We start from the raw sequence: 72,089 nt of genomic DNA, 5'->3' as shown, positions 1-72,089 counted from the left end.
AGAAGTGGTGTAGTGGCCAACCTAGGGTGCTAGATTAGGCTAAATTTATTATCGACCAGGGTAAGTAAACTTCGAGGCATGCGTCTAAAATATATAGACATAAAGGATTCCTAACTAAGTGTTCATTGTGATGGGTCACAGTGCTTCTTTACGGAAGGTTAAGATATGTTTCCTCTCACCTTGACACTCAGGTCACTCAACTCATCTAACTGTTCCAAAGACACAGTGTGTTGCTAGACTGAGATTTTAATCCCCTTACACGGATGCTATGCACAAAAGCTCTATCTAGTTAACACTTAGCATTCATAAAAGATCAAGAGCATACTAAAAAATTTAAATACATGTAAACAGAGTCTATGAAGATGCTTTGAAAACATAACGATGGATCAAATCTCTTACAAGATATGGTTCAATGATCTAACGATAAATCCTTTAAGCTATCACCATAAACACCATTCGTAAGGATTGCTAATTAAATCAACAAAATCATAAGCATAGCTTTAAATTACTATGCATGCTATTCAATATTCAAAAGTTGCTAATGAAATGAAAAGAGCAGTATACTAATCCACGCAGGGCCCGTCCGCATTTCAATGGTACACTGCAATACGCTCAAGCAACGAAGGTATTAACGCATGAACAATGTTCTAATAAAACCGTGACTATAATCAAGTTCTAGTATTAAGTTCTAAAGATCATACAAAAAGCTCTGTTCTCAAAACGATACATAGATAACACCATTCGTAACTGTAACTATAACTGTCTTTTTAAAAACAATTAATACACGGTCTTCATTTGAATTGAATGTACATTCACTATGCAACTGTTTCCGCTTTTACTATGGAATGATTTTTTGGTCATTTCCATTCTAAACCGATTTCCAAAAAGAAACAAAACAAAACCGGTTTGGGAAACCTATGGTTGTTGCTGCCTTTGTCACCAAAAGGCTAGGGTTTTGACCAGGGTTGACTGCATAACTTGGGGTGTTTGATTTGCTGTAGGATCGTGTTGAGGGCCCTAAAAACAGGTCAACAACAAGGGGGATACACACCCGGTCCGGAACCTGGTTGGCGGCTCCTTGCCCGTTTGGTGTAGCGGGTTCGACTGGGGATAATGGGACCAGCTTCCCAATTTAAAGGATGTGTGTGTGTGTGTGTAGATTTTGATGATGCTAATCTAGAGGTAATTTTAAGCTAATTTAATTCTAAACTCTAAACTGACTCTATGTTACTGTAATCTAACAAAAACAACACATCTAATCTATACTAACCCGGGGTAGAATTCTTTCATCATGCGATCTAAAAAGATTTCATACAATAACTGGTAATAAAGATCATTCAGCTATCATAAGAATATAAATCAATTAAGATAAACCATTCTGCATAAGAAATTAGGCAAAACAGTTGTGAACAACATATCGCATGATAAGTTATTCATATGTCAAGCACAAATAAATGACTCCACCGTACAGAAGTTCCAAATGGTAACCCAGACATTCATATATCAACATATAAACAACTCAGCTGTATATCACTCTAGGAATATAAGCAGAAATTGATCAAGAGATAAAAGTACCATTTATGACTGATTTCACTCACAAACTTCGAGCAATAACGATTTATCTCTACTTACTTCTAACATCTACTAAGAGTACAGAAGTGCAACATCAGTAGCAGACATTAAAATGCAAACATAAATAAATCTCGATCCATCCATTCATCAAAAACCCCCTTCGAGGGTGCAAAAGTGCATGTTCTGAGGACAAGTTTTTTGGCAAATTTCCGGACCCTTCTCCAAATGCCATGAGAAGGGTTAAATACTACTAACTAACTAATCTTAATTACACAAATTTAGGAAACGGCTTCAAATGACCGCCCTTTTACTAAAACAAATTTATTTCTAAAAATTGAATCTAATTTCTAACCGTTTCTGTATCTGCTCCTTAGTGCTGTAAGCAATGCAAGGTTCGCCTGGAAAGAGTCGGTTGGTTGTCTTTCTCTTTTGCTCGAGCGATAAAAGTAGAAATAACAAAAGTTGGCACCTCTTTCTGACAAACTAGAAGATATTTTTGAGAATCTTCCTCTGGCTGGGTGTATTTGCTGTGTGTATACTTAGTATAACCCAGATTTCTTTCAAACTGATTGTGCTGTTGCTATTTCGGTTTCCGGCCGTGCGAATGACTCAATGAGTTAGGGATTTCGTTGCCTGAACAATCTTCCATATTGAAAATTGCTTCCGTTCTTTGTTCCAGGCTTTTCTGGAGCGTCCTCCCTCTTTAGCGTTTTTCTTTTTGCTTTACCCAGTCTGAGCTTCAGGATCTTTTGCAAACATGCTGCTTTTGTGCGCCTTTGACTCTGAGTCTTGGATAGTCTATTTTCATCAGTGTCTGTGGAGTGATACTCTGGAATCCGCGGCTCTGCTGCATGCGGCATCCATTTGCGAAGGCATCTCCTCTCTGTTCTTCAAGTATTGGCGCTTTCCCCTTTTCCTTAGATGTTTCCTGCATATAGATTTATATTAGTTGCTGCCTTACAGTTTACGCAAAGGAAAAGAGAAATGACGAAAAGATTGACATGAAAGCTTTAAGTTCTAATGAATGCATAATCATGACACTCATAATGACTTGACTCTTCGAAAAACGCAACACGATCATCTTTGGATACTCAGGCGTGCAATCATTAATTTCCCTTAAGGTGCGCGCTCAAATTTTGGGTTAACAGGTCATGCCGAGGAAACTTTGCGATGAGTGGTTTCTGCGATTCGCATCGCAGCAATCAATAGTCTCATTCATCGCAGATCGCAGATCGCAAGATCGCAGTTTGTAAGATCGCAGATCGCAAATCGCAAGATCGCATTTTTCATTTGATCACTGTGTGCTGCTTATGCGACGTTGCGATACGCGACGTCGCACATCGGCCATCGACGATTCCTTAGGTTTTCTTTTAAGGGCGCTTTCAAAATATGCGATGCGATGAATGTCGCATCGCTTCATTGCAGCTTATTTATGCACATAGGAAAACGCTTCACTCTCTCTTTGCGATGCGATATAGCTTTTAGGGAGTTAAATACAAAAATATTTTTGGGATTTTTTGTTAAGGGTCCCCCTTTGCTTGATGTTATTGCTAATACCAAACAAAGAGGGGGGTTGTTGGTGACCACAACAATGGCGATTCACTGTGAAGAACCAGTTATCTCTGCTTTTCTATTGAAATTTCCACTTCCGAAACAGAAAAATTTTCATATGTCTAAATTTTGTTATGGACAGATAGAGTAGATTACCCCTTATGCTGTCAATGATACTTTGTCTCAACCTTTTTTTTTTTTATTTGTCTGCTTCCTTAGGCTTAGTTCTTGCATTCATACCAGACATTACTCGGTCCTTTTTAAAGATAAAATAAGGTCTTCTCTGCGTACTGGCTTTAAAATATGCTCATTTGTCGTAGGTAGAGCCTCTGCTGCCCGCAAGCGTCCATAGCCTCGACAGGGTTACCATGTTATCCAGCAATGATCCTTTTTCCTGCTTGAGGTTATTTACAACATTTCAGAGAAAAATCCTTTTTTGACACTTTTTCCTTTGTTATTCTCTAAAGAACAATGTCTTGGTTTGGTGGCCAAATTATGACACAGTCATTCACTTGATTTACACTTTTGCTGAACAAGCTGGCTTGTGATGAGACCCCTTGTCTTTTGATTGAAACAATCTTGAGTCGTTGCCCTGTTTTGATAGACAGTATTGGCAAAGTCAGCAAGTTATAATATCTGTGATCATGATAAGCCGGCTCATGATGAGACCTCTTATTCTTTTAGATATAGTGTTTTCTCGGATTATTTCTCTGAATGCTGCGGTTTCCTTTTGCAGGGAGGAAGTCATTGTTTTTCCTTAAGAAAGCTCTGGACGACAACAATAGAGTTTGAAAACAACAACTTTACAGAGAATATTTATTTTATTATTGATGATACCTTTCATTAAGCTGACATAAAACAATTTTTTACCAAAGGTTGCTTTCATCAAAGTTTTTTTTTTTTTGAGGGGTTGAAACTAATATCAAATTTAGGTTAAAGTTAACTCTATTTGTCAATAATAAAAATCAGATTTTTCAAAAAGTTTTGCTATTTGTACAAGTGAAATCAAAATCTGATAGAGAGTTGGTGTGCTCTTTCATGAATCCTTTTCAATGATCGTTTACAACCGGTTTTATTTATAAGAAAGAGAAAAAACAAAATAAAAAAAAAACAAACTAAAACTATCCTACAAAAATAGAAGAATGATCTTCTATGGAAAATACATTTTAAGAATCTGTCCATTCACAGGCAAAGAATCTCTTCTACCTGCCAAATCCTGCAACACAAACGTCGACGGGCCTATGACTTCTACAATCTGAAAAGGACCAAGCCACAACTTCTGAAATTTCGTATGCTTGCCCTTTTCTTCATGAGCCTTATCCCATTTCAAAACTAAATCTCCCATCTGAAAGCTTTTTCTGGTCATTATGCTTGAGTCAAAAGAGGATTTTATTAGCGCTTGGTGGTGAGCATGGGTTTTCTTAGCTTGTTCTCGTCGTTCTTCTAGTTTGATTATCTCCATTTGTCTCAATTGTAAAGAGGAAGTAGATACTTCATCGATGTGTTGTACTAAAGACAAAGAGGGAATGACTAAGTGAGTAGGAAGAACCACTTCTTTCCTATAAACTAAATTAAAGGGAGAAGTGCCGATCGAAGCTTTCTTCGTAATTCTATCTGCCCATAAAGCATTTACCAGCGCTTTGTGCCAATTCTTTTGGTTTTGGTCGACTGTTCTTTTAATAATCCTGATTAGGTTTTTGTTTGTTGATTCAGCCAACCCATTACCTTGCGGATAGTAGTTGGCAGAATACTTCAGTTTGAACCCTCTTTTAAGTGCAAACTCAGTCATTGTATTTCCAGAAAAGTATGACGCATTATCAAACATTAAGGCCGTTGGCAATCCAAACCTAGTGATGATAAATTGATCTATGAATTCAATAATGTTTTTAGAATTAACTATCTTGAGAGGAACTGCTTCTACCCATTTAGTAAAATAATCTGTTGCCGTGAGGATATAACTATGCTGCTTAGAAGAGTGAGGAACGATCTCACCTATTATGTCCAAGCCCCATTGGCTGAATGGTTGCTCGATGTTAACCGGCTGTAGTGGCATGGACGATTTCTTTTGTTTCCCTGCAACAGTCTGGCAGATTTGGCATTTCCTTATGTAATTGTATGAGTCTTTGAACAGCGTGGGCCAATAATATCCTGCACGTAAGATCTTATGTGCAGTAGCTTCTCCAGCATAGTGTCCACCTGCTGGTCCATCGTGGAGTTCCTGCAAAACATTTTCGGCTTCAATTTTCTCAAGACACCTAAGAAGTACAGAATCGTAATTCCTTTTAAACAGAACATCATTTATGAGCTGGTATTGTTTAGCTTTCAATCTCAGAGCTCTTTTCTTGGTGTGATCCAGGTGTGATGGAGCATACCCATTCTTAAGATAATAAATGGTGTCCGTATATAATGATTCTGCGTCGTTTAGGCTTACCTCATATGTATGTACCTCTTCAGATGAGTTCTCAGGAATTTGCGATGCTCCAGCTAACATCTTGCAGAAGCCTTGACCTCTTACGATGTTTGCTGGTTTGATCTCAAGATCATATTCTTGTAAAGCGGTAATCCAATTTGCTCTCTTTTTGCCCACATCCTTCTGTACCAACAGGTTTCTTACCGCTGGAAACGGTACTACGACTTTGGTATGGGCTTTAAGTAAGAAAGGTCTGAAATATTTGATCGCTTTGAAAATAGCATATGCCTGTTTCTCCACGCCTGAGTAATTGAGCTCAGCACCTTGTAAGTTCGAGCTAAAGAATGCGATTGGAGCTTCCGCCTTCTCTTGATTTATTTGAGTTAAAATCGCGGCATAAGATTTCTCTGAGGCAAAAGTGTATAAGATAAAAGATTCTGAAAAATTTGGGGTAGCTAAAGATGGAGCGTTGATGATAGCTTGTTTGATCAAGTTGAATGCTTCGTGCTCATCTTGACCCCATTTAAAATTAGAATTCTTTTTTATCATATTTTGTAAAGGAGAAATAATACGTGAAAAGTGTGGGACAAACCTTTTTACAAAATTGATTTTTCCAAGGAAAGATTGCATGGCCTTTTTGTTATGGGGCATGGATATTTCAGAAATTTCTTTGATTCTGTCAGGTTCAATGTCAATACCAGATTTCGACACTATGAATCCGAGCAATTTCCCTTCACTTAATGCGAAAAAATATTTCTTTGGGTTAAGTGAAATCCCATACCTTAAACATCTTTGAAAGATTTGTTTCAAGTCTTTGAGATGGTCGCTTCGCTTCTTGGAGTACATTGTTATATCATCCAGGTAATTCACTACCGATTTATTGACTAAACCTTTAAACGCGATGTTCATGGCTCTCTGAAAGGTAGCGTCGACATTGATCAGACCAAATGGCATCTTCCGATATGCGTATGTGCCCCATTTGGTTCGGAATGTGGTTTTCAACTGATCATCGGGATGTACCAGCACTTGATTGTATCCTGAAAATCCATCCAGGAAAGACATTAATTCTGAGCCCGCCACTGCCTGTAGTATTTGCTCCATAGGTGGGAGGGGAAAATTGTCTTTCTGACAGGCTTTGTTGAGATTCCGGAAATCAATACAGATTCTAATATCTCCGTTTTTCTTTCTAACGGGCACCATATTGGATACCCATTTGGAATGTCTGACGGGGAAAATTATTCTGGCTCTCAACAACTTATTTAGCTCAGTCTTTATCTGATTTTCTAAGTTGGGGTGGATTTTTTTGAGCTTCTGCTGGACAGGTTTTTCATTGTCAATCATAGGGATAGTGTGTTGAATGATAGAAGTGTTGTATGTCTTCAGCTCATCGTAATTCCATGCAAAAACGTTTTTGTATTGTCTCAGAAGACGGATATATGCTGAATTTTCTTCAGGGGCTAGGCTGTGGCCCAGATTAACGTTTTGCGGCTTCTGATCGGTTCCTAGGTTCACTAATTCATAATTCAGAGTTGAACTGTAGAGTTTAGAATTGGCAGACCTTTTAAACCGACTTTTCAAATCATATAAATCTTCTAACTTAACCACCGATTTAGGTATAGCATTATCAGTGCTATTTTGTTGAATTTGGTGATCATGATGGTCTTCGTCAATTATTTGATTTGAGTAGGATCCTTCAGAAGTGAGGAAATTTACAATGTCAGGATCGTCGTTGAATACTCTCCAGTTGGTGATGTTGTCAGGGATGGATGGTCTAAAGATTAATTCTATTGAGAACCTATCGAGACTAAAATCTTCGGAGGGAATAAGTCTAGAGGCTACGTTAGCTAACAGGTCTGCACTCGCATTTTGGAGTCTTGGGATTGACGAAATATTGAATGCTATGAAATGTGAAGTGAGATCTTGTACTAAAGATTGATAGTGTTTTAAATGACTTGACAGGCAATGTATGGTGTTACGTACCTGTTTGACGACAATTTCAGAATCTCCAAAGACTTGAAGATACTTAACATTCAACCCGATTGCTTTGTATAGGCCTTGCACCAAGGCTTCGTACTCCGCTGTATTGTTTGTGCAATCGAACTCAAGTCTGCATGTAAGCATGACCTTGTTTCCGTCTGGGCTAACCAGAACGAATCCTGCTCCTGCTCCCTCGTTAGATTTAGAGCCATCAAAATATAATTTCCAAAACAAAGATGTATTTACAGAGTTATCTAAAAATTTAAAACATTTTGAATCATCAGTTTGGGAAAAAATTTCAACTTGGGACAAAACTGAATTTTCTAAGTAAGGTGAGGTGTGAGCATTGAAATTGCCGAGGAAAGAATCTACCGAGTAATTGCCTATGATACTGTTGTTGTATGCTATTGCTTCATTCTCTCCTTCCAATTCAGTCACTATTTACTTTTGGTGCAACTCTCGTTCAACCTTTATTTGATTGGGTTTACCGTTGTAGGATAACCACATGTGCGACCAGTCGGTTGAGAAATATCCGTGGAGTTTTTCGGACCAATCCCTGGTAAGAATTAAACCATAGAATTCAGGGATATCAGCTACTAGAATGTCGATAACCTGGCATACTTTCGGGTTAGACGACAATCTTATGGTCACCTGGTTAAGTTCACCAATCACTTCGACTTGAGATCGATCAAGTTGAACTATGCGCACTGCGGATTTTTGTGGCTGAACATTCAATTTGGCACATATTGATCTGGGTAAAATATTCGTTGAAGCACCAGAATCGACCAAGCAATTGTGCACGTTTTTATTGAAAATTTCATAAGTGAGAAGAAAAGGAGGAGTATGAGATCTTGATCTTCCTCCAATCAAGGCAATATCATTTGGATCAATCTTATTGATCATGTTGGTTGGAGGTCTTCCCATGTTGTGGGAAGCTACAGCTGTAGGTAAAGATGTAGTAGGCACGGCATGCAATTCTTTCATCATTATTTTCTGTTGATGTTTCAATTTGCTCAATTCGTAAAGAGTGATATTAGCCCTAGTCTTTTTCATGTCATCGATAATGTTATACTCCATTTCATCCGACACTATCAGTGTTCTTGATGGAGGTGCTTGATCTGATTGGACTGGGCTAAATTGGGTCGCTCTAGCAGTTGTTTTCTTTGTTGCGACCTTATCTTTGGTTGCAGGGCTTGCGCCCTTTTGTTTAGGGGTAGTTTGGGGAGGATCAAGTTTATTTTTGCTTCGTGTGCTAACCGGAAATGCTTCTTGATCTTCTTCTTGTGGGAGGATGAAACCCCACATTCCTTGTAGTTCCACAACTTCTTCATCATCGATCTGCCCTTCAGTGGTATTCTCTTCTTCTTCTTCTTCTTCAGATTCGATGTTTGAGACAGCATTGGGTGGTTTCACCTCCATGGGAGGATTTCTTTTAAAAGATCTGTAGGGCTTTTTTGAAGAAGTTTCTGCTACTTGTTTTCTTATGTCAATCATCTCATTGGACATGGCCTTTAACACTTTTTGTAATCCTTCCATATCGAAAGGATCTTTCGTTTGCTTCTTCTTGGTGTCTTCTTTGAAAGAGATTTTCTTAGATTTGCGTTCTTCTATTGCAGATCTCTTTTCTAGGGCAACTACGCGTTTTTCTACTGCTAACGCCTCAGTCAAGTTTTCAACTAAGGTCATCTTGTTTGCCCTATCTACGAAGATAGCCAAGTTTGATGGTAAGGCCGTGATGTACCATTCACATCTTACTTCCTCGCTGGGTTGAGAAGCAGCGGGAATTTTGTTGAGGATCTTATTGAACCGTAAATTGAAATCTTTAATGGGTTCTCTAGCCTCAGCTTTAAGATTAGATAGGTCATTGATCAATGTCGTTGTTGATCTGTCATCGCCAAACTTGGTGAGGAATTGACTTTGAAAAATGTCCCAACTTGTGATGGACCCAGAAGGTAACGAAAAGTACCATGACCCGGCTGTTCCTTGCATTGTATAAGGAAAAAGCCGGACGACAGCATCCTCGTTGGTAACTCTGTTGAGATTAACAGAAAGCATGAAATTATTGATATGCTCTTCAGCTGGCATGCCTATTTCTGGATTGAATTTAGGTAGCCATTTCTCAGGATGGGCCAGTATTGGGCTGAGGCCATCGTTGAGCCGCTAGTTAATGAAAGTGCAGAAGATGGTCCCTGATGCTGAGAAGATGAAGATATTATGATCTTTGATGATTGAAGAGGAAGGGTCGTGGAAGATGGATGAGTGATTTGGGATGAGGATGTGGGTGGTTGACTTCGCGGTGAGGGGGTTGAAATGGACGAAGTAGATGAAAGAGTCTCACGGTCAGACTCTGGTGGTGTTTTCCTTGCTCTTTTCCTAGTAGGGAGAGGGAGTTCACTTGGTTGAATACCAAATTTTTCATCTGGTCAGGGGATGAGCAGGATTGTACTGCGAAGTCACGCTGCTGTGAGATTTATCAGACCTCTGAGAAAAAATAGAGAATCCCTGGAGTTTACGAATCAAAGTTTGAATTTCAGGGGGTTCAACGATAAGTTGGTCTGATATATTAGGGTAGGTAGCAGCGGAGGATACTCGAGCGACTTCTAACTCCGGGTTTAACCGTATTGGAGAAGTCGGGGGAGTTGATGAGGGTGATTTACTCTCAGAATGGTATTTGGATTTTGACTTAGTTTCCATTCATAGTTCGTGCCCTCCTTCTAGCGCCAAATATGTTGAGGGCCCTAAAATCGGGTCAACAACAAGGGGGATACCCACCCAGTCCGGAACCTGGTTGGCGGCTCCTTGCCCATTTGGTGTAGCGGGTCCGACTGGGGATAATGGGACCAGCTTGCCAATTTAAAGGATGTGTGTGTGTGTGTAGATTTTGATGATGCTAATCTAGAGGTAATTTTAAGCTAATTTAATTCTAAACTCTAAACTGACTCTATGTTACTGTAATCTAACAAAAACAACACATCTAATCTATACTAACCCGGGGTAGAATTCTTTCATCATGCGATCTAAAAAGATTTCATACAATAACTGGTAATAAAGATCATTCAGCTATCATAAGAATATAAATCAATTAAGATAAACCATTCTGCATAAGAAGTTAGGCAAAACAGTTGTGAACAACATATCGCATGATAAGTTATTCATATGTCAAGCACAAATAAATGACTCCACCGTACAGAAGTGCCAAATGGTAACCCAGACATTCATACATCAACATATAAACAACTCAGCTGTATATCACTCTAAGAATATAAGCAGAAATTGATCAAGAGATAAAAGTACCATTTATGACTGATTTCACTCACAAACTTCGAGCAATAACGATTTATCTCTACTTACTTCTAACATCTACTAAGAGTACAGAAGTGCAACATCAGTAGCAGACATTAAAATGCAAACATAAATAAATCTTGATCCATCCATTCATCAAAAACCCCCTCCGAGGGTGCAAAAGTGCATGTTCTGAGGACAAGTTTTTTGACAAATTTCCGGACCCTTCTCCAAATGCCATGAGAAGGGTTAAATACTACTAACTAACTAATCTTAATTACACAAATTTAGGAAACGGCTTCAAATGACCGCCCTTTTACTAAAACAAATTTATTTCTAAAAATTGAATCTAATTTCTAACCGTTTCTGTATCTGCTCCTTAGTGCTGTAAGCAATGCAAGGTTCGCCTGGAAAGAGTTGGCTGGTTGTCTTTTTCTTTTGCTCGAGCGATAAAAGTAGAAATAACAAAAGCTGGCACCTCTTTCTGACAAACTAGAAGATATTTTTGAAAATCTTCCTCTGGCTGGGTGTATTTGCTGTGTGTATACTTAGTATAACCCAGATTTCTTTCAAACTGATTGTGTTGTTGCTATTTCGGTTTCCGGCCGTGCGAATGACTCAATGAGTTAGGGATTTCGTTGCCTGAACAATCTTTTGTATTGAAAATTGCTTCCGTTCTTTGTTCCAGGCTTTTCTGGAGCGTCCTCCCTCTTTAGCGTTTTTCTTTTTGCTTTACCCAGTCTGAGCTTCAGGATCTTTTGCAAACATGCTGCTTTTGTGCGCCTTTGACTCTGAGTCTTGGATAGTCTATTTTCATCAGTGTCTGTGGAGTGATACTCTGGAATCCGCGGCTCTGCTGCATGTGGCATCCATTTGCGAAGGCATCTCCTCTCTGTTCTTCAAGTATTGGCGCTTTCCCCTTTTCCTTAGATGTTTCCTGCATATAGATTTATATTAGTTGTTGCCTTACAGTTTACGCAAAGGAAAAGAGAAATGACGAAAAGATTGACATGAAAGCTTTAATTTCTAATGAATGCATAATCATGACACTCATAATGACTTGACTCTTCGAAAAATGCAACACGATCATCTTTGGATACTCAGGCGTGCAATCATTAATTTCCCTTAAGGTGCGTGCTCAAATTTTGGGTTAACAGGTCATGCCGAGGAAACTTTGCGATGAGTGGTTTCTGCGATTCGCATCGCAGCAATTAATAGTCTCATTCATCGCAGATCGCAGATCGCAAGATCGCAGTTTGTAAGATCACAGATCGCAAATTGCAAGATCGCATTTTTCATTTGATCACTGTGTGCTGCTTATGCGACGTTGCGATACGCGACGTCGCACATCGGCGATTCCTTAGGTTTTCTTTTAAGGGCGCTTTCAAAATATGCGATGCGATGAATGTCGCATCGCTTCATTGCAGCTTATTTATGCGCATAGGAAAACGCTTCACTCTCTCTTTGCGATGCGATATAGCTTTTAGGGAGTTAAATACAAAAATTTTGACAAAAATATTTTTGGGATTTTTTGTTAAGGGTCCCCCTTTGCTTGATGTTATTGCTAATACCAAACAAAGAGGGGGGTTGTTGGTGACCACAACAGATCGATGTTTCTCCATGCTTGTACATTCCAGTTCTTGTTCCTATCCCTTGCTTTGGCTTTCCTGTCATGCCACATGTTAGATGATAAACCATTTACAGTATGTTATGACTTCCTGTAACCTTTTTATTAAAAATTCCTAATTTCTAACATAAAAATTCATAAATTAATCTTTACTGCAAACTAATAACTATAATACTATTACTTAATCAATTTCAATGGATAAAAGGGTTCTATGAAGGAAAACGGTAGACAAATGATGTGTTTTAAGAAGAAAATGGATGGTAATGGAATGGTACCAACATCTCCCCCAAGCTTAATGGCTTAGCATGTCCTCATGCTAACCTTGATGTACTGCCTATGTACTATGTTCCTGCCTATACCTGTGCTGCCTTTAATAATGCATCTACATTCTTCTTAGCTTGGGTGTCTTTCTGAATGTGGAGCTCATGTTTCAAACGTTTGTATTTCTCCTTGAGGGCTTTCTTTTGGGTATACCATTTGGTTGCCCATTTGCAAAGGTTAGTTTGTTCAACCTTGAGCTCTTGGATTTGCTCCTTAAGTTTCTCATTCTTCTGTTGGGTTTCCTTACTCTGAGTCCTAAGCATTTCGTTTTCCCTCTTAATGACTTTCTCCAGCATGTTGGCCTCCATCGGTTCTTCCTTTAACTTTTCAAATTGCTTCTCCAGCCTCCTTGGTTTCTTGATTGCAGGTGGTGATTATTTTTCTTGCTTATTGTTTCTCTCAACCTCCATTTCGGCTTCTGGTCCAGGATGTGAATGAGCACTGCTATCGATGTCCATTGGTACATGTGCATTTGATTCTGGTTGGTCTTCTTGTGGCAGAGTCTTTTGTGCTCTCCTAGATCTCCTTGTATATGTAGTAAAAATTTTATCCTGCTCCATCTTCTGGGCAGCCTCTTGTCTCATCTTTCTCATCCTCACACTGCTACCGGGTGGAGGGACATTGCTTGATTTGTGCACAGGGATCTCTTCATCAATGTTAAGCATGAATTCTGAGTGCTCTTGCTGCTCTTGCTCATCCTCTCCATCTTTGATCTGATTAGCAATCAGGAATTCCTTCCATGTCTTTCCCCTTTTCTGCACTTCATACTCAATAAGAATTTTAATTAGCCCGAAATGATATAAGCTTTTGTCCTCATTACCTTTTTGCTTTTGGATGGTTTTTGACATTTTGGTTAAGCTTTGCAAGAGGAAATATGGTAAGCTAATAGTGCACTGCCCTTTCAAATGTAACAGTAGTTTGATGTGGTATAAATAAACTATGTTGTAGCGGCCCTCACAAGTAACAAATTTTTGGATGATATACACCATTTCGTCCCATGGATGCATCAACCAGCTCCTAGGGACACCCTTCTTCCAGTTAACGGGTGAAACCCTCGATTTGGACATGAATTGGGTCAATGATTTTTCTTTGAATTGTTTTTTCTTGAAGTATTTCTCTCCTTCTGGGCTCATCCCTAAGGACTGTGCTATGGTGTCTTCTGAGACCCTAAATGAAAAATTACCTACCAAGGCTTTCTCCCCATTGAATGTAAAGGCAAAATATTTAGTTACTTCCTCATTAATCCCATTAAACTTCTCCAAGAAGGGTAGCCATTGTTTTTATTTTATAATTGCAATGCAGTTATCGTGGTACTCAGAACTATCAAACTTTTTTGGCTCTACTCTATTAGTCATTTTGACAGAGAAATTTTTTCTCTAACACTCTTCGTTTATGCTTATGAATTTAACAAAGGTATTTTGGTTTGTTACCTTTGCCTTTCGCTCCACACTGCTGACCTGATGGCGCCCTCTGTTGTTCGAGATTAGCTCCTTCAGTGGCTTAAGTGATGGCCAAATGACTGTCTTGTAATTATGGCGGAGGTCGAAACTTGTAAACCCAATGACTGTGTTTTCCTTTCGTAGCACTTGTTGTTCTCAGTCTTTGCTTTTGAAATCACAGAACTCAAATTGCTAATATAGCACAACTAAGAATGAAATGAAATTTTTAACAATTGACTCGACCCAATTCATAGCATATTCATATTTTATGACAGAGGAGTAGCATATTCATATTTTGTAGTTACTATAATATTTACACACCAAGGAGTTGAATAGATGGTGATGAAAAACCAAATCGTAAAGATGTTGGTTTATTTGAAGTGAAGTAATTGGATAACCATTTTTCTATTAGAGAATCAATGCATAAGAAGGAAAAAAAACTTGATGTAAAGATTAAATGAGGAATTCACAAATAATTTTCAAGATTTTATAATTAACTAAATGATTCACTAATATTTTACAAGATTTTCCAATTCATTGAAAGAACCACAAATATTTTACAACATTTTATATTTTAGTAAAATATTCCAATATATATATATATATATATATATATATATATATATATATATATATATATATATATATATATATATATATATATATATATATATAAAATGACCATTGGTTATTAGTAGAAAGGAAAGCAAGAAATCACATGAAGATAAGGAACATAGGAATAGATGAGAAGCGATGTAGCACATAACCAACAAAGTGTTACTTTATATTATATTCTCTTGAGAAGCCATTCAAAAAGGTAAAATGACGCATATAATATATATATATATATATATATATATATATATATATATATATATATATATATATATATATATATATATATATATATATATATATATAATTTGATACAATAAATTTAAAAATATAAAGGCTTATAATGAAATACAAGATCGTCCATAAGGGTGGTCGGCTAATTAGCATATCTAGTTTCATGGGAAATGAGAACTTCTTGAATTACACCTGCAATATTTAAAATTTGGATTCCTCTTATTTTCCCTTCCCTATGCAGCCTATTGGAACATTCAACTTCAATTTCCTGAGTGTGATGTTGTTGTTCAGAAGAGAGACCACATCCTAAAAGCTTGGCTCAAGGAAATTGAATTTATGTTGTAAGAAAAATGATCGAGATAATTATGCTATTGCAAGTGCTTGTGTTGAAGTCATATGGAATGTTGTTTGATAAGTAGTTGGTGCAAGCAGTTGAAGATGTTGATCAAATATAAATCATTTTCATACAAATATACTTTTAGGGGCATCAAATTATTTTAAATATTACAAATATTGTACCTTGTCGGCTAATGATAAGTACCCTGACAATTGTTGATCAACTAGTAGTTGATGTTCTAATTGTTGCACTTTATTAACAATTCCATGAAAATAATCAGTAACATTGCCATCTTCTACTTTTACTCTCTTCCCTTCTCTAATCCACTGTCTCTCCTCCCGCTGTAGTTGGGATTAATATTCTTCTCTTTAAAAACCTAATTCTCATGGGTAAACTTTTTTTAGGTTGAGTTACTTGTCGAGAGAAGAATTCTCAAATTAGAAATTATTGAGTTTATATCCAATTACATGTGGATAATAAATATATTGAGAAAATATTAAAAGTATTGGGCTCTATGATATAATGTTTGTTCTAACTCTTGCTTTTCATGGGAAAATTCTTTGTGATCTTTTTGAATTATAATGGATATGTTTTCATTCCCTTGAACTATGAGTTTATCTTGAAATTTTTTTACATGAGCAATTATTTTCTCACTTTGGTCGGTCAATTGTTGTACAATCCATTGGATTACAATAAGTGAATCATAAATTATTCTTGGATTGTTGATATTAAGTTTTTCTATTTCCTGGTTCTACCATTCTAACTAAATCTCCATTTTTTATTATTGTCTCTGCTAAACTTGCTACAATCCAACATCTAATTTTGTAAGTATCATTATTCGATGCATCTTTGAGAATTAAATTATTTTATAATCATTTTTAATCATTATATATTGATAATTAGTTACAAATCCATGTTTTATGATGGTAGAATTTTAAATATTTGTGTTTTTATTTTATGTAATGTATTGGTTTTTTTGTTTGTGTTTATATGTCTATAAATTATTGAACACAAAAAAATAGTTAGACTAACTTTATATGAATAACTTATGTGATGATTTTATGCATGCATAGGATCCAATGTAAGAATTACACTTCGAATGAATTGAATGCTTGCATAACTTATCTTTGTTAAATTTAATAGAGGTTCACTTATTTTAGTAAATGAACATGACATCATGAATGACACTGTATTCGTTTTTGTAACCACCACTATTCAATGTGTGTACTTTAAAATCACAATCATTTTTAATTAATACATTCTTACTATTAATTACAATTTTATGTTTTATGGTAGAATTTCAAATTCTTGTGATTATACTTTATTTTGTGTATATGTTTTTGTTTGTGCATATATAATGGTTTTACCCAGACATAAATATCATATATAGCAATTACACTTTAAATGAGTTGAGTTTGGGAATTAACTTATTTTATGTGCATATTGATAGTCAATTTAATAACATCCCATTTATTTCTACAAATGATCATAACGTCTATTAATTAACACACATTTCAATAATAAAAGTAACTATAATATCACAAATGATTATGATGATAAAAATTTTGCAAGTGCAATTACTCAATACATTTTAAAAATATACCACAAAACATTTATCATAATTTGCAATAAATTTTATACTTTATAAATTAATTAGCTAGAAATTGATGCTTTATAATGATAGAATTTTCAAATGTGTTTTCTATTTTTTATTATGGGTTTTATTTTTTTTGTTCTTTCTTACCTTTTTGTGTAATGATTTTACACATACATAAGCATGATATACAACTACAGAACGATGTCTTTCATATCAAAATTTTATTTGTTTATGAAAGAAATATTTTTTTTATTATTTTTTGAAGTTTATGAAGTAATATTTCAATAGGATTTTGCAGACACATGTATTCTCATATGTTTTTTTTTCAACTATTACATGAATATTAAACTAAGATAGTGGTATTTTTGAATTTTTTTTCCTTTTGAAATTTTTGTGTTATTGTTTTTTCAATCGACCTCTTTAAATTTCTCCAAAGAAATTGAAGCATTATGCTTAAGAGAAAATAGATGAAGAATATGATATGAATTAGAAAATTTAAAACCCATATGCCATTGGATAGAATATTCCTTCATCAATCCAACATGATCTAATCCACCAACTAAGGAATTTTTTTTTCCTAATTTCACTAGGTTACAAAAAGATATTGCAAAAAATATTGCATAAGGGGTAATGGAAATGTGTATTTTAATAATTTGAAAGCTCAATGAAGTGCCTAAATTTTCAATTCAATTATATTGATAAATATATTTTCTTAGTTCTTAAGAAACTTGATTGACCACTTGATTGGGCCATTAAACTCGTTGATGTGCTCCTCTTTTTGTTTACCTAAACAATCCCTCTCTCGCTAAAATATTAAACCCAGATCCCTGCTATCATCCACACACACACACACATATATATATATATATATATATATATATATATATATATATATATATATATATATATATATATATATATGGAGAGAGAGAGAGAGAGAGAGTAAAATTCTTATTCATCAGTGGTACATCATAGAGTCCTTTCTCCATTGATTGTCCATGATCATAATGGAAAAGAATTCCATGGAATCCATTGCTCTGAGTTAGTGACTAAAAAAATATGTAATGTGCATGCATGATGGTGTTTATAAAGAGGATAATGGAAAGACATTTAGACAATAACATATAAAACTTATTTCTACTTTATTTTATCATATCAAAGTAGGTAGGGATAGAATATTCAATTAGCGCTAAAGTTAGAAAAAATTGAAAACACAAAAAATAAATATCCTTGAAAAATTGATAATAGAGGTTTTCTTTTCTTTTTTTTCATGTAGTCTAACTGATAGAAAAACTGGCCATTTTCTCATAATTCTAGCTGATTTAAATCAATGAAAAGTCACAATATTTCTTGAAATTGTATTGATGGATTTTAATGAAAAGGCCAATTCCTCCATAAGTAATACTGTACCTTTTATTTCAAATATTCTTTATATAATATTTATTCTATTAGAAATAATATTATTTATATTTAGTGTTTTATTTTTAATGATGGTCCATGCGAAATATTGTATTTCTTCAATATTGCTTTTCTTTGTTAAGGGTGATCCATAATACAATAATATATTAAATTATAAATTAGATTCCCTAAATAAAAAATGGTATATTCTATATTTTTATTAACTAATGTAAATTATTATTATAATCTTATTGACAATTAATATTAAAAAAATAATTTTGATTTATTATTGTCATAAAATATTTATTAATTAGTGTAGCTAATTATTATAACATTTCAATAATCACGATATCATGCATAAAAATATTATGCACAACATTTTATATTTTGTTAATATACCATGTAATAATAAACATTCTCTAATAATTTGAAATAGGATTTGGCTATGCAAGATAATGATAATTTCAAGGATTGTTTCAATATGGGCATGTCTAGGAATAAATTGAAGAGAAGTAACCTTTTCTAGGTTAGAGAAAAAAATAAGTGATTCACACCTCCATAGTGATGCTTGAGAAAAATAAATTTTGGAGATTAGTTGGTCCATCTTAGGAATTATAATTAATGAAACCATAATATAATTTGAAGTAACAAAAAATTAAGTTTGTTTTAATTTTCCTAGATTTTGTAAGCTTGTGATATCATTTTAGTTATAATGGAGTAGTCACCTTTGTTTTATCCTACAAAATCTCACACAAAAGTATGCTAAGAGTCATGTAAATTGTTTTTCTATTACATATTCAATTCAAAGTTTAACTAATTGGTACCAACTAAACCCTTTAAATTTATAAATTTGGTTCTCATATTCAACTTAAAGATAGAGAACTAAGTATCTCCATTGACAAAATATACCAAAATATAAAGATGTCAAAAAAAAAATTTAAATAATCTTACTAAAGTCTACTATCCATATTCAAGAAAGTCATAATGTTGTTGAGAACAAAGTGTTGTATGCACAACTAGTTTATAGGGTTATATGTCAAGTAGATTTGATTGAATTTATTGTTCCTCCACATTCAATGTATGTTCTAAATTATTTATTATAGGAAGGTTTATTATTTATTAAATTATTTATCCACCCTGGATATGCACCCATGGTGTTTACCCATGTTATTCTAACTCAAGAGGGCACTGAGAATACTATAAGTAACAAGACTCGCCCTATAAAATGACAAATGGGTCCTCCATAGTGTAGGATAAAGGATTTCTCCATTTAACAAATTATTATATGATCCTAATATATTGTTATGTATTCAATGTGTTTATTTTATGTTCAAGGTTTTTATAAAAATAATTTCAATGCATATATGTATTATTTCTATCTCTCCTACTCTCTCTGACAATTTATGGTTCCTAGATCACATACCTTGAGATCTTGATAAGTGGTATCAGAGCCAAGTTGATTTAACAATAACAAGTCCACGCAATCGCTTTGAGATTCTAGTTATTATTCAGGTGGTAGATTGGATTTCCCCTTGGAGAGGGTTAATCCTTTTATTTTTTCACATCAGTCACCATTCGAATTTGGTGAAAGCATCAACAAGGTCCAAAGGGTTCATGACTAGTGAATCCCTCGTGAAATCATCAACGTGGAGAAAATGATCAAACCTTATGGCTTTGGTAGCCATTAAAAGGTTTGTAATAAAATCCAAGGTGGAGTAATGAAATGACGACATGCTTTAGACTAGAGATCTTGTGGAGGAACTCTCTATCGGAACTAATTTTATTCTTTATTTAACCTTCAAGAATTGAAAGAGTGGGTTGCATAATTTTTTTTGTAAGCATGGAGCACTAGTATAGATTCAAGATCCATGGAGGCATGTCCTCATGGCCAAGTTGTACTAAAACATCATACTAGATGATGATGCTCCCAAGAAGCAAAAATACATTCTAAGAGCCGTCAATGATCCTATTTATGTAATTCCCTTGGTTGAATCCACCCTGAATGATTGTGTCATCCTTTAATAATTGAGAGATTATAGTCATTCATAACATAAGGATGAATACGTCACATATGCTTGGGAGGAGAAGATGAATAAATCATTTGAAGGTTTCTCCTTTCTGCTCATAATTCCCCACACCATATACTATAAGTTTGAACATTACAATGATGTGGAGGATATGATGGACAGGGCCTACACTTGGTCCATTGCCTCTTAGGCCTCTGGATTGCCCATGGTTCTCCTCAACATTCAAATTGAGGCTTCTCTTACCTGGGTACCTGGCAGGATAAAAACCATTGTATTGAACAAAAGGTCCATCTCTACCCTATCAAAAATAGAAAATGTAAGGCTTTAAAAATTTGAAGATTATAATGCTATCAAAATGAGTGATGAAATAGTTTGCATGAATGTCATAGGAAATGATGTGAATGACATCATTAGATTTCATCTCATAAAAAAGATTATTTTAGCTGCTATTGGCATGTTTTAAGAAGTTCAAAAGTTCTCATATAAATTCACATGAACAAAAGAAAAAAAAATGGCCAAGGTGATTGGAAAATTTGGGCTCCATAATAGGGATGATGAACTCTATGGATGTCTTGTGTTAGGATTCAAAACCATGATGTGAGCCTTTGGTTTTATTGTAGCAGTTCCAATAACCCCCAAAATCTTAAATCTCTCAAAATTTTGGAGCCCCTTGACTAAGCATCTATCCTCCATCTACACCTTAATTAGATTTTGTATCTTGGGAGTAGCACAAGTTCCCTTAGGCCTCTCAAAAGAGTATGAGTTTGCAAGAATCCAGAGTTTAACTGTACTCAAATTCGCAAGTCACAAAAATGTAGGATTTACTTAAGGTGAAAATATTGACCTGAAACTATTTATTTTCCAATTTACACTATGATCAGTTAAAGTCACCAGGTCACAAAATAGTTACATATATAGCCTCCAACTTTGTGACACCACCTACATTGCGACTACATGCCCTCGTGCCTCACAGTCGTCAAGTGGAACTTTTGACAGGGATTTCGCCCATGACTATGCGACCCCTTTTACCTTTCAACTCTGCAAGCTCTAGCCTTGAGGTCACATGGTCCCTAGGCCACATGACACATGAATACCATCTCTGTGAGATGTACTAAAATGTAAACTAGTGACCTCTCCAACCTCACATGTGAAACAAATTCTTATTTAAACTACTTGCCCCATAGCTCATTTGTTCAATTGGTTAGAATGTTGAATGATAGAGAGACATCGAAATTGAGAAAGCACCCAACTCATCTCCAAGTAGGTGTCTCTTCCCCTTCCCTTAAATTCATTTTTATTTCCATTTATCTTTCTCTCATCCCCAACCCACTGTATTCACTTCTGGTATGTTTTATTTTCTCCTTTGAGCCATTTTCAAACTCATTTCACCTTAAAAACCCTCCAGCATTGTTATATTTTCATTTAGCAACCCATCTCCTCGACACTAAGCCTAACCTAAAGTTCATCTCCCCTTGCCTTAGGCACTTTTGATTTCCAGGGTCTACTGAGATCAGATTTATCATTTCAAACCATAGATTTTCTGCGCAAATGTCAAGTGAACCCGATAGCATCCTAAAAAATCACAATAGGACAAATCCTACGACATAGTAACTTCCAATCACCAATTCAATGATTTAATTGTCTAAGCCTTTGCAACCTCCTATGTTTTGTGACCCAATAACCTTTTTCTAAGCTAAACCTCGACCCAGATTTGCAAATCTTATTCTTTACATTTTGAAGCTCAATTTACAGTCTCTCTTTTGATTAATATTATTTATGTCATCACTCTAATATTAGGATTGATCATTTTAAATTCCAAGTCATGTTTATCTCGATGTTTTTCTCGATTTTATATCAATATCATCTTTCTCTGGAGAAATGGTGCCTCTAGTGATCAACTCCTCCTACAAAAGTGTCGAGACCAGTGCCCAAGAAGTTCCAGAAGGACCACCACTACCAATTTACCACGAAACGACATCTCAAATCAATAATACCATTAAACTCTCTTGGTTTCATATATATTTAGAGTTATATAAGAAAAATGTTCCATAGGACTAGGAGGATTTCAAGGTATATGTTAATATCAAGAGGTCCCAGATTCACAAAGTGGCCACAAATATGTCTATCTTTGGATGTGTAGAGACCATTGACTGGGTATTGTAGAACACCAATATAGGGCAATGGGTAACAAGGAGCCACATAGGCTAAGCCTTTGCTTCCATTTATTCTACAGATATTGTTTTCTCCTATAAGTTATGAAAGAAGAAGGATACCTTTAATACCAGGTGGATGTCATATTTCCTTGTGGAAACTAAGGACATCCTGAAATCATGGTGGAATGAACCATCTACGTTTTGAGATAAGGCTAATCAATTTTACAGAATAGAGGGCCTGAGGAAGGTCTACTAATTCATGCCAGTGATGATGAACTAGTTATATGGAAGATTTTGGTACCTTTCTTGGGATTTGGGTTCATATTATGTACATTGTTGCAACTATGGCCACTATTTTTAACTTGATGAGCATTCGAGCTTCATCTATGAAGACAAACATACAAGTAGCAATGAATTTGAAGAGGGACCAACCATCAGAATTCTATATGGCATTATATATTTTAAATGTAGTGTGTGCAAGGTGCAATTTTGATGAATGAAGCTACAACTAGACCCACGAGGTGTCAAACATCATGCATTTGCATTAAAAGATATTTTGGGACCCAAACTATAAAGGTATGCATGAAGCCATCTCTGAATCATTCATCGCTCCTTTGTACCAATTACTCTTTGGAGAAGAGGCCCTATGTACGCTGAGGTGGTAGAGATAAATATTCATCGGAGTGGTAGACTATTTTCCTATTTATGATAGAACCTTTATCAAATTATTTGGCTCATATAATCCTCCTTATCTTGTCCCCATATTTGTGGCAGATAAGTTTCTACTATAATAAGTTTGATACCAGATGACCATAGGTTTCTCTAAGGCACTGCACAAAGGTAAGAAAAATCCTTTGCCCACATTCCCTTTGACTATTTTGGCCTATACCATTGAGAATTTTAAGGAATTAGAAATAGAAGCTAAGGAGATGATGTGATTCTACATTTTAGATCTGAGTCACTAGAGGTATGAACCGAAGGGGATTGTGGTAGCACACTACAATAAAGCAGGCTTCAACTGGTCATACATGTAAAGAAAACATTTCCATGAAGACAAGGTCGAGAACTAGTATAATAATGACAAGGAAATAGGGCCGAGCAACTTATAGGAAAATGAGAATGATCAGGCCAAGTAGTCATAAGAAAGCATATGCCACAATCTAGTACAAACCTTATAGAAAGGAGGAAAGATCAGTAAAAGACAAGTAGAAAACAAGAAAAGCATAAGGGAAATGAAGCAGAAGGCCCTTTGGAGGAGCAAGAGGAAGATGAAGATAATGAAACCATCGAAGGAATAAATGCAACCCTTTCTAGGAAGAAGTAAGAGTTGAGGAGGAAAAGGGAAGAAGATATGAAGTAGTCATAGAAGATAGGAGACCAACAGCTTAAGGATCTCTAGTAGTGACAACAGGAAGAGGAAAAGAAGAGGAAGAGACAAAAGAAGAATGATTAATGAAGGAAGAGGAAGAATGAAGGGCATAAGAGGGAAAAATAGAGAAATAAATAAGAGGAAGAAGAAATCAGGAAAATGCAAGAAGAGGGGGAGCGAGAGAGAAATCAAAGACAAGAAGAATAGATCAAAAGAAAACGATAAGATGAAAAGAGAGAAAAGAGAAGAATCAAAGAATATCAAAAGAGGAAAGTCAAGGAAGATAAATGGAGGCAAGAGGAAGATGATATGAAGAAACAACAAGAATATCTCAACAAGAAAATGAGCTCAATTCCCAACCTCAAGAACAAAGTTAAAATTCTGATATGCAAGTTGATCTCCCTACATTATATGTGTCTCCATCCACCCCAATTACTAGTAGAAACTTTCCCCTCCTTTGCAGGATGAGGGTGAGAGGAGGAGGGAGAGAGAGGAGGAGGCAAAGGAGGAGGACAGGGGTCCAACACCTCCCCCACTACCACCACCACCACCTCCTCCTCCTCCCCATCCACCACGACTTCCTCCTCTTCCTCCACCGAAAACTTAAAAACAAAATTAAAATTGCATACGATTTCATTCTCTTTATTTAGAGTACTTGTTGAGTAATTCTTTCCTCCTCTTCCTTAGAAAACTAAAAAAAATAAATTAAAATTGTATATCATTTCATTCTCTTTATTTATAATACCTCTTAATTCATGATTTACCGTGATAATTGAGATCAATATATACATGATAATGTAACAAATAATATTTAAAAAAAATTGCCATATAAATTAGTAATTATAATAACAACAATTTAATTAATAAAAAATTGTAAATGTTATATAAATAATATGTAAGGCTATTGAGAGTTCGCACAAAAATCAATATATATTCTAAATCTCTAGTACTATTTAAAATCAATAAATTAATTATATAAAATCTTTAATAAATAAAATAAACAACAATCTAGAGACCCTAAATATAAATACACGTAACATTCAAACACAAAACACCTCAGCTGGAAATAGCGTTACCATGGAACACCACTATGCATGTTCGATGGAAATAGAGTTACCATGCAACACCACTATGCATGTTCGATGGTAACAATAATATTACAAGCTCGCATATTTGGTCTCAAATGGAACTACAAATATGTTCCTCATCATTAGACCAAATGAGGTTACGGTGGATGAAATACAAGATTACAAAAACAAAAGTATGCAGTTAATCCCTTCACTCCTATACATAGGTGTATTTCAATACCTTCTCTGTGTTTTAACTAATTGATCACGATTATAGCAAAACAGAGGAAATTCAGTTCTATTTCAACTAATTGTAGTTAGTCGGCTTTTACACTTATCTTCATTTATTTTTTAGAAGAAAATTTAAATGGTTGGGCTAAGGACTAATTGTAATTGACTGCGAGGACAGACGAATATTGATAATTAAGTGCTAAGTATAATGGAACCCGAAAAGTATTAATAAGTGTGTCCTATAAATATATAAAAAGTTCTCACTATTTCAAATTATCCCTAAACCCAAAAACCCTAAACCCTAATAATTATAAACAAGGTCTATCTTAGAGTCGATAAGCAACTTCTACACAACTATATGTTATTAAAATATTCATTAGTTTTACGATCTTAACCCTAAGATTTATGTTGATTATATAGTAGTATAGGTTTTGTGTAGGGTAGGAAAATATATTTATGTGCTGAGAGTTCATCTAATCCAACGACGTCTTCCTACTAAGATCAGATCATATAATGAGATTCCGAGATCGAATAGCCGGCTAACATGAAATCGGTTAAAGATTCCAACCATTTTTTCTGATCTTGCTTGCACACCCGAGGATCTTGCTTGCACACCCGAGGAAGGATTCAATCTCGTGTGGCTTTGGACGAATTAAATGAAGATGGAAGATTATCTCCTCCAAAGATGAGATGAGTTCCAAACATTGCCTATGTTTTACATACTAGGCTAGCACACAGCTAGTGCAGTTTCCTTTAAATCTATCGAAAATGGCAATGAAGGATAGTATTCAAGTAATTGAATAGTTCTTGTGCTTCATAAAAGAAAATCATTGTCTCCTGATCTCGGGCTTCATATTTTGATCCTAAGTTGGCTGGTTGAAATTCTTATTAAGAACTCTATGAATTTTAGACTAACATGGAAAAATGATTTTATACTTAGTCTAGAAACCTAACCTAAGCGAGACCCTCAAAATATTACAAGTGATTTTTGTTGCAACCAACACAAATTTGAAAGAAAATATAGAAATGAAACCTAAATCAAACATGATAAACTAATTATCAAAATCAACAAGGAGAGGAGCCCGGTTTGAAGAGACTAAAATACGGCTAAGGATGTTAAACTAATTAAAGAAAATGAAATAGATATTTTATGAGAACAACAAATTTACATTAACAACAAACTATATTAAATTTAAACAAAGACACACGAAAAAAAACTGAGTACCTGAAAGCAATTTGGAGCAGTCAAAGAGAATAGCATAATAACGGTTGAGCGAACAAATCCGCCCTTTGTGGGTCTTGTCCATCAAATCATAAATGAATTTAGTTTGAGATATACAAAGGGTAGAGCATAATCTAAATGAATAACTGAATCAAGAAATTGCATTGATCTCAATTGATTGGATGTAGCAGAGGATCTTCTGGAACATGCCAAATCCATTGTGCCCATCAACATACCAAATTAATTGTGCTCATCCTTTTCTATCAACAAACAAATTTTAGACATTAAATTTTACGGATTGTCATCCTCTTCTGCCAACATACAAATTTAAGACATTAAATTTTACCCACAGAGTGTCTGATTTGGAACATCATACTCTCCACAAAGACACAAAAACCAAACACCCAAATGGAGGCGCTTTCCAAAAAACATATCACAAATGTAGAATAAATAGAGCATGCGGATGAAAGAGGGTGAAGATTTGAAATTTATAGATGCTTCCACCTCTTTTTCAATTAACATAAAAATAGAAAAAGATATACCTTCCTTTAACATAAAAGAGAGAGATGCCCAATTCTCTTCATCCATTTTCTTTGGCTTTCTCCAAATCAAGGAATATACTTTATGGAACGGCTTTCACTCCCATTTCTTAACTCTCAGCTTTCACTCCAACTTTTTAGGCATTTCTAGTGAAGTCATCCATCATAATTGTTCACTCCCATTTCTTAACTCTCAACTTTCACTCCAACTTTTTAGGCATTTCTAGTGAAGTCATCCATCATAATTGTTTCTATTTTACCGAGGTCCCCACTCCTACTTCATCCAACATAAAAGCTTTTTCAACCCATTCATTTTTCCTAATAACCTAATTTTGATGTGGTGGTTAATTATTTCAAAAGGAACTTACTATTTGTGTTCATGTCAATTTCTAAGTGAATAGAATTAGGCAACCCGTTAATTTCTTACACATTTGAATTTCCATTATTTTTGGAGTTGTTTGTTTTTTAATTATTATTATTAATATGGTTTGGTAAGATTTTTAAAACACTATAACTGAAGGTAAGAATTTAAAAATTAAAATACGCTTCAAAATAATAATTTATAAATTAAATAAGATTTTTAAAAAATCATTAAAAGTGATGTGATGACCCCGTAAAAATGTAATTATTAAAAGCTACTACAGTAAAAACTGAGTTAGAATGATATTGAAGGATTGAATTCTTTTTGAGAATATTCTGTTGATTTTTTTATGTGCACTAAAGTAATGATTAAAAGAATTACTTATGAAAGTATTTGAATTCCCAAATGGTAACTGGGAAAGAAAGTTAGTTAACAAACTAACAATAACTACCTACTCTAACTGGAAGGGTTTCTAGGAAAAAGAGAGGTTAGGGGAAAGAACTCTGGGCTGTAGAGACAAGCAGAGAAGAAAAGAGAAAGGGAAGAAAAACCCTGGATAGACTAAGTCTGGTAAGGACCAGATAGTCAAGCACACAGTGCTGGCTTACTGAGGATAATGATCCAGTAAGCAGAAGCTTGGGGCAAGACTCAGGTCTAGAAAGACTGATCTCACGGTTGGGAGGATAACAAGCTTACACAGAGATTTGGCAGGAGACTGGTTCCAGACTCACCTTATCCGAGAAGACCAGGTAAGTAACGGAACCTTTATGTCCCCACAGTTATCTGTGTAATATTACAGAATGTTTATTATTATCTGTGCAGCAGTGGTGAACAGTATATAAAATGGGTATACTATCTGTACAAATTATAGGCAAGGTTGCTGTACAAATACAAAAGATAGTTTAAACTGAGACTAGCACAGTGCTGCTGTACAAATATAAAATATAGTTTAAACTGAGATTAGCATGATATTGCTGTATAAATCCAAGAGGGTATAAACTGAGAATTAACGGTATACAGATACAAACTAATTGATGTAAAAGAATCAAAGATAGTGTCATTACATATATACTGTCCAATGAATACAGGCAGCGTGTCTGTAGATTTAAAGATGGAGAAATGAGGACACCTGAACTAAGAAAATCAATGCATTTCGAGGATAGGCCCTTATCCCTTCTCGGCTAACAGTCACAGTCAAAGGGAGACTCGGAACAGGAACTCGACTGTGCATGAAAGAATGGGTTCTAGGTCAAACGACATCTTGACTGTATTGCTCATTGTAAGCTAAACAATACCACGCAAATAGTGAGGCAATGACTATATATCCCGTAAACAGTCGGGTATTTCCAAGAATGCTGACTTTTAGGAAATGAGTAAACAGTGAGGGTATCAAAATTTAACAGAACCTTTGAAACCAAACCAGGCCAGAACGTATTCCCAGAGATCTCATTATAGCGGCGGAGGTCGAAAAACCGTGAGTCACATAAACATCGAACGAATCTGAGCCGAAAGGGTAAACTGGAATTATTACCTTAAGTTGAAAGTTTGATACATATATATATATATAAAACATGGAGCGAATTTTTTAAAGAATGCAACAGTAAATACGCACAAAATCACAAGAAGTAAAGACCCATGTTATATATACTCATGCGGACATGCATGCCATATGGTGACAGCGTTAAACAACAGGTGAAATTTACCAACGATTTCAGACGAAACGAGAAACAAATTAATAGGAAAATTACAACCATAATGTAACTCAAAACCCCAGAATATCGGGTATGGGGAAAAACCTAGAACGGTCGACCATACCTCTATGGCAACTAGAGGCAGGCGCGACGGTCTAATGATACACATATACATGACTGTTAATACATAGATTAAAGGGAAATAATATTTAGTACATTCCGTAAACCAGAGTATTACACTGTAAGTGAATAAGCAAAAGCATAGAAGGGAAACTGTAATGCTAACCCTGAAACATCAAACCCTATATATATTTCACAATAACTTGTTCGATAGCAAATAAAAATGGTAAGCCATAGCCTTACGAAAAACATTGTATTGCAGTAAATAATGGCCGTCAAGCCGTATCAGTCCAAGATGAAATAAGCGAGCTGGTTTGAAGACCAGAGATCTGTATAGATGACAGTACATTGACAAATACAAAATATTCATATGGTTCATAAATTTAAACAAAATATTCAGCCCTGTAAACTAGTGGAAATCCCGAGAACCGCCGCAAGCAGTATAACATAATAATCCTTAGCCAGACCAGAACGCATGGAACCGGAACAAGACATCCATCCATCGAATCTGTGGCCAACCGTGCAAAGGTAAGGTTGGGGCCATGCGTGGGCACAAAGGATAATCTCTTTTACTCAGATGCAAGATGAACCAAAGAACCAAGACTCATACATCCGTTAGGAATAAATACCTGAGTAGGTTCAGTGGAACCCTATCTGGAAGAATCCGTCGACCCATCGAAACCGGTGTTAGCTGCATGAAACCTGTCACGCAATGAGCAAAAGGAATTACTCTATCTTGCAGTTGATTAATCTAAATTAATGATTCAAACCCTTAAGAAAACCCGACAGAACATACCTGGCCGGTTCAAAGAGCGAGTAATCGTGGAGTAGAATTCCGCCCGCGGAGGCATGCGGCCTGGTGAACTGGTTGAGCTCAGCGCGAAACCCTGAGGTGGAATTCATGCAGAAGAGAAAAGGAGCAGAGAGGTGGTAGAGCGCCAAGCGGAATGGAAAAACCCTCGAAGAATCCGGAAGAGAATGCGTATATACCCTGCCTGCCAGTAGAGGCAACATGGAGTGCTCATAACCCTCGATCTCATGCAGAGACATCCAACCGTCGATCAAGGCACCAATGCCCAGATGCAAAGTGCGGGAGAATGCCAGACAAGACATCCACACTCCAGCCACGTGAACAGGACGATGAGGGCCAATACTGTGGCCAAGTGTCAATCGCTCAGAACGCCAACAGTCGAGTGCAGGACAACCCTGGTAGGCTCGAGGAGGAATGATAAAGTCTTTGAACCATAGTAACTGTGATATTATAAAGTCAATGGATAACACAATGATTAAACCAAAGTATATCATATATAACCTGCCACACCATAAACGTATTAAGGTTACCGTATATGCAAGGTGGTGGCACTTCATACTCGGCATATAATTAAGTGTATGCTTTATAAATGTAATTTTTTTTTTATGGGTGTGTATTATGTAGTAGGCATGTGGCAATTGGTATCAAAGCCCAGATTAACCATACTGTGGCCTCTGGGATGTGAATAATTATTAAAGATGAAAAGGTTATTATGACATTAACAATCTTTTGGGGTAACAAAATTGTGCAGGTAGCTCACAATGTTATATGTTTCATGACCTGACCAGGCTAGGTACAGGCCAGTCAAGAAGAAGGAGAAGAGTAACAAAGGTACCCCAAGTGATAGTTAGCATGCAGGGGTCTGGCAGCGCACCGCACAGGCCTGCAGCAAATTTTGGAGACAATCCAGAATTATGGGTGCAGCTGGGTGAGGAGACCCGCAGCACGAATCTGGCCATACTAGAAACCGTTCAAGAACTGAAAAATGAAATGGCCCAGCTCCGGGAAGATAATGCGCGATTGACAATGGAGCAGGAGAGGATATTAAAAAGTTTGTCTGACAAATAGAACCCGCCACTAGCTAACCCCAGCGCAGAACAACAGAGAATAACCGAGGAGGAATACTATCACGCAGAATCTGAAATCCCTGAAGAAGGAGAGGACCAATCTGCTAATGCATCAGAACAGCAGACCTCAAAGCGTCAAAAGGTGGAATTGCAAGGAGAATTCTGAAAGATTAAACCCCCACATTACGATGGTGAACAAGAGGAAGCAGCTGAGGCATGACTAATCAACATGAATAAATATTTTCAGTTATATGAATATGATCATAACCTAAAGGCACGATTGGCCATCTTCCAGTTATAAGGGAAGGCGACATTGTGGTGGGAGGAAGTGAAAATCGTTAAAGGGGTAACTGAACGAACCATAACATGGGAAAAATTTCAGAAATATTTCAAAGAGAGATACTTGACGAAACAGTTTTATGATGAGAAGGCAAAGGAATTCCATGATCTGCGATTGGGGCAGCAGACTATGGATGAGTTCATCAATCGTTTCACATATTTGCTCCGCTATGTACCCTACCTGAAAGAAGAAAAAGCCAAGGTGCAGCGGTTTGTTAGCAGTCTCCCCATGTATATGAGGGAAAGGATTGAATTTGGCAATCCTAGAACCATGGACGAAGCGATTCGCAAGGCCAGAATCTGCTATCAGCAGAGCAAACAGAAAGGGGAGAGTTCCAGCAGAAAATGGAATGAGAAAAAGAGTAGTAAAGCTGTTGGAAATAATAAGGGGAGTCGAAGCGGTGGAATCAAAGGAAGCAGTAAAGGCCAAAACAGTAGAGCAGCACCAAGAAGTTCATTCCGGTCCAAGTCCATCGGTGAAACCAGAATGAGTGAACAACCCATCAAGATGGATACTGAGGGAACAACCAGACCCCCAGTTCAGTGCTGGGGTTGTGGCAGACCGCATTATGTCAAGAATTGTCCGCAAAGAAAGGGAACTGATCAGATATCCCAGATTCATGAGGCATCAACCGTGGGTGATGTGGGACGAAGTATGCCAAGAATTAACGCAGCCTTGGATGACCGCCAGGCAGAATATCAGCCCACCATGGTAGAGTTTGAAGGTAAAATTTTAGAACTTTCCATCTCTGTTCTAATTGATCCTGGAGCTACTTTAAGTTATATTAGTCCAATGATAGTTGAACAGTGTAAATTGCAGCCTGAAAAATTCAGGAATCCTTGGCTGGTACAGCTAGCTACAGGGACCAAAAGACGAGTAATGGCAAAGGTCAAAAGCTACCCTATAGTGATAGCAGGACAGCCAGTGATGGCAGACCTGAACATGCTTCCCCTTGGGTCCTATGATGTCCTAATTGGGATGGACTGGCTGGAAAAGCATTGGGCTTTAGTGAACTGCAAAACAAAAGTTATACGGTACAAGGATGATGCTGGAATAGAACAAGAAATGCAGGGAATTAAATGACCAGTGTAGATCCGGCCAATCACTACATCTCAACTGGCAAAATGCATCTGTAATAGATGCCAGGTGTATGCTATTCAGGTGGGTTATGCAGAAACTAAGAATCAGGAAAATCCGCTAGACCACCTCCCAGTAATAAAAGAGTTCGCAGATGTGTTTCCAGAGGAAATTCTTGGATTACCTCCAAAGAGGGATATAGACTTCACCATTGAGTTAATACCAGGAGCTGCTCTAGTTTCACGGACACCTTATAGAATCAGTGTACCGGAGTTGACAGAGCTGAAAATGCAACTACAAGAATTGCTGGATAAAAATTACATCCTCCCTAGTGTATCTCCCTGGGGAGCTCCGATATTGTTTGTCAAGAAGAAAGACGGAACTCTTCGAATGTGTATTGACTACCGACAGCTGAACAAGCTCACAATTAAAAATAAATATGCCTTACCCCGGATCGATGAGCTGTTTGATCAAGTCAAGGGGGCGACAATATTTTCTAAAATTGATTTGCGATCTGGTTACCATCAAATCAGAATAAAAGAAGAAGATATTGCTAAAACAGCCTTCAGGACCCGGTATGGGCACTACGAGTTTGTAGTGCTGCCTTTTGGTTTGACTAATGCACCCGCCATGTTCATGTGTTTAATGAACAACGTGTTCCATCAATTTTTAGACAAGTTTGTACTAATATTCATTGATGACATTCTGATTTATTCTCGCTCCAAGGAGGAGCATGAGGAACATCTCCGGATGGTGTTGCAAACTTTACGAGAATATCAGTTATACGCTAAGCTCAGCAAATGTGATTTCTATAAAGAGGAAATTCAGTATTTGGGTCATGTGATTACAAAGGAAGGGATTGCCGTGGATCCCGAGAAAATAAAAACCATACTAGATTGGCCTGTGCCAAAAGATGTGGCGGATATTAGATCCTTCATGGGATTGGCGGGATATTACAGAATATTTGTGGAAGGCTTTTCGAGGGTGGCATATCCTATCACGTCCTTACAAAAGAAAGGGAGGTCATTCAAATGGAGTTCTGAATGTCAACAAAGTTTTGAGAAGCTTAAGCAATTACTTACGTCTGCTCCTGTTTTAAGTATAGCGGATCTGAACAAAGACTATGTGGTATGTACCGATGCCAGCGGAGAAGGTGTCGGGGGTGTGTTAATGCAAGAAGGGAGAGTGATAGCCTATGAATCAAGAAAATTGAAAGAACATGAGCAAAGGTATTTTGCCTACGACTTGGAATTGACAGCTGTCATACATGCGCTTAAGATGTGGCGACACTACCTTCTAGGAAGGAAATTTCTGTTATTAACAGATCATCATAGCCTAACAAATTACTTTAGTCAGCCCACACTGAATGCAAGACAAGCCTGTTGGGCAGATTTCTTAAGTGGGTTCGATTTTGACATCAAACATCTGAATGGAAAGGAAAATCGTGTAGCCGACGCTCTAAGTCGAAAGGTACAATGTTTGTATGAAATTACATTCAATAGCTGGGAAAATTCCTTGCGGGAAACAATAAAAACAGCAGCAAGCCAAGATGCTGAATACTAGCAAATGAAACGTCAGACGCCACCTTCCAGCGAAGGAAGTCCGCAGGAATATGAAGTTAGCAGGGATGGAATGCTTCTTTACAAAAAACGATTGTTTGTACCAAATGACAACAGCCTCAAAAACTTGTTCTTGAATGAGTTTCATACCAGTCACTACGCTGGTCATCCCGGGTACCAAAAAATGCTGACTGCATTACGGAAGGAATATTACTGGCCGGGAATGAAAAAGAAAGTGGCTGAGTATTTAGCGCGATGTTTGGAGTGTCAGAAGATCAAGACGGAGCACCAACATCCGGCTGGATTATTGCAACCCATGCCCATTCCAGAATGGAAATGGGAAGTTATATCAATGGACTTTATAACTGGGCTGCCTAAAACCAAGAGGAACAATGACTCTATTATGGTAGTGGTAGATAAGTTAAGTAAGGCAGCACACTTTATACCAGTGCAATCCACCTACCGGGCAGTGCAAATTGCACACATTTTCATGCAAAATGTGTTCAGGCTTCATGGACTTCCAAAGACCATAATATCAGATCGGGATGTAAAGTTTACATCTGCCTTTTGGAGAGCGCTATTTGCGGAATTGGGTACACAGCTGAATTTTAGTACAGCTTACCATCCCCAGACTGATGGACAGACGGAAAGAGTAAATCAGATTGTGGAGGACTATTTGCACTTGGTGGAATTCGCTTACGACAATGGATATCACACATCGATTCAGATGTCACCATTTGAAGTCTTGTATGGACGAAAATGTCGAACGCCGTCCAATTGGAGTGGCCCTGAGGACAAATTAAGACTGGGTCCAGAAATGCTCAAAGAAATGGAGGACATGGTCAAACAGGTGCGAGCCAACCTGAAAGCCGCTCAGGATCGGCAGAAAAATTTTGCAGACTGGAAAAGAAGGTTCAAAGAGTATCAGGTGGCCGGTCATGTTTACATCAGAATTCAAGCCAGGAAAAGTACTCTCCAATGGAGTAGTTGTGCTAAGTTGGCACCCCGTTATTTCAGACCTTTTCAGGTCTTGGCCAGGGTTGGGCCAGTAACTTATCAGCTAGCTTTGGCAAGCCACATTAGGCTTCATAATGTCTTCCATGTATCTGTGCTTAAAAAGTACATCTATGACCCTAAGCATGTGATCAAGTGGCAAGATATACGGGTAAGGATTGTTTTAATTAAACTAATTGAAAATGTATCTGGAACAAAAGACTGATACTGTACTTATTTGCAGGTCGAACCGGAAGGAGAGGTCCTGGTCGAGCCGCTGAGCATTCTCGAACGGAGAGAAGTGCAGTTGCGGAAGCGGGTTATTACCCAAATTAAGGTGCAGTGGCAACATTATGCGCCTGAGGAGGCTACTTGGGAAGACGAAGAGATTTTTCGGAAAGCTTACCCGGAACTGTTTGGAGACACTAGACATCGGGATGATGTCCAATCTCACGGGGGGAAGATGTGATGACCCCGTAAAAATGTAATTATTAAAAGCTACTACAGTAAAAACTGAGTTAGAATGATATTGAAGGATTGACTTCTTTTTGAGAATATTCTGTTGATTTTTTTATGTGCACTAAAGTAATGATTAAAATAATTACTTATGAAAGTATTTGAATTCCCAAATGGTAACTGGGAAGAAAAGTTAGTTAACAAACTAACAATAACTACCTACTCTAACTGGAAGGGTTTCCAGGAAAAAAGAGAGGTTAGGGGAAAGAACTCTGGGATGTAGAGACAGGCAGAGGAGAAAAGAGAAAGGGAAGAAAAACCCTGGATAGACTAAGTCTGGTAAGGACCAGATAGTCAAGCACACAGTGCTGGCTTACTGAGGATAATGATCCGGTAAGCGGAAGCTTGGGGGGAGACTCAGGTCTAGAAAGACTGATCTCACGGTTGGGAGGATAACAAGCTTACACAGAGATTTGGCAGGAGACTAGTTCCAGACTCACCTTATCCGAGGAGACCAGGTAAGTAACGAAACCTTTATGTCCCCACAGTTATCTGTGTAATATTGTAGAATGTTTATTATTATCTGTGCAACAGTAGTGATCAATATATAAAATGGGTATACTATCTGTACAAATTATAGGCAAGGTTGTTGTACAAACACAAAATATAGTTTAAACTGAGACTATCACAGTGCTGCTGTACAAATATAAAATATAGTTTAAACCGAGATTAGCATGATATTGCTGTATAAATCCAAGAGGGTATAAACTGAGAATTAACGGTATACACATACAAACTAATTGATGTAAAAGAATCAAAGATAGTGTCATTACATATATATTATCCAATGAATACAGGCAGTGTGTCTGTAGATTTAAAGATGGAGAAATGAGGACACCTGAACTAAGAAATTCAATGCATTTCGAGGATAGGCCCTTATCCCTTCTCGGCTAACAGTCACAGTCAAAGGGAGACCCGGAACAGGAACTCGACTGTGCATGCAAGAATGGGTTCTGGGTCAAATGACATCTTGACTGTATTGCTCATTGTAAGCTAAACAATACCACGCAAATCGTAAGGCAATGACTATCTATCTCGTAAACAGTCGGGTATTTCCAAGAATGCAGACTTTTAGGAAATGAGTAAACAGTGAGGGTATCAAAATTTAACAGAACCTTTGAAACCAAACCAGGCCAGAACGTATTCCCAGAGATCTCATTATAGCGGCGGAGGCCGAAAAACCGTGAGTCACATAAACATCAAACGAATCTGAGTCGAAAGGGTAAACCGGAATTATTACCTTAAGCTGAAAGTTTGATACATATATATATAAAACATGGAGTAAATTCTTTAAAGAATGCAACAGTAAATACACACAGAATCACAAGAAGTAAAGACCCATGTTATATATATTCATGCGGACATGCATGCCATACGGTGACAGTGTTAAACAACAGGTGAAATTTACCAACGATTTCAGACGAAACGAGAAACAAATTAATAGGAAAATTATAGCCATAATGTAACTCAAAACCTCAGAATATCGGGTATGGGGAAAAACCAGAACGGTCGACCATACCTCTATGGCAACTAGAGGCAGGCGCGACGGTCCAATGATACACATATACATGACTGTTAATACATAGATTAAAGGGAAATAATCTTTAGTATATTCCGTAAACCAGAGTATTACACTGTAAGTGAATAAGCAAAAGCACAGAAGGGAAACTGTAATGCTAACCCTGAAACATCAAACCCTATATATATTTCACAATAACTTGCTCGATAGCAAATAAAAATGGTAAGCCATAGCCTTACGAAAAACATTGTATTGCAGTAAATAATGGCCGTCAAGCCGTATCAGTCCAAGATGAAATAAGCGAGCTGGTTTGAAGACCAGAGCTCTGTATAGATGACAGTACATTGACAAATACAAAATATACATATGGTTCATAAATTTAAACAAAATATTCAGCCCTGTAAACTAGTGGAAATCCCCAGAACTGCCGCAAGCAGTATCACTTAATAATCCTTAGCCAGACCAGAACGCATGGAACCGGAACAAGACATCCGTCCATCGAATCTGCGGCCAACCGTGCAAAGGTAAGGTTGGGGCCATGCCTGGGCACAAAGGATAATCTCTTTTACTTAGAGGCGAGATGAACCGAAGAACCAAGACTCATACATCTGTTAGGAATAAATACCTGAGTAGGTTCAGTGGAACCCTATATGGAAGAATCCGTCGACCCATCGAAACCGGTGTTAGCTGCATGAAACCTGTCACGCAATGAGCAAAAGGAATTAATATATCTTGCAGTTGATTAATCTAAATTAATGATTCAAACCCTTAAGAAAACCCGACAGAACATACCTGGCCGGTTTGAAGAGCGAGTAATCGTGGAGTAGAATTCCGCCCGCGGAGGCATGCGGCCTGGTGAACTAGTTGAGCTCGGCGCGAAACCCTGAGGTGAAATTCATGCAGAAGAGAAAAGGAGCAGAGAGGTGGTAGAGCGCTAAGCGGAATGGAAAAACCCTCGAAGAATCTGGAAGAGAATGCTTATATACCCTACCTGCCAGCAGAGGCAACGTGGAGTGCTCATAACCCTCGATCTCATGCAGAGACATCCAACCGTCGATCAAGGCACCAATGCCCAGATGCAAAGCGTGGGAGAATGCCAGACAAGACATCCACACTCCAGCCACGTGAACAGGACGATGAGGGCCAGTACTGTGGCCAAGTGTCAATCGCTCAGAACGCCAACAGTCGAGTGCAGGACAACCCTGGTAGGCTCGAGGAGGAATGATAAAGTCTTTGAACCATAGTAACTGTGATATTATAAAGTCAATGGATAACACAATGATTAAACCAAAGTATATCATATATAACCTGCCACACCATAAACGTATTAAGGTTACCGTATATGGAAGGTGGTGGCACTTCATACTCGGCATATAATTAAGTGTATGCTTTATAAATGTAAAAAAAAATTTATGGGTGTGTATTATGTAGTAGGCATGTGACAAGTGAAAAGAAAAAATCAGAAAACATAAAAATGTATCAAAATTTTATATATTAGAAAATTGTTTTTATTTTAAAAGAAGAGAAAAAAAGATGGTAATTTTGTTTGCATTTCATACACAATTGTCAACAAGTTCAATGAAAATGTTTACATAATTTTATGATAACATTTTTTCTTGAATGGACATAATGATGGTATATTCATAAAAATAGGTAATTGAAAGCATTGCATTTCAGTTTTACATCTTAGCTATGGTAATATTTAAAAATATGTATAAATATTTTATATTAATAACATGATAAATTTTTTTACATTTCAATTATTTTTTTAACAAAATCAAAATTTTGATATGATTTTTTTATCTTAAAAATGATAAATGAAATGTATATTTAAAGTTGAATAGTGAATTATTATTTATAGTTTTCTGAATTTAAATTTACTTATATTTAGCTTCTTTTATACACAAAAATCATAATAAAAAAATATTTATAACATAAAATTAATTTTAGTTCTTTTATCTACATAAAATACTTCTTCTTACCTAATCATATAGGAAAATAATTCAAATTTAAGATGTAATATTTAAAGAAATATTAGCAACAATAAACAAATATTTTTATGATAATTATAAAGAAAGTATGAAACCTTACTAAACACTATCAATGTAATTACAGGTGATGTGTCTTTTCATGAATAATGATGAGTAAATCTAAATTAAGAGATAGTAGTATTAAGAGATAGCAATCTATGATGGCTATCCCTAATCTTAGTTTAACAACTAAAATACCAAAAGTTTTATGGCTGTTTAAAAAATCTTTAAATAAAATATTTTAATAATCCTTTAATATGATTGTTTTAATAATAATCATTTTTTTATAGTGTATGTTTATCTTACTTATAAATATATGAAAACATTTAATCTATATTATAAACTTTTTGGTTGTTTTCTTTTGAATTAGATCATATATTTTTAAGTAAGATTGAGATTTCATGTATTTTAAAATTAATCTTCGAACATATAAATGAATTAAAACCTTTATATTATATAAAATATCTATTATATTTCAAGAAAAATTTATTTAAAAAATGCTAAAAAAAATACCAAAACATGTATTCATCGAATTACAATCTATTTTGAATGTGTGAATGGATAATATATTCCCATATATATATTTATTTATTACCTTAACAGAAAATTGATTGTTGGTCACTAAAATTTATCACAATAAACTTGAGTATATTCCTTACATAACCTACCAAATAAATTTTATTTTTCTTTAATAAGTGCTTTACATTGTGGATATATGTTGTGATTTAACATTAGATTGAAAAATAATAAAAATATTTACATTAAAAAAAAATCAAATTAATAACAATGATAAAAAATAAAATTGAATTCCTTTTTAGTTCTTTAGTACAAAAAAAATGTGTAATTATTTAACGAGCTAACATGAAATTTAGATTAATAGTCATATTAAATAATACGTAAATAAACAAAATATATCCACGGTAACTAACAATATTTTATTTCTATTTGAGAGATATAAAACAATTAAAAAAGATAGTGTTGCCATTTTTCTTTTCAATATTGGGAAGATGTTTAATTCATTTATTTAGAATTATTTCAGTACCAAAATTGGATAAAATATTTGAATATTCATACCAACTCATATATTTCAATATCAACTCTATACATATTCCCACAAAGATAAGGTGAAAGAAATATTATGATGTTGATAATATATATAATATTTTAGTGCGAACCTTAAATAAAATAATTATATATATATATATATATTTTGTAAGCTTGTCAAGAACTTCATATTAGAAAAAATGATGTACAACATTTACACAACCACGTGGAGCCATAGGTTTGGAACCATAATCCCACCATGGGGAAACAAATAAGACATTGCTTGAAATTTAGGATCAAAGAAATATCTATTCGTGGACAAATCCAAACTTAGTAGCACACATAACTAATTATTGTAATACAGGAAAATCCTGTGAGAATTTTGTTGAGAACTAGGCATAAAATCCATTCAAAAAGACATTTCAATTTTTTTTTTTTCCTTTGGAGGTTGTTGAGCCAAGTGTGTTGTTGGGCCACAATTGTCCTAGTGCATCTTTTGGCTCGTCTTCAATGATAAGACAACCATAAGAACACAAAAATTGCTATGCTTGTGCCTTATTAGCTCCTCCACTCACTCAACATTTTAGTTTCATATCGTCAATTGTGATTGAAGGGGAAGGTACTAGGGGAAGCAGGTGAGATTGAAAGGAAGTCTATGCCATCTTGGGAGCTATTTCGGAATAGGATAATGTGATAGGAGAGAAGGAGATGTTGAAGGGGTGGATAAGGTCTCGTAGAGACTAGTGGAGACTACTAATTCATTAGAATTAACATCATTCCTCATGGAAGTTTATTTGGCTTGTTGTTGCTTCCATAACTGTCTCGTTAGTAAACTTTTGAGGCCCAATGCCCATCACCTAGGCGCCTTAATTCATCATCTTCGATGGAGGATACATTGTGTGGTATACTTTCATGAATATTTGGGATGAAGAGATTAGAGATTTTGTCAAATTCTGCATCATGGGGATGACACTCACTACCACATCCATCACCTCCATTAGTTACACATCTACTCTCGTAAACCATAGTAGCAAGTGGTAGAATGAGGATGAGGAATTTAGAATCACTAAGGGAATGGTGATGAAAAGGTGAGTGATGAAGCATGAGAAAGTTGGGTGACAAAAGAGCCAAGAAATATTTAGACAAAAAAAATGTTTTCCATCGCCAAGTAGGTTAATGAGGCATTAGTGTTAAGTACAAGGAGATCACATAGAGGATATGGAGCAGTGGATCAAACATCATGAAAGCTGATGGACTAGCTCACTGAGTCGGCATATTAAATGTGGATGAGAGCCACTGTCTATGTGAATGCATGGTGATGGTAAATGCATTCAGGAAAACCATCAATTGCCATGCAAATTAGGGGGGAATTTTATATCAAATTAACATTTATAAAGAGAAAAAATTGAATGTAAAATATTTTTTCCTCTGTTTAAAAATATTTTCCACTCAATAATATCATGCACATGTTAAAATTATTTAATACCTAATAAAATTTCATACCAAACATTTAGAAAATATTGATGGAAAGAAGAAATTTATTGTAAAAATAAATAAATAAAGTGAAGGATATTTCTCATTTAATTAATTTGTGCTTTCTAATTCAATGACATCATGGAGATGTATAATTCCTTCGACTTTGAATTTAAAATACATTTAAAAAAGGGAAGATTGACAACTATGAGAATTGAAAAAATTATAACTAATGATTCAAAACTTTTAACGGTGTCTATCTCAAAATGAAGGAGATGTGTAATTTTTTCCTTATTTATCTTGGAGTTGAAATATGGCACGAATGTGTGTGTCTGTGTGTCTATGTTGTAGTAGTATACATAAATATTCCAATTTCAATTATCTGTATATTATATTGGTAAATGAAAAAGTAAATTATGATTAAAACATTTTAGTGGTTAGTAACTCAAAATGAAAGAGATATGTAGTTCTTTTTTCATTTAGTTGGTGATTTACACATGAAAGATATATATATATATATATATAACTCATATAAATACTGATTATTTATATATATTATAAAACTAAGATAACATGAAGGTTAAATTTTACCTTGATCAACATGGGGGATAGATGGGGAGAGTGGCCGTAGACAAGTGGCATAGGATAACCAAGAGCTTCTAGAGACATGTGAATGAGATTATTTCCTAAACAATAGTTTTTTTACAGAATCCAATTTTTCTAGTTATGGGAGTTTGGGAAGGTGGTAGGGAAATGCTAAATATGCATAGACCCCCAACCTATGTATGCTCATTCAAGAGAAGTGGTGAGGACAAGAGCACTACCAAATTTTCTTGCTACAGGAGTTAAAATGGGATGGTTTTATTATCTTCCTTGTCTAGTAATAAATATGGTTGTACCTCTAGGCCCTAGGAGTTCCTTTGTAAATGGAAGTTTGGATGAGGTGGTCATCTATTCTTTTTGGGTTTCCTCATGTGTATGATCTCAAGAATATGTCATGGTCCCTATCTTCTTTAGTGGTATTTGTTGCATGTCTCTATCTCTAGATTTCCTTGGGGTTAAGATTGGTAGTTTGAGGTCTCAGGCTCACTACCTCTATCCTTGGTTTCCTGGGGTACACTGTTCAAGAGGAAATCTTGTAATCATGGGTTTTCTTGTTTAGTAATATTGGTGGAAGAATATGTAATTTTTGACAATTTTTATCTTGTTGAGTTTTGAAGTGGGACTCCACTACCAATCTACAACAGTTGGGTGGTTTAATTAAATTGGTCTTTGTGGTATGGATTATATAGTGGAATTCTTAGATGAAGGGGCCATGTCAAGTGATTTGGGTGACCTCAGGAAGTCTTGGTTGACCATGACAGGTGGGTGGGAGAAGTTGAAGGTGATGGGGCCATTGAGGTTATTTGTGAGGGTGAATTGGTTGATGAACATGTTTCCTCACCTAGCCATGTGGAAGCACCACCATATTTAGAATTTTTTTATAGGCAATTGTAGACTATTACCACACTGTTGGAGGAGCTAGGGAAATAGTGACATGATGAATAGAATGAGGTGATAACATTCATGATTAACAAAAAAACATAATAAACAGGAAATTATCAACAAGATGCCTTCACTTACTATGAGCCAAAGATGGTCTAATAAGTTAATAGATCATATTGAGGGTCATATTGACCACCTAGAGATGTATGTTTACGGGGCCATTAGACCCCCTCACAATCCATGATGAAAGTTCTTTTCATATGTATTCTGTGTGTTTTTTATGCTTTTTGCATTTAATTTATGGACACACTCTAAATTTTTGGCACTTTGGTATCATCTTTTGTATCGTTCTCCTAGTTAATAAATTTGGTAGGAATGAGGTCGGGGGAGAAGAAGACCCCAAAAAAATTGTTGTGGTATTTTAATGAACTAAAAGCAGCTACTTGATAATAAAAATATCTGAAGGGTAAATTTCCAATTTGGGTTATAACCATATCTTTAAAAAGGTGGTTGGTTTCATGTGTTTCACATGTCATCTCATCATAGATTTCCATTCAAAATGTTATGTTTCTCCTTGTTGAACTTACATTTCAGATGTTCTAATAAAATTATAAATAGTTGGAACCTTTAGTGATTACATAATGACTAAGTGAATTTGAATGTCATTTAGGACACTCTATACTACTTTATTTTGTCACATTCTATAATACCTTATTTAATTTTTTTTTACTCTCTGTTTTGCTTACTATTAGAATTGTTTTTGACGTTATGAAAACTAGCTTACTTTTTTCATATTGAATAGATCTGATGTTGCAGAACTGATTCCTGAGGCTCACTTGATCACTAAGTGTTCCCAAATTTGGAATGAGTGCGCCGGAATGGTCATTTCTTTCATTTGATTTCATTACTATGATCCTGGATACAACCGGAAAGGTCCCTCGACGCTCGCAACTACACTCGCGCCGATATATGCACAAGTGTGGCTCACAGTAGTAGCAGGAAAAATCCGTCTAACACATGCGCCAAATATGTAGCAAGTTCGAAACTAGAAATTGTATGTAGGAGATAAGTCTCCGGTCCAAACCGAGCAGATTTGACCATGCTTATTCTGGTATGATGTTGAGCAATAGTTTGGAGGATTTGCAGGCCGGGTTCATGAGGGTCTTGCAGTATTTTCGGAGTCCATTAACGAGAATCGCCAGCAAGAAGACTGTGCGATCGAAGGCAAGGGTTCGAAGCAAGACGATGGCAAGGGTTCCAAGCACAGGGCCGCTAGGAGAAGGAGAGAAAAGCAGCGATTGTTGAGTGCGCTTATGTGGGCTGACTGCAGGTAAAGATCGTCACACTAAAGTCCGCACGGTGAAGGTACTTCGTGACCGAACGGTTAGGCTGTCTGATCCTACAGCAATTCAATTATATATTGACCTACAGCAAGAGAGAATATGCGTCGAGCAACACAGTATTCTGATTATTCCGATTATCCCGATTATTCAACGCGTGATTTATTATTCCGATTATCTCCGGCGAGATAAGCCGCATACACAGGAAGGATAAGTAGCATATCCGGCATAGATAAGGCGCGTTTCAGGTGGATAATTTGCATATCAGGCATATCGGAAATAGCTCGCGTTAGGAAAACTTCGCGTATCCGCCGGAACACTTTGGCATATCTGATAGCATATCTTGAAAATAAATGGCCTATCGCTACCGCGTTGATAGAGAATAACTTATGTATCACTACCGCTTTGATAACGAATAACTAACCTCTGAATACCTCGTTGATACTGAATAATGCACGTATCGATAACCAAGGAACGAATATACATATGACGTAACAAACCCTATACGAAACATTAATACCTAAAACCATATATGGATACCGAGCAGATATTGGCGACAGTAACGCATTACTGAAACGCACAAGAAGAGTATTAAGTTCGTGACTATTACCCGAACACAGCACATTGAAAATTTTCACAGAACCCGAATTGGAGTGGTTGTCGATAAAAATATTTACATTAAAAAAGAATCAAATTAATAAAAATGATTAAAAAAAAAATTGAATTCCTTTTTAGTTCTTTAGTACAAAAAAAATGTGTAATTATTTAACTAGCTAACATGAAATTTAGATTAATATCCATATTAAATAATAGGTAAATAAACAAAATATTTTAATATCCATGGTAAATAACAATATTTTATTTCTATTTGAGAGATATAAAACAATTAAAAAAGATAGTGTTGCCATTTTTCTTTTCAATATTCGGAAGATCAATATAACATGAGAGATCAAGTGTCAAAGAGATTGAGAAAGAGAGATAGAGGAAAATTTCAAGAGGTAGAAAAGGAGACATGGAAGGAGAGAAGAGAGGGGAGGGGGGAAGATAAAGAACATTAGTGAGGGGTAACGTGAGAGCGAGAGAGGTAGAGAGAAGGAATATTAAGAGATAGACAATTCTAAAGAGAGGGAGAGAGGGAGAGGTAGATGGGAAAGACATCGAATAGAGGGTGTCATAAGGAGTGAGGAAGAGACAAAGAAATGGAATTGGTTTTATAGATAGTGTTATGTGTAGTGATAAAATGAAGCTGTTAAAGAGAGAGAGAGAAGGGGGAGGAAAAGAATGAGTGAGAGGGTGAGGAAGAGGGAGGGAGGGCTAGAGGGAGAAATATAGACAAAGAGACATAGATAGAAGGAGATGGAGCAAGAGGGAGAGGGAGAGGAAGGGAGCTAGAGGAAGACAGGCAGGGACATAGGGAGGAAGTGGAGGAGAGAGATAAGGTGAGGAGGGAAGAGAAATAGAGAGAGTAGGGAGAATTAAAGAGGGAGAGGAGAGAGATATGGGAGTGGGAGCGGGGGAGGAAGGGTATTAGGGGATCACCTCCCCATCATCCACCTCCTCCTGCTCCTCCACCTCCAACACCACCTCCTCGACCTCCACCTCCCCCACCTCCATCTCTTACACCTCCACCTCCTCTTCTTCCTCCTCTACCTCCACCTCCACCTCATCCACCACCTTCCCACATCCACCTCCTCATCCTCCTCCCCCTCCCCATCTACCTCTATCTCCACCACCTCCTCTTCCACCACCATGACCTCCTCCTCCTCCTACACCTCCACCTCCACCTCTTCCTCCCTTTCCTCCTATTCCTCCACCCACTCCTCATCCTCCTCCTCCTCCTCCAACACTTCGTCCTCCTCCTCCTCCAACTCCACCTACGCCACCAACTCCTCCACCTCCTCTTCCCCCACCTTGACCTTCACCTCCGCCTCTACCACGTCCACGTCCACCTCCACCTACTCCACCTCATCCGCCCCCACCTCCTCCTCCTCATGCACACCTTCACCACCTCCTCGCCATTCCCTTCCTCCTCCACCTCCAACTCTGGCTCCAACGTCTCCGCCATCGCCTACACCGGCTCCCACTCCTCCTCCAACACCACCTCCTCCTCCACCACCTTCTCTACATCCACCTCCCCCACCAGCACCTCTTCCACCTCCACCTCCTCCTCCTCCACTGTCACTTCCTCCCCCTCCTACTCATCCACCTTCTCTTCCTCCCCCATATTTTCCACCACCACCTCCTCCTCCTCCTCCTCATCCACCTCCACCTCCACCTCCACCTCCTCCTCTTCCTCCTCTTCCACCTCCACCTCCACCACCATTACCACCTCCTCCCCCTACGCCTCCACTACCACCTCCTCCTCCACCATCACCTCCTCTTACACCTCCCCCACCTCCAAATCTGCCCTATCCTCCTCCACCTCCTTCATCACCTCTACCTCCTCGACCTCCACCTTCTTTGCAACCTCCACCTCTCCTCCTCTTCCTCCTCCTCTTCTTCAACCTCAACCTCGACCTCCAACTCTACCACCCCCTCCTCCACCTCTGCCACATCCTCCTCCACCTCCACCTCTTCCCCCTCCTCCTCCACCTCCACCTCCTTTGCCATTGCTTGCATTTTCTCCCCCTCCTCCTCTGCCACCACCTCCTCCTCCCCCATCTTTTCCTCTACTTTCGCCACCTCCTTAGCCTCCACCTCCCCCACCTTCGCCTTTGCCTCATCCACCTCCACTTCCAACCCATCCTCCTCCTCCCCCACCCTCCCCCTCTCACCTCCTCTTCCTCCCCCATCTCTGCCACTTCCTCATCGTCCTCCTCCTCCTACATCTCCACCACCTCCTCCTCCCCCACTTCCTCCTCCTCCACCTCCACTGCCACCTCATCTTCCACCTCCACTACTGACCCCTCTTCTGCCTCCTCCTCCACCATCACCTGCACCCTCTCCCCCTCCTCCTCCACCACCACTTCCTCCTCTTCCACCTCCTCTTGCACCTCCACCTCCACCTCTGCCCCCTCCTCTACCTCCTCCCCCTCCACCTTTTTTTAATCCCCCTACTCCTCCTTTGCCTCCTCTGCTCCACCATCTCTGCTAGCTCCTCCTCCTCCTCCTCCCCCTCTTCCTCCAAACTTCCCCCCCTCAACCTCCACCTCCACCCCCCACCCCTCCACCTCCACCTCTACCCCCACCCCTCCACCTCCACCTCCATGCCCCTCCACCCGCCTCCACCTCCACTCCCCACCCCTCCACCTCTCCCTCCACCTCCTCCCCCTCCACCTACACCTCCACCTCCTCTATCGTCGCCTACACCCCCTCCCTCTCCTCCTTCACCATCACCTCCTCCTCCACTGCCTCCTCTTCCTCCACCTCCTCCTCCACCTCTACCTCCACCTGCTCTACCTCCACCTCCTCCCCCTCACCCTCCTTCTCCACCACCTCCTCCCCTCACCCTCCTCCTCCTCCACCTCCACCTCCACCTCCACCTTCTTCCATTTCCTACACCCCCACCTCCTCCTCCACCTTCTTGCCATTTCCTACACCCCCACCTCCTCCTCCTCCACAACCTCCTTATCGTCCACCTCCCCCACCTTCACCGCAACCACCTCCTTCTTCTCCACCTCCTCTTCCTCCCCCTCCTCCTCCTTCGCCTCCTCTTCGTCCCCCATCTCTACCACCTCATTTTCGTTGTTGTCATCGTTGTCCTCCTCCATCTCCACCTCCCCCTCCTCCTCCTCCCTATCTTCCTCCACCCCCTCTTCCTCCTCTTCCACCACCATGACCACCTCCTCCACCTATGCCTCTGTCGCTACCGCCACCACCACCTCCTCCTCCACTGCCACTACCAGCTCCTCCTCCATCACCACCTCCTCCTACACCTCCATCTCTGCCCCCTCCTCCTCCACCTCCATCACCTCCTCCATCGCCTCCACCTCCACCTCCCACTCTTCTTCCCCATCCCCTCCTAAATAAGCATAAAAAAAACAATCATTTCATTTTCTTTACTTATAATATCAATCGATTTTCGCATTTCTTTACAATAATAATTTCAATATCAATATATACGTAATAATCTAACAAGTATATATATATATATATATATATATGTAATATAAATAATTAACTATGAAAAAACAAAAAGACAATTTAATTAATACAATTTTATACTCAATATTTATTCTTAATTAGCATAACTATTTTTATAATCAACTTATAAAATTATATAAATCCTTAAAAAAATAAAATAAACAAAAAACACAATTACCATAGAAGAAATCTGTCAACGCCAAAATTAAGCAACCTACAAACACCACTAAACTTCATAATACATCCATTAGTCATAAGCGTAAGTACAATGGAATGTACCACCAAGCATATTCTATAATAATAATAATATGGTAATCACGATGGAATACCACCAGACATACAAATATCTTCCTCGTCATTGGACTTTTAGGGCACAAGATTACGAAAAAAGCACTATGCCTTCAATACCTTTGCTGCTAAGATGTATTCTAATATATTGGTGCATTAAGACAATGCACCCGCAATGCTATGTAACCATTCAGGTTTTGTTGTTATTTGTGTTTATGTTTTAAAAGCAAATTTAATCAGTTGAGTGAACTAATTGTAATTGAGTGCACGAGGATAGACAAATCTTGAGGAATAAATTATCCATAAACATAAACCCTATCCATAGTTGTAGGATCAGATCCATAAACGCTATCCATAAACGTGCAAACAAAATTATCCATAGTTGCATAAAGAATTTATAAACAAGGCTCAAAAAAGAGAAATGGCTAAAGAACATTAATATAATTAGAAAAATTATCCATAAACACTATCCATACTTGCGGAAATAAATTATAAACAAGGATTTATTTAAAACAAGGTTCGAAGAAGAAAGAAGTATGGCTAAAAAACGTTAAGGTAATTCGAATGAACAGAAATAGCTTCCTTACATCGAACATAAATGGCATGGACCAAATGAACAGAAATAGCTTCCTTACATCGAACATAAATGGCATGGACTGAAGCGTGAATCTAACACATACCTACACGGCGTGGACCCGAGCGTGGATCGAACACATGACCTACCTCGACCGCAGCTTGGATCGAACACATGACCTTCATGGCATGGACCCCAACATGGATCGATCACATGACTTGCATGGACCGGAGCATGGATCAAACACATTACCTTTATATATTCAGTCTGACTTTCCCTTCAAGCTCTCCCAACAAACCTGTCTTCCTTACTTATGAAAAAGATACATACAGAGGCAACAAGATTGGTGTTACTAATCGAAATATATTGCTTACTAAATCCGCATTGAAAAATGAAGTCTGACTTTCCCTTCAAGCTCTCCCAACAAACCTGTCTTCCTTACTTATGAAAAAGATACATACAGAGGCAGAAAGATTGGCGTTACTAATGGAAATACATTGCTTGCTAAATGTGCATTGAAAATGAAGGAAACTGCTATGAAAAAAATCCCATCGTCCAAATTTACCTATTAACTAAATTTAACTAAAGCAAAAAAGCCCGAAAAAGCAAAAATTTAACTAAGGGAAAAAAGCAAAAAGCTAAAAAAACAAACAAAAAAAAAACAAAAAGTTAAAATCCGCATTGAAAAATGAAGGAAACTGCTGTGGAAAAAAATCCCATCGCCCAAATTTATCTATTAACTAAATTTAACTAAAGCAAAAAAAGCCATAAAAACTAAATTTAACTAAAGCAAAAAAAGCCCCAAAAGCAAAAAATTTAGAATCTTTCTCCAAGTTTTTACGAAGCTTTTTAGCTTTACTACAACTGCAGGGTTATCGACTTTTTTGCGTTTTTTTCATTTTCCTCTTTAATTTTTTTGTGCTTTCTGGATTTTCCGTTTTTCCTTTGTTTCATGTTGACTGTTGTTGCTTTGTTGTTCTATTTTTATTTTTAACGCGTTTTTTTGTTTTTATCTAATTATATCATAAATATAATTAATGTAATTTTTATTTATTTAAATATATATTTATTTATTTTTAATGTAGATATAACATATATAAAATTTATTTAGGGATTAAACATTTTCTTATTTTGTTTTTTATTTTTATTTTTTAAATTAATTTTAATTTAAATTTGTCAAATATAAAAAAAATATAAATATATATTTTTCAAATATAGAAAAGAAACTATAATTTAGTATAGAAATTATTATTTTTTAACTAACATACTAAACATTATTATTATTTAATTTATGTTATTCTATGTTAATACTTTTAATTTTTTGTATTGAAATTTCAAAATCTTAATTTTTATACCAATAGGTGTTCCCTTTGGAATTGGCCATGTAAATTATTTTTTAATTAATCATTTTGATTTATGGTTTAAATTGAAATATGCCAACACATTCTCTCATCATCCCCACTACATGAACGAATTAAATTGTAACAACTAACTTTCTTTTATACCTAAATAAGGTGTTTAAACTTTGTTTAAAATTACTTTTTACCAAATGATGATTAAAAATTTAACATGCCTATTACTTATCACCACATACAAGAATTAGAGAAAAATAAAAACCCGTATCAAGATTAGAGAAAAATGAATTTCAAAATGAAGAAAAATATTAAAACTTGGCTACCCCATTACATTCTAATTCACTTGACTTTCTATTTAAATGTTGCCAAACCTGGCTTCATTCTAAACCAAAAAATGATGAAATGTGGTTGCATTCCTTTTGAACTGTATAGTAGTGGCTTACATTATATTCTTTGAAATGTGTTAGAATTTCAATTGACGTGGTTGCATTCTTTTTGAATCATATAGTAGTGGCTTACATTATATTTTTTGAAATGTGTTTGGCTTTCAATTTAAATGGTGAATTCTTTTTCAACCATATAGTATTATATTTTTGGAAATGTGTTTGACTTTCAATTTATGTGGCTACATCTCTTTTAACCATTTAGTAGTGGCTTATATTATATTTTTTGAAATGTGTTTGACTTTCAATTTAAATTGTTCCAAACCTGACTTCATTCTAAACCAAAAAATGATGAAGCGTGACAACATTTTTTTAACCATATATAGTAGTGGGTTACATTATATTTTTTTAAATTGTTTTGTTTAGAACTTCCAAATCAAATGGTTTCAAATATGGCTTCATTTTCAACCAAAAAAATTAAAAAATGAAACGTGGTTACTTTCTTTATAAAACGAAATGAGTAGAAAATATAAAACGAAATGAGTAGAAAATCTAGATATAATAAAATAGATGAAGTTAAACAAAACTAAACTTAAAGAAACTAATAATAGAGAAACTATTTAATCTTATAAATATGTACTTCATTTCTAAAAATGGTCTAGCAAAGTTTAGGGAGGGTATTTGCAATTTGGGCCATAGTGCGATCTCATTTGGCCTGGTTGGAGACTTGTCTACGATTTGAAATGACAATTTCTCATCCCTAGGATTTCTTCAATGAGGAACGATGACATTTTCTTTCATTCTTGTTGTGATAATAGAGGGTGAGATGAGCCAAAAATGAAATACTTCACAAAAACGCTTAAGAAATTAACAGTAACGAAGTGCATTGTAGAAATGAAAGAACTAGGGTTTTGGTGGATTCAGAGATTGGAGAAGAACAAGGGATGAGTAATAATAAAATTTTCCTTGAACTAAATGGGTTTCATGGTGAACAAGACATGTTTAAATATAATAACATAGATAAAATTGGTTGAAATATAATCAACATAGATAAAAATGAGCTGAAATGAAGAAATATTTTCCAAGGATAACGAAATGCCACCTAAAATTAGAAATCTAGATAGGACAAAGATAAGAGTACACAACTCCATAGTCTCAATATAATAAAATTAGATAGGGTTTGTTGAGCCTTAGTTTTGGTCTTATTTTTGCTCAAAGAAACTTACTTATCCATCTATTTTCCATCCATTTTCCCTTCATTTATCCTATTTTGATGTATATTTGATATCCATTCAGGTATTTAATTTTAATTTTTCAATTTCTAAAGTTTTTATGAAAATTTGGTTTTTAGTGCAAAATTGGCAGATTCAGAAATTCCCGTAATAGCTCTATGGTTGATATGGTTGCAGGACACTTGGGCACGAATGGAATGCATGGATGGACAACTTGGGAACTAGGACTAAGCTAGCAATGCTTAGTTCGAACTGAACAAGCTTTATTAGGCCCATTTGGTGCTAGTCAACCATGACTAGTCATGCAGGAATCCCATAGAAATAGGGTTGTTTTGAGATTTCATAGGAATGGTCATATTTCTTGGGTTGGGGATAATGAATTCGACTTGGATAGGTGGATGAGAGTAGATGGGTTTGTTTGAGTGAATATAGATTAGTTTGTTCATGAGACTTCTTATTTAAAGCCAAAACTTTGATGGCTTATGTATTGATTTTGTGATATACTTTTATGCTGTGACATCTTTGGATTGAGAAGTTAATTTGAAGACTTGTGTTATTATTATTTTGCTGTGCAATTCTATGGATGTGTGACTGATCTAAGCTTCTGATATCACCTCTCAAAGTGTGCAAGGCAAGGGTGGAGGGCCCCCACTCTAAGCTAAGTACACTTCCTTGTTAAACTAGTTTTATTTCCTTGTAATTTGGTTGATTGTAGCACTAGTTTTTCAAAGCTTTATTTCAGTTTGCTTTATGGTTGATGCATAGTGATTGATTTCATTTGTTAATAGCTTATTCATCACTTTATTGAGTTGGAAAAACAGGTGTTCAAGTTGGGCATCCCTTCTGCTAAAATGATGAATCAAAACTAGTTTCTTTTGTTTACATGCAAGCAGTTTTATTTCCATTTAGATTTAGATATTGAGATGAATGAATTATGATGGAATATCTTATGTGTCTCTTAAGTTAAGAGCTTCTTTCATTTATAATTTATCCATCTTGAGCTTTTGGTTTCAATCTCTGATTCATTAAGTGATAATTGAGGTGAAGGTGGACTTCTTGAGGTCAAGAACCCTTTCAATGTTTCTCTCTTTTTAAGCTGATTGAGTTGGAGTTATAAGATGTATTATCTTTAGCTTTTGAATAACTTATCTTTCAAGGTTTGGTTATATCTGATCTTCACATATAGTGAACTTGCCTCAAAGCATAAACAACCCGGATTGATAGGAAATAATTGTGTTAATTTAGGACCATAAATTAGCTCAACATTTTGGCGCCGTTGCCGGGGAGGCAAATATCGGCATAGTCAATAGAAAGATAAAAAATTCAAAATCACAAAAACATTAGTTACATTCCATTTAAGTTATGTTTCTTTATGCCTAGATATAGAGATCCTCAAGGTATATTTATTAAAAACCCCCCAAAAGTAGAAATAGGATCATCACACACTCCAGTTACTGGTAGTCCAACAATTGAGGAGTTGGTAGAAAAGCAAAGAACTGGCCAAAGATTAACCTTGATTGAAAGGCAAACTTTGTTAGCTTGGGAAGCAAAACAAAAACAATTCTCCACTTCCGGAAAACAAAAAGAGAAAGGAAAACAACTTGTTTTTCCATCCATCAATCCTCCTATCTTCCAACAATTTGAAATTCCACTTGAAATTGAGATAAATCAAACAATGGCAGAAGAGGGACATGGATCCGTTATTCTCACTCCTGAACAACAAAGGGCTGAATTTGAAAGACAACAGAGAGAATGGAGAAGGAAGAGAGAGGAAGAGGCAAAACAAGAAAAATGAAAGGAAGCTAGAAAACGACCGAAAAGACAAGAAGATGGACTTGACCAAGAAACTACTTTCGGTTTTCCGATAGTAGATACAAGTGCAATATTGGGAGAAGAAGTAAAAATGAAAAATATTCCACCTTCTGTATTGCCAAACTTCTATGGAATGTCTACAGAAGATCCTGATTCATTCATGTTTGAATTTGATATCTTATGTAGAACATATGGATACACTGATGACGTCCATAAACTTCGTCTTTTTCCTGCAACATTAAAAGCAGCAGCTTTAAAATGGTTTATGGGTTTAGGAGAACAAACAATAGCCTCTTGGGATGATATGCGAACCGTCTTCCTTAAGAAATATCAAGCTTATTGTAGATCTAGAGATTCAAAGGAAGATGTGTTTAGAATGACACAACAAGAAGATGAAAGTTTAGAAGAATATTTGGAAAGATTCGCATATAATCTTCAGAAGTCTAAACAACATTCTCTAACTCAAGAAACTATTCACACAATATTTCTCAAAGGTGTAAGGGATGAATACCTTGACATTTTGAATGTGATGGGTAAAGGAGATATTTCAAACCTTCCATTCGATGAAATTGTTGAGTTATGTCAGAAATATTCTAGAGGAAGATCAAAAACCGGAAGAAGGGAAGTGAGTTCCAAAGCAGCAAAGTCAGCTGCAGGAGGGATAACAAGAGCTGAAATAGGAAGTCTATTGGAAAATTTCAAAAAAGATCTTTTGAGTACATTAGGGACACAAGTGGATGTGCTAAAGGCAAACAAGAAGAAAGAAGAACAAGAACAAGCCTTAGCAATATTTTGTTCAAAATGTAAAAAGAAACATCCTTTGAGAGACTGTCCTTTGGATAGTATTCAGGTATGCGGTCTTTGTACAGGCAATCATTCCACAGAGAGTTGTGTAAAATTGAAAGAGTTACAAATGAACTCAATGGAAGAAGTGCCAGGGACAGAAGGTTTCTATTATGTTGCACCATGAAGACCATGGCAACCTAGGATGCCTCAACCAAATCAGCCAAAATTCCCTCAACAAAACTATGCTTATCCACCTTATAATCCTTGGACCCCTCCAATGCCATGGCAAGCTTGGCCTCCACAACAATATTCACAACAACCTGCACAAGGTTGGAGAGGATATGGTTATGGACACCAGCAACCTCAACAGTATCAACAACAATACCAGCAACAAAACCAACAACCATTTGCATATCCACAATATCCGCAATCCATACCCTTTCAACAAAAACATTCTGTATATCCGCAATCCATCCCATTTCCACAACAGAATCCTCCATCGTTGTTGACCCAACCACAACAATTACAGCTACCTGCAAATCAACCCAGACCAACTCAACTGCCAGCCCAACCGATGGCCAATCCAAATAACAGGGTGGACAAATCTGCATACAATGTAGAGGAAGCAGCATGTTTTCCTACATATTCGATCCTTCCTCTTGATGATGTCCATCTAAGGTCTGGAAAAGTGCTTAAAAAGGATTCTCCTCCAATTATAGAAGAACCAACTGAACAAGGAGAATCATCTGAAACATCACAAACTGAGGTACAAAATCAGAAAGGAACAAATGTAGCAACACAAACACCACCTTATCTTGAAAGGTTGGTGGAGCAACAAAACCAAATAATCCTTCCTGAATTTGATATCTTAGATGAGTTAAAAAATGCTTATGTCAAAATTCCTTTGTTGAAAGCAATCAAAGAAATACCAATATATGCTAAAACAATAAAGGAATTGTGCATTCGGAAATCAGAGAAAAAGAAAGAGGATCCTACAACAATCCAAGTCATTGGTAAATTAGCAAGTCTCATGTCTACACAAACCATAGTAGAAAAATATATTGATCCTGGTATCCCAATGGTTACCATATCAATAAATAATTTCTCTGTAGCAAATACATTAATAGACTTGGGAGCAGCTATAAACGTAATGACAATGGAGATAATGAAAACTTTGCAATTAAACAACATTAGATCAACTTCTACAATCTTGGAATTAGCAGATAGATCTAAAGTTGTTCCTGAAGGAATATTAGAAGATATCATAGTCTCCTTGGATTCATGGGAGTATCCTGTTGACTTCTTGATCTTGCAACCAAAGACAAACTTGGGAGGACATCCTCTAATTTTAGGCAGACCATGGTTAGCCACTGCTGATGCCTTCATAGGATGCAGATCTGGAAGCATGATTATTTCACATGGAGATGAAAGGAAACATATCACTCTTTATTCACCTGCACAATCCACTTCTTTAGAATCAATACTTGAAACTCAAGAAAAGCATCAATCAAAAGCAGTTTTAAGTATAAATCAATTCTTTGATTTTAGAGAAGAAGAAGAGAATGAAGATTTAATGGACCTTTTTATCTCAGAACCAAGTATCTCAGAGCAGCTTAGAGAAGCTCAATATGAAGCTGCAAATGAACTTTTGAATCAATGTTTTCAGGAAACCTGTACTGTTCAAACTTTGTGGAAATCTTTTATAGACATCTTTCCTGTAAACACAGTCTCCACTCCTGCAAGAAAAACAATTGAGGTATATCCTGGAAAGCAATTAAACATTGGAAATCAATTGCAATCAACACAAGAGCAAGAGGTAATTGCACTATTACAGAAATATTCAAAAGCTTTTGCTTGGGATTATACTGATATGCAAGGAATTCATCCTAGCACATGCATCCACCACATCTACACAGATGACCAGCTTAAACCTGTAAGACAACCTCAAAGACGAATGAATCCGATGATGAAGGAAATAGTGAAAGAAGAGTTGCAAAAATTGTTGCAAGTTGGATTCATTTATCCTATTTCAGATAGTCAATGGGTTTCTCCACTGGTTATTGTGCCAAAGAAAAATGGAAAATGGAGGGTATGTGTAGACTACCGGGAATTAAACAAAGCTACACTCAAAGATCATTTTCCTCTACCTTTCAGTGTTAGACTCATTAGCTGGCAAGAAATTGTTCTCCTTCTTAGATGGGTTTAGCGGATACAATCAGATCAGAATAGCAGAAGAAGACCAAGACAAGACAACGTTTACTTGCCCATGGGGAACCTATGCATACAATGTTTTTCCATTTGGTCTATGCAATGCACCTTCAACTTTTCAAAGAGCAGTACTTGCAATATTTGCTGATCTAATTCATGAATGTGTAGAGGTCTATATGGATGACTTCACAGTTTACGGAAACACATACAATGATTGTTCAAACAACCTTGAGAAAGTTTTGAAACGATGCATTGAAACAAATTTGTCATTAAGTAATGAGAAATGCTATATGATGTTGACAGAAGGAATAGTTCTGGGACACCACATTTCTGCTTCAGGAATAAAGGTGGATCCAGCCAAGATCCAAGTCTTAATAAACTTAATGCCTCCTACAACACAGAAAGAGGTTAGAATTTTCTTAGGCTATGCAGGCTATTACAGACGATTTATTGAAAACTTTAGTAAAATAGCCCAACCTCTGTTCAAATTATTAGCAAAAGACATTGAATTTCACTGGACAAAAGATTGTCAAAATGCATTTCAAATTCTGAAAGAGAAATTGTCTGTTGCCCCCATTCTTCGTGGACCAAACTGGTCTTTACCATTCCATATCTCAACTGATGCATCTGATACAGCGATAGGTGCCTCTCTGGGACAGAAAGAGAACTTGTTTACTTATGCAATATACTTCATCAGCAAAAATTTAACACCTGCAGAAATGAACTACACAGTCACAGAAAGAGAAATGTTAGTTGTTATACATGCAGTAAATAAATTCCGGCACTATATAACAGGATATCAAGTTTTCATCCATACTGATCACTCAGCAATCAAATACTTGATGAACAAACCAATCACCAATGGACGAATAACAAGATGGTTACTGTTACTACAAGAATTTAATATCACAATACAAGACCGGCCAGGAAGAGAAAATCAAGTGGCTGACTTTCTGTCCCGCATACACTCACCCTCTGATCCAAATCCAGTTATAGATAACTTTCCTGATGAACATCTGTTTGCCATCACAGTCAAAACACCATGGTTTGCAGATATTGCAAACTATTTGTCATCTGGAAGGTTTCCAGCTCAATTCACTAAAAAGCAAAAACATAAAATTGTTAGAGCAAGCTCTAGATATACATGGGTCAATGGTGATTTATTTTATACTGGTTCAGATCTAATAATTAGAAAATGCGTACGAGAAGATGAAATATTAGACATTCTAAGAGCATGTCATGATGAACCCTGTGGTGGCCATTTTGCAGATAAACGAACGGCATATAAGGTGCTGCAACTAGGCTATTACTGGCCATCCATCTTCAGATACTCTAAGAAGTATGTCAAGCAATGTGATAGCTGCCAGAGAATAGGACGACCAATAACATCAGATGAAATGCCACTGAAGCCACAGGTTCTCATAGAACCATTTGAGCAGTGGGCACTTGACTTTGTTGGACCCATCAATCCACCATCAAATGGGAAGAGGTACATCTTAGTATGTAAAGACTATGTAACCAAATGGGCAGAAGCAAAAGCAGTTAACAAAGCAACAGAAGATACAGTGGTCACCTTTATTTTTGAAGAAATCTTTGTCAGATATGGAGTACCTAGACAAATTATAACAGATCAAGGAACACAGTTTACATCAAAGCTGGTACGAGATCTAACAGAGAAATACAAGATCAAGCACAGGAAATCAACACCATATCATCCACAAGCAAATGGTCAAGTCGAATCAACAAATAAAGTCCTGGAAAATATTATGACAAAAACAGTATAGATGAATAGAAAAGACTGGTCTGAAAAATTAAAGGATGCGCTCTGGGCCTATAGGATCACCTGGAAAACAACAACTGGTTTCAGTCCATACCAGTTAGTATATGGGAAGGAAGCTCTACTTCCTATAGAGTTTCAGGTACATACATACAGACTAGCAGCTGAACTAGGACTCGACTTGACAGAAGCACAACACCAGCGGCTCATGGAACTGAATCAGTTAGATGAGCATCGTCAACAAGCTATGGAACATACTACATTAGTGCAACAACAAAGAATTAAGTGGCACGACAGATACATCAAAACAAAGACATTTCACAAGGGAGACTGGGCATTGCTTTTCGACTCCAAATTCAAAGACTTCAAAGCAAAGTTCACAACACACTAGCTAGGCCCATATGAAATTGATGAAATCTTTGACAATGGAGCAGTAAGGATCAAAACAATCGACCAGGATTCCACCTCATTTATAGTGAATGGACATAGGCTCAAAGTTTATAATAGGCCTATCAGTAAAGAAGCATTTATGAAACAACTGATCGAAGACACAGAACTGGAACTCATGGCGCCAGATTCGCCATCTTCCAGTCTACTAGTTGAATAAACATTTAAAAAAAAAAAAAAAAAAAAAAAAAAAAAAAAAAAAAAAAAAGAGAGAGAAAAAAATATAAAAAAAAACATCAAAATAAATAAATTGTTTGCAAGTGAAAACCAGGCAACTGGCACATTGCAAGCACAAATTCATAGGGTAAAACCAGGGTAACTTGGACTCTATGAATTCTTTCTACTTGTTCTACAGTTCTCTGATATCTTTACTGCAGGTACACTCCACCAACCAATGACTTGAGGACAAGTCATCTCTTCAACAAGGGGGGAGACTTGCATTTGCTCTTTAAGTGGACAGCTGAAGTTGCAACCATCAGCTCTTTAGCTAGAAACAAGACCTGTATTGTCAATAGAAGGACCTCATATACCAAATCATTGCCAGGGGACCTGAAAGACCTGCCAATGTCAACACAACATGTGCATCTTTTGTAAGCAGAAAAAGGGACCTGAAACAATGCATCATTACAGAGGGACCTGAAGAACATTCAAAGATTAGAACCTGAAGAACAAGGAGCAGCAATAAAGTCTACATTTGAATCCATCTACGATCAATTAATTTCATCCTACTTGTACAGCCATCATCCACGGGAGTATATGTGGTCATTTTGTGCTTTAAAAATTCAAATTTTTCTTAGAAATTTTTAGTTTTTGTTGAGTTGGAATTAGTACCTGGGGATATTCCTTATCATTTACATCCTATATTCCTATAACCCCTATACATTATAACCCTATTCCCTTTCATTTCCATACATATTCCCTCTTTTCACTAACCCTAATACCCTTAAGTATTTTTCTTTGCAAGCTTAAAAAGGCCAAACTAGGACAACTTTCAACCTGCACATACATACAAGTTCATGCAACTCAGAGCATTAGTAATGGTAATAATTTTAAACATGACCCTAATGGTCATTTTAAAATTATAGAACTATGTTATATAAAGTCAAACAAAAACAAAACCTATGCGCTATATGGAAATCAAAAAATATATATACCATAATATATATGGAAATATCAAACAATACATATACCATAGGTTGACAAAAGGAGTGAATGCGCTATATTCATTATCAAACGCGCATATGGTTCATATGGTATAAAGTATGGCATATAACATAGTCACAAGCAAAGGTTCATCGACGTTAATGAAATATGGTGGATGGCTGGGAATGAACAAACAATCGAACGTCACGGTGGGCATCCAAACATCATGGCATAACGTATCATTACACAGTGAGCAGTGAATACATGGTAGTGGAAGCATACGGCGGTAGGTATGATTATAAACCATTGCAATGAATCCCATACGACAACCGGCCAACACTTAACATGGTAGAATGGCGATCTGTTTACCCATTGGTTGAGACGCTACGCAGGGATGATGCGTACCAAGCCACGACTTGGCATCCTCATGACACAGTCGGGCGACTGGTCAATAGGACGGCCATGTAAGCCATGACTTTTCAAACACCAATGAATACACATTTCAGTACAGCCGAAACGGTCATGAACACTAACTGAGCTCATGAGCAGTTCAAACAATAACCCTGTGTCGTGTTCAACCATGATCCTCATCACCGCATAAGCTCAGAAAAATGGTGTTTGAAGCTGCCGCCCAGTGAAAAGAGAAGCGAATTGAGTCGGGAGAATTTAAAGAAGCAAATTGTCCCGGGTTTGATGTTTGAATAACGGATTTTCAGGGATTTATTAAGGTAAGGTGTTGGTTGTTTTAAAAGCTCGGCACATTGAATCGAAGTTAGACTCTCAGTTGTTTATGATAACGATTGTTTGTCTTGCCACCAGTCAAATTGAAATGGTTAAACCAAGATTTGGAGCGCCGATATCCCTCCAGGTGCTCAGTGATCTAAAGTAAGCCGAAAACGTAGCCCCAACTCGGTGATTTGCTGCATAAAAATTGGTATGAATCCTTAGTGGATCAGGTTTCATTTAAATGCAAAGGGTTTGCATGGTCAACACGTAGATTTTGGCAATGAATGTGGAATTGTATGCTGTGCCGTGTCAATAACGTAGCCCATGAACTAAGGAAACACACAGTGCAGTGTTGTTATATGATAAATGGCGGTGAATGTTAATAAGGAGCGCTGTAGAATGCGCACTACATTTGCATTGTCATATAGTTGTGTGCCGATTTAAAAACAAACAGTCAAAAACAACATGCATCCCTTGCTGCGCACTGATTTACATCAAAATAGAGGATTGATATGTTTTAAATATTGAATGCCTAACGCCATTTTTGATGAAGGGATTATATGTCAAAATCATTTGAATATGCTGTGTTTGTTTTTGTTTTGGGCCGAGAATTTTTATGAGACAGCCGAGAGCGGTTTTTCTATAAACTTTTGATGGGCCGAGGATTGTATTTTTCCAGAGTATTTGTAATTTGTTTATAAGGCCGCGAGCATGATGCATTGTGTTTATTTATTTTTAGAGGCTGAGCGTATGTGAATAGCCCTCTAGTTTCCATGCTAAGGTTAAGTCGCCTTCGTGCTCATAACTCTGATTGCACCTGAGTATAGTTGGTATAAGATTGAGGCCGTGTGCATAATTTTGGCACATTACACAGTCAATTTTTTTTTTTTAAATGATATATTGGGTTAGGCCGAGAGCATTTTTTTGAACATTTGTTGGTGAGGCCGAGAGCCAAATGGATGAGCATTACACAGTTTTCTTGGTTAAAACATAAACAGTCATCAATTATTTGAATTTTGGCAAAGTAAATAAGGACCAGGAGCATGTATAAACATTGTTTGTATGTGTATTTTTGTTTTCAAGAACAGAGGGCAGCATATTAACAGGGTATACAGACATTTGTTGCATTGAACAGGGGTTAAAACAGTGTTGTTGCAGAGGGCAGAGTCAAACAGAGGTGAATTGAGTTGATTGAAAAGAGGAAGGTAAGGTTCTTTTCCTTCAGAAATTTCATCTTTCTTTCAAAATGAAATTAGTAACAGTAGAGGAATTTATTCATTGGTTTACAGAAGCAATGTCAATCAGAGTAGAGCCAAAATTCCAGATAGAGAGTTGGGGGAAGGAAACAATAGAAAAACTTTACCAAGCAGGGATGATCAGTTTCCTACAAAAATTTGATGGCCACTCTGAACAAATAACCAGAGAGTTTATAAACAATTTCAATCAAGACCAGACACGGGTGGGAGATGTCATTATTTCTGTAACCCAGGAATATCTTTCCCAAGCCTTAGACCTGCCCATGATAGGTGAGAAGTATTACAAAGGCCTGCACTTTAAATAGAAATCTTGGACTTTCTTTCTTGAGAAGAACTGGAAGGGGACATTTGACAGAACAAAAGGGATACCCAGGGAATGGTTTAATGAACCATGGGGTGAGTTGGTTTTGGTTATCCAAAAGTTCTTGACCTATGATAGGGGGTATAGCATGGCTCACTTGTATCATGTCAGACTTTTGCAGCATATAAAAGGGGAGGATAGGATAAACTTGCCTTATTTCCTATATAGGAGCCTCTTGAGAATGATAGAAACAATCAAACATGAACACAGGCCTAAAGTAGGACATATATACCATCAAGGATTAATCAAAATCCTAGTTGAGTATCAGGTGAGATCACAGGGGATAGTGTGGCTAGAATTCATGTCTAGAAATCAATTCATTGAACAGGTTCATGAGGTACAGGACAAAACAGAGCAGGAAACCAGAGGAGTGATGAACTCACCCTTATATCCTAGAACAAGAGCCAAACAACAGAACAGCATGGCCATGCAAGAAAATGAAACATCTGTTATGTCTATTCCTAGGCAATTTAGGAGTAAGAGTCCCATTGACTTAGAGAAGGAAGTAGAAACATATTCCCCAAGACAGCAAGAAGAAAATGATTTTGCACAAGAGGCATTTGAGAAGGATTCTTCCTATGATGGTGCAGCAGCAGCATCACTTATGAAAACAACACAAGATTTTGAGAGAGAACTTAATTTAGGAAGAATCAGAGATCTAACTGACCAATTGGAAATTAGCAAAATCTTAGAGAAGCAATTAAAAGAAGAAAACAAGGAAAATAAGAAAGATAATGCTAAATTTGTCAAAGCAAATGAGAAACTGAATGAGGAATTGGGGAGGCTAAAGAGGAAAAATGATCTACTTTCTAAGCAAGCATTTAAGTGGCTAAAGGAAAAGAATATGTGGCAGGAAAAATATGAAAAACAAAAGGTCAAAGCAGCTTTGTTTAGGGAGAGACATGATACAGGTTTGGATTGTTTGGCCAGGGCAGCACAGCAAGAGGCATCTACAGGTACAACATCTACTACAGAAAGGCGAAGGTCAAAGAGGAACAAGCAAGCATGGGGACATGCTTTAGGATAAGCAAGGGAGAGATGTTGAGCCTTAGTTTTGGTCTTATTTTTGCTCAAATAAACTTACTTATCCATCTATTTTCCATCCATTTTCCCTTCATTTATCCCATTTTGATGTATATTTGATATCCATTCAGGTATTTAATTTTAATTTTTCAATTTCTAAAGTTTTTATGAAAATTTGGTTTTTAGTGCAAAATTGGCAGATTCAGAAATTCCCGTAATAGCTCTATGGTTGATATGGTTGCAGGACACTTGGGCACGAATGGAATGCATGGATGGACAGCTTGGGAACTAGGACTAAGCCAAAAATGCTTAGTTCAAATTGAACAAGCTTTATTAGACCCATTTGGTGCTAGTCAACCATGACTAGTCATGCAGGAATCCCATAGAAATAGGGTTGTTTTGAGATTTCATAGGAATGGTCATCTTTCTTGGGTTGGGGATAATGAATTCGACTTGGATAGGTGGATGAGAGTAGATTGGTTTGTTTGAGTGAATATAGATCAGTTCGTTCATGGGACTTCTTATTTAAAGCCAAAACTTTGATGGCTTATGTATTGATTTTGTGATATACTTTTATGCTGTGACATCTTTGGATTGAGAAGTTAATTTGAAGACTTGTGTTATTATTATTTTGCTGTGCAATGCTATGGATGTGTGACTGATCTAAGCTTCTGATATCACCTCTCAAAGTGTGCAAGGCAAGGGTGGAGGCCTCCACTCCAAGCTAAGTACACTTCCTTGTTAAACTAGTTTTATTTCCTTGTAATTTGGTTGATTGTAGCACTAGTTTTTCAAAGCTTTATTTCAGTTTGCTTTATGGTTGATGCATAGTGATTGATTTCATTTGTTAATAGCTTATTCATCACTTTATTGAGTTGGAAAAACAGGTGTTCAAGTTGGGCATCCCTTCTGCTAAAATGATGAATCAAAACTAGTTTCTTTTGTTTACATGCAAGCAGTTTTATTTCCATTTAGATTTAGATATTGAGATGAATGAATTATGATGGAATATCTTATGTGTCTCTTAAGTTAAGAGCTTCTTTCATTTATAATTTATCCATCTTGAGCTTTTGGTTTCAATCTCTGATTCATTAAGTGATAATTGAGGTGAATGTGGACTTCTTGAGGTCAAGAACCCTTTCAATGTTTCTCTCTTTTTAAGCTGATTGAGTTGGAGTTATAAGATGTATTATCTTTAGCTTTTGAATAACTTATCTTTCAAGGTTTGGTTATATCTGATCTTCACATATAGTGAACTTGCCTCAAAGCATAAACAACCCGGATTGATAAGAAATAATTGTGTTAATTTAGGACCATAAATTAGCTCAACAGGGTTAAACAAAACTATACTGAAAATAATATTGTAAAAACTACATTTAATTTTGTAAAAGAAATACCTATTGAATTTGTAAAAATAATTTGCCTACCTTTGACTGCATAACATGACAATCTTAGATTTGAGCAATAGAACATCAATATTTCCAGATAAAAGTATGGTGGAAGGAATCCAAATCAATGTTTATGAATTTCATGTTTTTGAAATGGTATATTCCTTGAAGGACCAATTTCTGCTCGAGAAGCAATGATCTATTGTAACATAGGAGGCATAGATCATCAAAACAGATCAAGGAATTTAACTTTTATTAAATGAATTTAACAAATCAAGGAATTTAACTTGTGAGAATTGTTATTAAATTAAAAAGAAATTGTAACTTTAATTTAAGTGTTTAGGGGTAAGTGCTTCATTTTTTTGACAAATTTAATGAGGCTGGATGAAAAAATAATAACAAGAAATTTTCAAAACAAAATAATTCAAAAGTTACCACCATCTTAGTTTACTATTCGTGTAATAGTTGAAAAAAATATGATGGGAATACATGTGTCTGCAAAATCCAATTGAGATATTGCTTCATAAACATAAAAAAAAAAAGAATATGAAATATATTTTTTCATAAACAAATAAATTTTTGATATGAAAAACACAGTTCTCTTGTTGTACATCATTCTTTATATATATATATATATATATATATATATATATATAAGCATGATCTATTAGGGAAATCTTCTCTTCGAGTGTCAATAGAATCTCCTCCTCTTCTCCTCTTGAATTAGGTGCACGAGCATGAGAATTGATTCACCAATGGTATAGCCCTTTAGAAATTATGTAATTAATGGAAGAGGTATGAATATAATGTTTATTGAAGTTTCCTTTTGCACAAAAATAACCGTAAAACCATGAATGTCTATGGAGGATGTTGTGGGTGAATTTTTTTCTACAAAACCAAAAGGAAATACATTGGAGAAATTGAAATTCTATGGGATATTAAAAAATAGTTACATGATCAAAACACATGTGTGAAACCATTGCCATAAAACCCTAATTTTATGATTTCCAAGGAAATTAGTTTAAATAACAACCTTTTTGAGAAATTAAGGCAAATCACTTACAAAAATTACGGATTGTAAACATAAAGGTTGATTGAGCATTTGGTCATTGTGTAGGGATGGGAACTCTTGTTTCTATGAATTTTATTTTTCTTTTACCGGGGAGAAAATAGTATAACATATAGACATTTTAACATAATATTTTTGATAATCATCCTTAATCACTATTGCGATAAAAAATCAACCTCCAAAGCCTTGAACCCTCAAATTTCAACTCTCCAAAAAAAAATCTCCCTAAAATTTTATCTGTATTAATAAAGACTATAAATGAATTCCAAAGGGTAATTTACAAGAGAAATGTTTTGTAGAAAAATGTAGACTTCAAGACATGGCTTCCACAAATTAAAAATTAAACTGTATTTTTAATTAAAGTGTATTTTTCTCCAACCATAATATATAAAGTGTATTTTTCTCCAACCATAAGATACAAAAATTGTAATAATGGAAGTGTAATTTTTAAATCATAACACCAACTTTTGGGGATTTTCCATACAAAAAGTTATTACAATTCCCAAAAATTAAGCAAAAATATTCAAGAGGGAAAGGAGAGCATGCTCAAGGTATTGGGATGTAAAGAAAATGCACAAGCCTCATCTATTAGATATGACAATCATTATTCATATGAAAACTTAGAAAATGGGAAGGAGACTATGGAATAGTTAAATGTGGGTTGTTCTCTACAAATTAATATTAATACCATGATATAAGGGCTAGTGAAATAAAGATCTCATTTTGAATGAAATGAGAAGGGAGAAATGGCTACCATAAATCCTTGTCCTTGAAAATTTGGGTGAATGGAAATTAGTAGCTCCTAATTTCACGAGCTATTTTAGTTTTTGTAGATCTCCCAAATTTTCTAATAAAATATTTTTGGGGCTACTATTAATAATGCACTATGGTACAAAAAAGTATTCCATTCAAAATTTGAAACCTTAAATTTTATCCAAGGGATAAATTTCACCACTAAAATTTTCCACTAAGATTTTTTTTTTGAAATGTACATGCAAAAAGATATTAATATAGATAATAACAATATAACTTGTAATAAAGTTATAATTTAGTTAATTTCTATGTATTTTTAATATATATGGCTTCCCTAGTTTGTTAATTTAATGTTAATATTTTCTTTTAACTTAAATTTAAAGCAAATTCCAAAGTGGATATGTCTATAATTATGCTAATCGGAAGAATAGATATTCCATAGTTATAATTTAATTATTAAGTTGAAGGAATATATTCCAGTTCAATGGAATATGTTGGAACATTCATAGTAATATTTTAATCTTTAAAAATGCTTCAAATTCTTGAAGGTATCAGATTTAAATGTTAAAGAAATTTCATGTACTTGAATGACTATATTTGTGCATGGAGGAAATATTCCTAAATGTATCATTTATCATTTAATAGTATCATATTATGTATGTGAAGAGATATGTTCTTCATTCATGAGACTGTAGCTTTCATTTCCAAGAGTGGAGAAGATAGTGACAATTTAATATTTTAATTTAAGACATGAATCCTAAATCGCATTGCATATCTCCACCTCCACCTCCATCCACTCCTCCAACTACATCACCTCCTCCTCCTCCTCCACCACCTCAACATCCACCATCACCTCCACCTCCTCCTCCACCACCTCCGCCACCTTAACCTTGACCCCTCCTCCACCTCCACCTCCACCTCCACCTCACCCTCCCCTACTCCTTTTTTCTCCTCCTTCACCTCCACCTCCTATTCCCCGACCTCCACATCCACCTCGTCCCCCACCTTCGCCTACCCCTCTCCCTTTGCCTCTGCCTCAACCTCGTACACCACCACTTCCTCTACATCTACCTCCAACTCCACCTTCATCTCCTGCACCTCATCCTCCACCTCCACCTCTGCATCCACCACCACCTCCTCTACCTCCACCAAAAGCCCCTCCTCCTCCTCCACATCCACCTCCTCCTACTGCTAATCAACCACAACCTCCACCTCCACCTTCACCTCCACCTCCACCTCCAACTGCACATTGACCTCCTCATTCTGCTCCTCCTCCACCTACTTTTCCACCACCTCTATCTTCTCCTCCTCCTCCACCACCTCCGCCACCTCAACCTCCAACCTCTCATCCACCTCCACCCTCTCAACCCCCTCTTCCTCCTCCATCTCCACCTTCGCGTCCTCCTAATGCACCTCAACCTACACCTCCACCTCCACCTCCAACTCCACATCCACCTCCTCCATCTCATTCTCCTCCACCTCCTCCACTGCCACCTATATCTCCACCACTTCCTACTCCACCACCTCAACCTCAACCCTCTTATCCTCCTCATCCTCCTCCTCCACCTTGTCCACCTCCACAAACTCCTCCTCCACCTCTCCTTCCTTCTCCTCCACCACATCCCCCTCCCGCTCTGCCTTCTCCTCCTCCACCACCACCACCTCCACCTCAACTTTCACCTCCTGCGCCTCTTCTTCCAGCTACACATTCACCTCCACCACCTCCATCTCCACCTCCTCCTCAACCATATCCACCTAGACCACCTCCTCCTCCACCTCCTCCACCTCCATCTCCTCCACCACCTCCACCTCCCGCTCTACCTCCTCTTCTAGCTCTACCTATGCCTCCACCTTCACCATCGCCTCCTCCACCACCACCTCCAACACCTCCCCCTCTCGCTTTACTGCCTCTTCTAGGTCTGCCTCCGCCTCCACCACCACCTCCTCTCCACCACCATCTCCACCTCTACTTTCACCTCCTCTTCTCCTTCTTCCAGCTACACATTCACCTCCACCACCTTGACCTCCCCCTCCACCTCCACCTCCTCCTCCACCATATCCACCTACACCACCTCCACCACCACATTCATAGCATCCAACCCCTCCTCCTCCAACTCCATGTTTACCTCCTCCACTACCACCTTCTCTTTCTTCTCCTCCGCCACCTCCACCCACACCTCCTCCTTCACCACCTCCTCCACCACCTCTTCCTCCAGCTCCAAATCTACCTCCTCCACAACCTCTTCCTCCACCTCCAACTCTACCTCCTCCACCACCTCTTCCTCCACCTCCAACTCTACCTCCTCCACAACCTCTTCCTCAACCTCCAACTCTACCTCCTCCACCACCTCTTCCTCCTCCTCATCCTCCACCTCATCCTTCACCTCATCCTCGACCTCATATCATTTGACCCACTTTGTCTTGTTAGAGGCATATTCAATTTAAAAGGTCATAATATAAATTTACCAAGGCTTATTACAATTCACTTTTGTAACTAGAGGAAACATAATAACCTTGAAAAAGACATTTTTAGCATGTTTAAAAAATATAGTTGTATATTTTTTAAATCAATTATATGTTTTCTTTCAAAATTAGTTTATTAAATTAAACACAAATATAAATCAAAGGATAAAAATTCAACTCTGCATTTGTATTTTTCAAATGTATTTTGATTAAAATATTTGTAAACAAAGCAAATGAACCTAAATGAGTTAAAATACAAGATTCAACATTTTCCTCTTTTTATGTATGTGTAAAATTCTTTCACAAAAAATAACAATATTGTTTCACACAAAGGGAAAAAGGAAAAAAAAACATTTATTGTTTAGGTTTTAGGGTTTATAACAGTTTAGTAAATTATTTTAATAAACACCAAATAAAAGTTTAAAATTCTTTTTAAAATGTTATAAAATGATTACGGTTTAGGTTTTAGGGTTTGGGGGTTCAGGGTTTAGAGTTTCGGGTTTAGGGTTTAAGGTTTATAACACTTTAGTAAATGATTTTAATAAAAACTTAAATAAAAGTTACAAAACACCTTTTAAAATGTTGTAAAATGATTAGGATTTAGGTTTTAGGGTTTACAAAACTTTATAAATGCTTTTAATAAACACCTAAATAAAATTTAGAAAAAGCTTTTTAGAATGTTATAAAATACATAGGGTTTAGATTTTAGGGTTTCAGGTGTAGATTTTGGGGCTTGGGGTTTAGGTTCTATAACACTTTAGTAAATTATTTTAATAAACACTTAAGTTAAGGCTACAAAAAGATTTTTAAAATGTTATAAAATGTTTAAGGTTTAGGGTTTGGGGTTTACTATTCAGGGCTTAGGTTTTAGGGTTTATAATAATTTCGTAAATTATTTTAAGAGAATTTTAAACAAAAATTACAAAACAGCCCCAAGGGTTAGCTCAATCGGTTAGTTGTGGCCTCACCATATGGGAGGTCACATGGTAAATTCCCGAAATCTCTTGGGGTCATGTCAAGTAAATATGGCCAAGGGGTATTGATCACCTTCAAGTGGGCTTTGCCCTAGATATTAGTCATGTCGATGTAGCGGCTACCCATTGACCATGGGTATTCGTGAACCGCGAGGAAAAAAAAAGTTTACAAAACACTTTTCAAAATGTTATAAAATACTTAGGGTTTAATGTTTAGGGTTTAGGGTTCATGTTTTAGGATTTAGGGTTTATAAGGATTTAGTAAATTCTTTTAATAAACAGTGAAATAAAAGTTAAAAAACTCTTTTTAAAATGTTATAAATTGCTTAGGGTTTAGGGTTTATAAGGGTTCAATAAATGATTTTAATAAAAACTTAAAAAAAAGTTTCAAAACACTTTTTAAAATGTTATAAAATGCTTAGAGTTTAGGATTTAAGGTTTATGTTTTAGGGTTTCAATTTCGGGGTTTAGAGTTTAGGGTTTAGGGTTTATAATGCTTTAGTAAATTATTTCAATAAACATTGTAATGAAATTTACAAAATGACTTTTAAAATGTTATGAAATGATTAGGGTTTATGGTTTAGTGTTTAGGGTTTGGAGTTTAGGGTTTAGGGCGGTTTAGTGTTTCGGGTTTATGGTTTATAAGACTTTAGTAAATGGTTTTAATCAAGGCTTAAATAAAAGTTACACAATTATTTTTAAAATGATAGAAAATACTTAGGGTTTAGAGTTTAGGGTATGGCATTTGTAATTTAGGGTTTAAGGTTTATAAGACCTTAGTAAATGATTTTAATAAAGACTTAAATTAAAGTTTCAAAACACTTTTTAAACTATTATAAAATGCTTAGGGTTTAAGGTTTTGGGTTTTGATTTTTGGTTTTAGCTTTAGGGTTTAGGGTTTATAACACTCTAGTAAATTCTTTTAATAAACACTTAAATAAAAGTTACAAAACAATTTTTAAAATGTTATAAAATGCTTATGATTTAGGTTTTAGGCTTTAGGTTTTAAGGTTTCAAGTTTAGATTTTAGGGTTTAGGGTTTATAACACTTGAATAAATGCTTTTAATAAACACTTAAATAAAATTTACAGAATGCTTTTTAAAATTTTATAAAACGCTTAGTGTTTATGGTTTAGAGTTAAGGGTTTGAGGTTTATTGTTTGGGGTTTACAGTTTAGGGTTTAAGGTTTTGAATTTAGGGTTTATAACACTTTCTTAAAATATTTTAATAAACACTTAAATAAAATTTAAAAAATGGTCTTTAAAATGTTATAAAATTCTTAGCATTTATGGCTTAGGATGGAGTGGTTCATCCCTACATCCTAAACCCTAAACCCTTAACCCTAAACCCCAAACCGTAAACCATAAACCCTAAACACCAAATCCTAAACACTAAACCCTAAGCATTTTATAACATCTTAAAAAGTGTTTTGTAACTTTTATTTAAGTGTTTATTAAAACAATTACTAAGGTGTTATAAACCCCAAACCATGAACCCTAAACCCAAAACAGTAAACCATAAACTGAAAATCTTAAGACATAAAACCTAAGCATTTTATCAAGTGTTATAAACCCTAAATCGTAAACCCTAATC

This window comes from Pinus tabuliformis, chromosome 1_1, assembly GCF_031772625.1.
Source record: "Pinus tabuliformis cultivar Carrire ecotype Pingquan chromosome 1_1, CPIR1, whole genome shotgun sequence".
NCBI lineage: Eukaryota > Viridiplantae > Streptophyta > Pinopsida > Pinales > Pinaceae > Pinus > Pinus tabuliformis.
Note: the sequence above shows the minus strand (reverse complement) of the source record.